At 36.6% G+C, this 72,089-nt stretch overlaps 3 protein-coding genes and 1 long non-coding RNA gene across 6 annotated transcripts; 1 reads left to right on the top strand and 3 right to left on the bottom strand.

Annotated features, from left to right (window-relative positions):
- Window positions 1-2,026: 2,026 nt before the first annotated feature.
- Window positions 2,027-45,543, top strand: LOC132306402 (serine/threonine-protein kinase EDR1-like). Of its 3 annotated transcripts, none has more exons than XM_059803784.1 (17): window positions 2,027-2,351; window positions 4,497-4,894; window positions 8,710-8,913; window positions 14,936-15,127; window positions 15,339-15,598; window positions 15,789-15,908; window positions 16,081-16,170; window positions 18,421-18,516; window positions 20,254-20,346; window positions 22,368-22,488; window positions 24,655-24,907; window positions 38,590-38,713; window positions 38,844-38,863; window positions 39,186-39,342; window positions 44,642-44,930; window positions 45,083-45,155; window positions 45,281-45,543. In XM_059803784.1, the coding sequence occupies exons 2-17, from the start codon at window positions 4,637-4,639 to the stop codon at window positions 45,361-45,363; spliced, it is 2,433 nt and encodes an 810-aa protein (XP_059659767.1). In that variant the 5' UTR covers window positions 2,027-2,351; window positions 4,497-4,636; the 3' UTR covers window positions 45,364-45,543. The 3 variants fall into 3 exon arrangements, with proteins under 3 accessions (XP_059659767.1, XP_059659766.1, XP_059659768.1); XM_059803783.1 differs by having other exon boundaries at window positions 2,027-2,302; XM_059803785.1 differs by having other exon boundaries at window positions 2,028-2,302; window positions 20,260-20,346.
- Window positions 45,544-45,574: 31 nt separating this feature from the next.
- Window positions 45,575-48,114, bottom strand: LOC132306403 (F-box/LRR-repeat MAX2 homolog A). Its single transcript, XM_059803786.1, has one exon. The coding sequence runs from the start codon at window positions 47,884-47,886 to the stop codon at window positions 45,718-45,720; it is 2,169 nt and encodes a 722-aa protein (XP_059659769.1). The 5' UTR covers window positions 47,887-48,114; the 3' UTR covers window positions 45,575-45,717.
- A 2,731-nt stretch (window positions 48,115-50,845) lies between these two features.
- On the bottom strand, window positions 50,846-51,272 carry LOC132310132 (uncharacterized). Its single transcript, XR_009482563.1, has 2 exons — window positions 51,207-51,272; window positions 50,846-51,090 (listed from the first exon to the last, which is right to left on the bottom strand). It is a non-coding gene; the product is annotated as an uncharacterized LOC132310132 (long non-coding RNA).
- A 371-nt stretch (window positions 51,273-51,643) lies between these two features.
- Window positions 51,644-52,336, bottom strand: LOC132309242 (protein ALP1-like). The gene is made up of 2 exons (XM_059807567.1): window positions 51,751-52,336; window positions 51,644-51,669 (listed from the first exon to the last, which is right to left on the bottom strand). Exons 1-2 carry the CDS (start codon window positions 52,334-52,336, stop codon window positions 51,644-51,646), a joined length of 612 nt encoding a protein of 203 aa, XP_059663550.1.
- Window positions 52,337-72,089: the final 19,753 nt, after the last annotated feature.

A 72,089-nucleotide genomic window follows, 5' to 3' on the forward strand; every position in this document is an offset into this window, starting at 1 on the left:
TTAAAATAATGAATTAAGTGCAAAAAACGAAATGTTTGGGAATTATTTAAAACGTTCATTTTACATTTCATGATTTATTATTATTATTCCATTCTGTTGAGTATTGACGAGAGGGTATTATAGTTTTTTTAAACATAGAAGTCCTTATTTGCACCAAATTAAAAGTAAGGAGTGTTTTCTACCACACATGGGGCATATGCACTGTATCGATAGCGTAGGGCAATTTTTTGCACTTAATCCTTCATTTTTTTTCTTTGGTTCGCCGAATAAAGGAAATCCGTGGATCATTAGTTGAGGAGAAACTCAATCAATGATTGATTGCAGTGTTTACAATTACAAGGGAAGTGGTTTCTTATTTCATTCTTTGACATTTTCTAACCTTGTCAAATAGTTAGTAATGAATCCATGTCAAAAAACGAAATGTTTGGGAATTATCTAAAATGTTCATTTTACATCCCATGATTTTTTATTATTATTTCATTCTAAAAACAAGAGGATATTATAGTTTTTTTAAGTATAGAAGTCCTTATTCGCACCAAATTAAAAGTTAAGGGGTGTTTTATATCACACATGGGGCATATGCACTATGTTGATAGTGTATGGTAATTTTTTGCACTTAACCCTTTAGTCTTTTCTTTGGTTCACTGAATAAAGGAAATTCATGGATCATCAGTAGAGGAAAAACTCAATCAGTGATTGATTGCAGTATTTACAATTACAAGGGCCGTAGTTTTCTAATGTCGTTGTTTGACATTTTCTAATCTTGTCAAATTGTTTGTAATGAATCCATGTCTATTGTGGTGGTGGTGGTGGTGGTGGTGGTGGTGGTGGTTTGGGTTTGAGGCGAGAGAAGGAGTACATATAGATAAAAATGGGTCGAGCAATTTTTTAATATGTATAATGTGAAAAGGGAAATATAGGAAGGAAAAAAAAAAAAAAAAATGGCAAAATGGGGATATCAGATTTACTTTATTCAGTTTTTGCCAAAAAGTTGTAAGGGTGTAATTGCACAAATGTTTTTTTTTTTTTTTTTTTTTCCTCTCTTCCTGTCAAAAATAGGAATTAACAATGTTCATTTTTAAAAACCAGGGGGTGATCGGTAAGTGTGCACAAAACTATTTTTAACCTTATTTTAATTCGGATGGATTAACTTGCGATTTAATATTACACTTGAAGAAAACTTACGAGTCTCTCTAAATGCTACGTGCTTCTTTGACAATTAATTTACACATTGCAAAATTTTCCATTTATTTGATTGATGATTAATTGGGGGTTTTTTTGAATCAAAAGAAAAGAAAGTGGGGGTGAAGGAAGGAGGATTATGCAGGCGACAGTGTGACCCGTGTGAATATTAGCAACTCCCCCCACCCCCTAGCGCCGGGCGGTGCCGTGAGAGAGAAGGGGCAATTTAGGGGGGGAAGGTGTACAGAGAGATAAAAAATGAAAAAAAAAAAAAAAAAGAAGGTAAAATGAGGATATCAAGTTTATTTTATTTAATTTTCGCCAAAAAGTGATTAGACAGGTGTATTTGCATAATTATTTTTTCTTTAAAAAATATGGACCAACAACGGTCACTTTTTAAAATTAGAGTGCAACTGGTAAGCCTGCATAAAATCTATAATGTGGGATTTTTTTTTGTAAATTAACCTTATATTAATTTGGATGAATTAACTTCCAATTAAGTGTTATACGTTAAGAAAACTCGTGACTCTCTTTGAATGCTAGGTGCTTGTTGGCAATTAATTTACACCTTGCAAAATTTACCATTTATTTGATTAATGATTAATTGAAGTTTTTGAATAAAAGAAATAGAGGGAGGGTGGGGTTTTGAAGGAAGGAGGGTTCACGCAGACTGCAGTGTGACCCGTATGTATGTTAGCGAGCCACCCCCCCCCCCCCCCCCCCCCGGCCAAATGACAGCTGGCTGGTCGGAGAGGGTAGGGGCAATTTGGCGCGCCTTAACCACGTGACTCACGCCCTCTCTCTCTCCTCGTAAAAGACCCCATTCGCTTTCCTCTACGATTACGATCCATCCATCGTAAATTAATAATATCGTAATAAAAACCCAAAACAAAATATCGAATCCAACCCCCGCCTCTCTCTCTCTCTCCCTCCCTCTCTCCCTCTCTCCCTCTACCATCACTCTCTCACTCTACATCGCCAGTCTCTCTCTATGTTTCTAGTCTTTTTCTGGTCTTCAAGCTTGATTTAAACATGAAGTTGAGTTCTCTTGAAGGTTAAAGATCCAAATGCTATTGTTAGACGGAGGGGGAGGAGATTCAAGCGCTCGGATCTGCTGGTGGTGAGATCATCATTCTCTCCTCTGTGATCACACATACACTTATATTCATGTATGTATTCACTTTTAATATTTATGTCTGCAATGTTTTTGAATGCCAGTTTTGCTTGTTATCGATTAGATTTTGATTAGGAAGTGTATTCTATAGGCGGTATGGATGGGATTAGATGGTAAATGTTAAAATTTGGAATGAATTGTTATTGAGCTGTTGAATTTTTGAACTGAAATTTTAAGGATCAAATATTTGGTAGAGAGGCAGGGTTGAATTATGTTCTTCTATTGATTGATTATGAGGTTTAAGATCATTAGATTTGTATTGGTGATAGAATGTATATATAAATTGAAGATTGCAGTTAAGTACTGTGTCTTGTAGTTCTTTATAGTAGTAGAAGTAGTTGAAGATCTTGGTATTCATTCTAAAGCCGCATTTAGATTTCAGAATTCAGAACCAATTAAGAGTATATTCCTTAAATCCAATGCTTTAAGGAAGACTGATGTAGGATGAACATAGATAATTACAAGCTCTGATACCAATGTGAAAACACTCTCGTACAAACTCCAAAATTAAATTTAATGTGGGGGCAGCATTGAAAGGGCTTCCAATGGGCTGGATATTATTAGTTTTATGTGTTTAAAGGTTAGTGAGGGTCCATTCTTGCAGGGAATGTAAGGGGCAAGGGTTTGAGCCTTTTCTACTCAACGTAAGGCAAAGCTTGGGGCCAGTTTGGAAACAGTCCCAGTGAACAGTATTTAGGAGTTGGTTTTGTAGTTTTTGGCATGCAATTTGTTTTAGGTGTTTTGTTTTTGGTTAAAATAGAAACAATGTTTTTGCTATAAGAGCGTTTTGGAAAAAAATCGGAAGTACGTTTGGGAACGATATTTTGTTGTGGAAATGTCGGAAACAGAAACATGCACAGTTATAATTTTGGGCCATGAACAATTGTCAAAACAAGAAAAAAACATCTTTTTCGTATTTTGGTTTTATGCCACTGTTCACGAAGTGTTTTAGCACTGTGTAAAATAAAACAAGGCTGCACCAAACATACTTTATTACTAAAATCGACACTGTAGCAGTCCAAAAACAAAAATAGTAGAAACAAAACGCATGCCAAACGGAGCATTAGTTTCTTATTTTTATGGGCTAATGGGTTTATTTTATTTTTTATTTTATTTATTTATTTATTTTTTCCTGAATGGGGTATTTTATAGATATTCAAAAATAGTACAATTACAAGAGGAGAATACTCTCCAAAAATTGAAAAGGAAATGACATTTCCATTTCCAACAAGCAACCTATCTCAAAAGATGAAAAATTACAAACCAAAAACAATCAAAAGATCTGCTAAGCTAATATTTAGATATGTGATAACTTCCCAAATAATAACTTGCACTACATGTGAGCTCTGTTCTTGTATCCCCATTTGAAGCATGGCATTTCTGATGGACCAAATCTTCCATATAGTAACTGGGAAAATACCATTTAAAATTGAGTTTAATTGTACATCTGTGGGGGAGATATTATGGACAAATTGAGGCTATAGAGTCCTATTTTTGTACATGGGACACACTCATTCAAGGACATTTTATTTACTTTTACAACTTTAAGTTCATGAAAAATTGTCACGAACTTAATTTTCTAAAATGAATGAAATTCCGTTTAAAAAGTTAGTGAAGAAATGTACTTATAAAAAGGCCCTTGAAAGAATATACTTCTATAAAAAATACTATTGGAAAAAAGCATTTTTTTGGCTTCTAAAGATATCCTACAACTAGGATTTAAATAGTTTCAATAAAATTAGGCTTTTTCAAAAATAACCTGGTTAATTTAAGCTATATTTTGAAGTTTATTTACATCAAAACAATAAGTTTTAACTCTCATCACAAGCCTATAACTCTCAAAATTAAAACTCGTAGCAAATGAATGAACCCCATTGACGCGTGTGTGTGTGCTAGATCTTGTTTCTTCATTTTGATTTACTGTTTGTGTATCTTTAAGTGGGCATTCTAGTTCATAGGATAAGCTTCTAATTTGCTTCCCACATATCCCTATAATTCTGCTTGCTATGTTTATTGCTTACTGTTTATATGGGCCACTAAGATTTTTAGGTTTTATTAGATATTTGAATCTGGATTTGAACTAGCTGATGTAGGAAATGCATATTAATGTGAATATGAATCTTTTTTTCCCTCCTTGCAGGTCATCTGACCTCCAGCTTAAGGGAGTCACAACAGAAGAAGTTTGTAATGCAATGATTTGTTGTCTTAAAACACTTTATAGATTACGAAGGTCTTTTATGGGGTAAGACGCGGCGAAATGGTATTACATTTCAATTATTTATGGACATGGAGGAGACACGAGATGATGCAGGGCCAGCAGAACAAAGGACTCGACACGCTACTTGGTGGCCTTCAGATTTCATTGAAAAATTTGGATCTGTTTCTCTGGATTCTAAGGTAGAAACTTTGAGTACCAAAGATTCAGATAACTATAATGAACATGATGACAGGCTGTCATCTCAGACAGCGTCACAGATTCTGTGGAAAACTGGAATGCTTTCTGAACCAATTCCAAATGGTTTTTACTCCGTCATTCCTGTGAGCATTCTTCTTCTTTTTGTTGTTGTTGTTGGCGGTGTTGCCAAAAAGTTGATGTTATTATGTTTTCTGCTGATCCTTTCTCTGGTAAATTTTTGCTGGAATCTGAGATATCTGAGATCTACTATTTCTCTTTTTCACAAAGAAATCTATTTTAAAGTTTGCGCATTTGATAACTATTTAATTTGTTAGTGAAATGAAGTTTGAATTATTGTTTTTAGCATTTGAAATTTGTTTTCCAGTCAAAGCTACTAGAACCTGCTCAGCCAAATGAGGAAAATTTGAACCATTTGTGTGGTAATTTTAAGCATAGGTGTGTAAGGATGCATTTTGCTTTTTTTCTTTAAGAGACGAAGCCAAGTAAATATCATGTATCTTGATGCAAGCTCTTGAATTAAATGTTGTAGTTGTAATACAAAGAAGAACCATTTTTTTAAATTATGGGCGCTGCTGTGCTATTGGGAGTAATGATTCATAGAATGACTCCTGAGAGGATGTCCATACCTTGAGTCATGAATTTGTTTTCTGAATCCACATATTAGTGTTTAAGTTAGACAAGGTTTAATAATGGAATGCAATTTTATTGTTTTTTTAATCCGCTTTTTGGAAGAAAATTTTGAATTTTCATTTGATATACTATACCTAAAACCTACAAGATTGAATAATTTAAAACTGTTGGACAACAAAAATTTATATGTGGTTTTCATCCTTTGGATCAATACAGCACGGGTACGGACACGGCGATATGACAAATATAAAAAAAATAGAACATGGACACGATATAGATACAAAAAAAATAAAAAATTATATTATAATATATAATTTATATGCAGTTTTAATCCTTTGGACCAATAAAGCACGGGTACAAAGTCTACGGACACAGCGATATGACAAATATAAAAAAAATAGAACATGTACATGATATAGATACAAAAAATTATATATTATAATATATACACAAAAAAGTTTCTCGCTAAATCACTAATTTGGAGCAGAGCTGGATGTGCGTTGTTTTTGTTTCTAAAACTTTATATTATTTTTTCTATCAACTCATAATATGATTTAAAATTGCATTGGAATCCCTTTTCTTAAATATTGCAATACTACCCGTCATGTTTGGAAAGTGCCAAACATGTCCTTAATGTGTCTCCTTTGTGTTCATGCCGTGTTCAACTAGAAAATAAAATATTCAAACTCTTGGACACTCCCAAGTCTTGCGCATGTCAGACATGTCTCCGACTGTGTCTACGTGTGTTGAACACCGCTATGGCACTCCCTAGAGGAGTGCGTGTGCTTGCTAGCTTTGGACTTCCGGCCTAATGCAAGTAACCTTCTATGTAATTTCTGGTATAGCATATTAACTTTTGAGAATAGTAGACTTAGGTTACATAGGAGTTTTATACTTCAACAAAAAAAGTAAGTAGCAATTGCTTATTATGTTGGAGACAGGATTATTAGCTTAGCAACTCAAGTGTATGTCTTGGGAATCTTACAATTAAAAGCTAGTAATGGAGTTTGATTACCATTATGTTATTCACATCTCGATAGGTGCTGGAACAGCCTTAGCCCTTTATATATGTGAACTGGCATAACTTTGCTAAAGCTAAATTGGCCTGTAATGGTAAGAAGAGGGGCTATTTTGATTACATCAAGGCTGTTTTTTCATTTCTTGTTTAGAACTAATTATTTTGTAAAAAAGTAACAGGTTAATTTCTAAATCTGCCTAGTCACTAACATGTTTTTATATAGCAGAATAGGAAAAGATTCTTCTTTAGTAATAAGCAACAATTGCCTGTTCCACATTGCTATAACCCTTCTAATGAACTTCTATTATAGAGTCAGATACCTCTCTCTCATAGTAAACTTACTACACCAACCATCTTTCCTAAAACTGATCTCTGCCCATCTCCCAGCACAAAACTCCAGGACTCGGAGGAGTCATTCCTTCTCATCAACTCTACTTCCCCAATGGCCATTCGTCTCGACTGCTACAATAATTACAGTCTACCCCCATCCTTAATTTAAATTCCTCTCTAACTCATATCTCTACAGCCATTTGCCCTAAAAGTAAAGAGCCTTATTGAACAAGCGCTTAATTTTTTTTTGGTTTATTGTTGTTGTTGTTATTGTTAATTGTTACTTTGAAGTCGAGCACACCTCCAGTCCATATAGATGATATGTGAACTCATCCCTTAATGCATTTCATAAGAAATCTTTATGGAGTTTGTCCAACTGGTCTTTACTGAAGCTGGGAAAGCAAGCGGGGACATGAAATAGAAACAAGATCCTCTTTTCTGGAATAGGTCTACCTTCTTAAGAGAGGCACTTCCTATTTTATCCTACAAGTCTCATATCACATCTTTCATCAACTGCATCCTTTACTGCCTTTGCCTTGACCAAGAAGCCATGTGTAAGAGATCAAAGTTGAGCGCAACTTGCATTGCATATTTTCTGGTGAATCTGCTATCACCAAATCCTATGCAACTGGGGCCATCTTGCTCTTACTCAAATCTGACCTAGAAGTCTATAAGGCTATCTTGAAATGAGTTCTACACATTGTGCAGCCAAGGCGGTCTTCGAGATGATTGATTGATGCTTGGAAAGGGTGTCATGTGGATCTCGCGCCCGTGATTTTTGGAAGGTGGTGCCCTTTTGCATCTGGTGGTGCTTATGGAAGGAGCGAAATAGAAGATCCTTTGATGGAGAGGAATCTTCTATTAGGGTTTTAAAATTTTTTATTGTTAGCTCTCTTTTTTGTTGGGTTATGGGGAGAAAATTTAAATCTATAGAGCTAGTTGATTTTTGGGTTCCTTGGGTCCTTACTCCTTAGAGTCCCTCTTGGCCTTGGCCTTTGTGTAGCTTTTGGGATGCGTTCCCCCTTTGAACTCTCTCTAATGGATGCGTTTCCCTTTTGAACTCTCTCTAATGCACTATTACTTATCAAAAAAAAAAAAAAGGGTGCAGTTTATTACTGTTGTTATGTAATGATGTGTCCTCTAACTCTTGATTATGGTTGTTATTTGCCCGCTAGGAAGCACGGACACTCCAAAATGGGCGAAGAATCCGTGTCCGACACGTGTCGGACACGGACATGCGTCGGACACGCCCCGACACGTGTCGGACACGCCAAAAAACGTGTCTGGAATTTTTTTTTTTTTTTTTTAATTTTCGGACACGGCTGGGACACGGCTCGGACACGCCACGGACACGGCTCAGACAGCTCAGACACGGCTCGGACACGGCTCAGACAGCTCGGACACGGCTCAGACACGGCTCGGACACACTTTTCTGGAATTTTTTTTTTTTTTAAAATTTTTAATTCTGATATGTTAATTTTTTTTTTTTTTTTTTTTTTTTTTTTTTAATGCTGATATGTTCTATTTTTTGTTTTGTACTACCCTAAAGATGTTGATATATATATATATACTAACCTAAAGATGCCACAATTCGCCGTGTCCGTGTCCTAAAGATGCTGATATATATATATACTAACATATCAGTGATATATATATATATTCCAACCTAACCATATCAGTGTTTTTTTTTTAAAAATTATTAATGCTGATTTATATATATATATATATATATACACTATTCGCCGTGTCCGTGTCCTAATTTTTTTGGATTTGCCGTGTCGCCGTGTCTGTGTCGTGTCGTATCCGTGTCCCGTATCCGTGTCCGTGCTTCTTAGTTTGCCCGTATATCTGAATCATTTTTTTTTTGTAGTTCTTTTATTTGTTTCTGATATACTGAATGTATGACTGCAGTGGTTTTCCATTTGATCCCTATTTTCCAATTGTTGACATGTAATGCAGGAAAGAAGGCTTAGAGAGCTTTTTGATGATATTCCTACTCTGGAAGAGCTTTGTGATTTGGAGATTGATGGTTTCGGAGCTGATGTCATACTCGTAGATGCTGGGAAAGATAAGAAGCTTTCTATGCTAAAGCAATTGATTGTGGCACTGGTGAAAGGTTTGAACTCAAATCCTGCGGCAGTAATAAAAAAGATTGCAGGATTGGTGAGAATTTACGTGACCCTCAATTTACCATTAGCATCTAACCCTTAGTTCACCTTCACTAAATTTTGTTTTGTTCTTGGATTACTTTTTGTTATCTTTCCACAATGATAGTGTTTCTTTCAGCAATGCTTCTGTGATGAAAATATTGAATTGATGCATCTTTGATATAATGGGATGTGAATAGATATTGGTATGGTTACTGGTGCTGAACAACCTAGTGATACATATAGTCAATTGTTTGAAACAACTCAATTTTTTCTCATATAATACGTATCCATATGTACATGTTTGTGCGAAAAAACAATTTGCTGACCGTCTTTCCTCCCACTGTCCTGCCTAGGCGGGACTAACACTGATAGTGGCCTTTGCTATGCATTTGTCCTTTGTTTGACATATGTTTATACACAAACACACACATATAACTTAGTGTGCATGTGTATATATTAGTTAAAGACATAGTTATTAAAGGCCCAAGACGCACCTAGGCGCTTGAGGTCCTTTGGAGCCTAGGCGTGAGGCGCACGGCGAGGCCCGCGCCTAAGTGAGATGAGGCGCACAATTGAAAATTTAAACTACCATAATAACATTCATATCTCATAAGTCATATCAATATTCTAAAAATTAATATCAAATATAAAAAAGTAAATCCATCAACTATACAAGCATCCAACAACCATAAAACAAAGTACAAATTTGTTTTCTTGAAAGGCAAAGCAAAATGTGTTTTTTGAATGGCAAAACAAAGCACAAAAAGAATAAATATGTTAACAAAAAAAAAAAAAAAAAAAAAAAAAAAAAAAATGAAAGCAAAAAAAAAAAAAAAAAAAGACAGCGAGATGAGAGAACTAGACGAAGATAGAGATGTAAACAAAGATAAGAAGAGAGGAGAAGAGAGAAAAAAAAAGAAAAGAAAGAACTGACGTGGCTTCGTCGTTCATCTTTGCAACTAGGCTTTGTCTTCGTCTCGCAATCTCATTCTATTTTTGTTTGGTTAACACTCTGACTCTTGGGCTTTCTTATATTTTTATTCTTTTGAACAATAGTTCCTTATATCGTATGATTGAGATTTCTTTTTTGTTTATTAAGTTGCCAAAAGTACCCTTTTTGGCTTAAGAAATAGAACAACCGTATTTTTTTAAACAAATATCAGTGAGGCGCGCCTAGGTGCACCTCACAAACAGGATGAGGCGCAACTGAGGCGCGCGCCTAGTAAACATCAGTGAGCCTGGGATGACAATAGGCGCTAAACCTGAGCCTCGAGCCTAGGCGCCTATGCGCGCCTTTAACAACACTGGTTAAAGAGTATGACATTTTGTATAGGTGGCAAATTACTTTCAACAACTTTTAAATGTGCAATATCCTAGAGAAGACATTGAGAATAATGAGCCTAATCTTAGTATGATAGATAATATCAATAGGAATGAGGTAGAGAACACATCGCGAAAAATGGGAGACAATAAAGCTGGAGGACCGGACAACATCCCTATATAAGCGTGGAGAACCTTAGGAATGGAAGGAGTTGAATGGCTAACAAATCTATTTAATAAAATTTTAGAGAAAGGTACAACGCCCAATGAATGGAGGAAAAGTACTATGCCTTAAAGTATCATAGCATTTTAGGAATCACCTCATCTTGGTTTGAACCTTTAAGCAGGCCTTGGAAAGTTGATAGAAGAAATAACCAAGGGTGGATGTAGGGGTGGGCTTTGAAATAATTTTTTTTAGTATAGGCAATTTTAGCCCAGTCCCAAAAAAAAAAAAAAAATTTAAAAATTACTAGTATTAGTCCACCCAAAGAAATATTAGCCCACCCCATTAATAATTCCTGGATCCGCCCTTGGAAATAACCATACATGTAGATCATTGTCAACTAATCTGTAAACATGCAAGGAGTTGCATACTTCAGATGAGGGGTTATTCTCTTGTAATAAGAGCCTGAACGAGTCTTTCATAGCTCTTGTTCCTAAGAAGGGTGTTGCCATTGATGTGATGGACTTTAGGCCTATTAGCTTGGTGGGTGGCATCTTCAAACTTGTATCTAAAGTCCTTGCCTTGTGGACGACGCGAGTTATGGATTTGTTGATCTTGGAGTCACAAATTGCTTTTGTTGGAAGTTGGCAGATTTTGTATTCGGTGCTTGTAGCTAGTGAGTGTGTGGAATTTTAGGATCAGCGGAGGCGCCCCGGGAATTTTTTGCAAATTGGATGTGGAGAATGACCATGTGAATTGGAATTGCTTGCTATATATTTTGGAGAGGATAGGCTTTGGGGAGAGATGGGGGAGGTGGATCTAGTCTTTCTTATCTACAGTGAGGTTCTTAGTGTTGGTGAATGGGGCCACATAGAGTTTTTTTTGACAATTCCCAACTGTTGATTTAGGGGATCTACTTTCTCTATTCCTTTTTTAATCATTGTTATGGTGGCATTTAACAGGTTGATGAGGAGGGTGGAGGCTCTGGCGTATGTTACAAGCTTTCAGGTTGGCAGGGATCCTACCCACCAACCCGAGTTATCACATTATTTGCTGACGATACGATTTTTTTTTTGAGGTGTCGGAGGATCAGTTGAGATACCTAAGTTGCCCCCTGGTCTGCTTCCATGCAATGTTTAAGCTGAAGGTTAATCTTGGAAAAAGCAAGATAGTCTTATGCTGTGTTTGTTTGGAGGAAGGGATTGAGGAGGGATGGATGAGAGGGTGGTTAAAACAACTTTTTCATGTTTGGTTGGAGGGAATGAAAAAGAGGGAGGAAGCAAGGAGGGATGCTTCATCCTTCCTTTCTTTGTATTTTTCTATCCGCCCAAAATTGGGAGGGAGAGGAGAGAGAGAAGTAACCATTAACAAAAATATGTATTTTCCATTTCTAACCTTCCTATAAACTTGGAATAAATATAGAATTTTTATAAATTTAAATAATAAGGGTATATTGGTAAAAGAATATAAAAACCCTCTCTCCCTTCCTTCCAACCAAACAAAAATAATGTGTCACCTCATCCATCCTTTCTCCTATCCATTCCATCCAACCAAACAAAATTTGAGGGAGACATCTTCCCTTCCCTAGGGATGCCTCATCCATCCTTTCTACTCTCCCTTCCATCAATTTTTCCATCCCTCCAACCAAACAGAGCATTAGTGGGGGAGGTTAGAGGGATTTCTCTTCTAGTTGGTATCTTGGGTTGTGGGGTTGGATTATTCCCGATTACTTATTTGAGCTTTCCGCTTGTACTTCCTTCGAGGAGGATGGCTTCTTGCATCCAGTCGTGGAGTGTTTTGAGAGGAGCTAGCAGGGATAAAGAAGCAATACCTTTCTAAAGGGGGCCATCTAACTCTCATGAAGAGTACCCTCTTGAACATTCCAACCTATTATTTATCCTTGTTTCGGATCCCTTCGTCCATTGTGAAGAGGTTTAAGAGGCTGCAAAGGAACTGCCTATGGGGTGTTATTGGTGACAATATGAAATACCACTTAGTGAATGGAAGAAGGTGTGCAACCCAATCCAGTGTGGAGGACTGGGGATTAAGAGGATGGAGTGGTTCAACAAAGTCTTGTTGGATAAGTGGCTGTGGTGGTTTGGGGAGGAGATGGATTGGTCATGGAGGAGAGTTATTCAGTGCAAGGTGGGAAAGGGTAGGAGTGGATGGTGCTCGGAGGAGGTGAGGTGCCCTGCTCGTATGGGGTCTTGGAAATTCATTCAGAAGGGCTGGAATGATTTCTGCCAACATATTCGGTTCAAGATGAGGAGTGGGAGGCCTATTCTCTTTTGGGAGGACCTCTGGTGTGGGGATAGGCCTTTAGCTTGCACATATTTGAGGCTCTATCTTATAGCGGTGAACAAGCAGATGTTGATCACCGACTATTATTGCATCGATAATGAATGGAAGGTTGACTTGGGACATTTGGTTGGAGTGGGATGTGCAAGATTGGGCGACCGAAGTTATTGTCTTTATTGTATACGCAGCAGGTGGTAGGGGAGGAGGATGATGTGTGGCAATGGAAAGGAACTATGCATGGTGTTTTTGAGGTTGGCTTGTTTTATTAGAGATGTGAGAAGCCGTGGGGACTGGACTCTCTTTTCCTTGGAAGGCATTTTGGAACACTAAAGCCCCGCTCAAGGTGGCTTTTTTTTGGGTGGACTGTTGCTTTGGGTAGGATTTTAGCGATTGACAACCTAAGGATGAGGTGCCTCACTGTGGTGAATCGGTGTTTGATGTGCAAGAGAGATGTGGAGACGATGAATCACCTTCTTATGCACTGTCGTGGCTATAGATATTTGATCTATGATATTTTCTCTGTTCGGCGCTCATTATGTTTTGCCGGATTCTACGAGGAGTATGCTTGAGGCTTGGAGTGGGTGTATAGTGGATGGCAAGCCAATGATGCTTGGAAAGTTACCCGTCATTGTTTGTGGTGGGGGACAATGGAGGGAGAGGAATAGGGAATCCTTTGAAGGGGAGGAAGCTCATTTTTGGGGCGCTTAAAGATCCAATTTTGAGCTCTTTATTTTTTTGTATTAAAGGGTCTCATTGAAAATCCACGGTGGATAGAGTTGAGTTTTTAGATAGTTTGACAGCATAATCGTTTGTTTGGGATTCTTATAATTTGTGCATGGCTGTGCTCCCCGTTTGAGCGTTACTTTAATATACTTTTTTTGGAAGATCTCATTAGAGCATCTCCAATGCCCTCTCAAACTGAAAATATAGCAAGTGCATGAAAATAAGGCACTCCAGTGGCCTCTCAAAAGACCTCTCATAATTTGAGATTGTCAAAAGTATTGCCAAATATTGCAGCTCTCAAATGGCCTCTCAAACTCAAAATATAGCAAGTGGATGAAAATAAGGCACTCCAATGGGCTCTCAAAAGACCCCTCATATTTTGAGATTGTCAAAAGTTGATAAAATGAAAATAAGGCACTCCAATGGGCTCTCAAAACATGGAATGGTTGTTGTGTCAAAAAATAGCATTTTGGATGAAACACACTATTGGAGCAGAATTGCAAAAAACATAGCATTTTGACACTGTAGCTCCTCTCAAAATATAGATTTGGCATGGAAATATAGCATTTTGCATTGGAGATGCTCTAAGCTTGTTCCTAATTTACAAATGGATTACATGCAAAAGTGCTTCACAAACGAGAGCTTTTCATGAGGTTGTATCAAGGTGCTTGGCAATGTTCCAAGCAATCTACGTTAAAAGTTAAAACCCTTAAAATTTGAATTTCTAATTTGAAGGATTTTATTTGATTATTATGGAAGATACTGATAGGAGATACAGACTAGTTTTGGATAGCTAAATTGAATTGTGCTTTTGGTGTGTTAATGATGGAAACGCATCAGTTGGGCTGCTCCAATCTGGGAGTCCCAGTGAAGGACTTAGCCTGGAAACGAGTCCTCATTGCAGGAGTGATGAAACCTATAACATCCCTTTATTCGTTGCCCTATCTGGCGATCTCCTATGTGTTGGTGAGAATCAGTTGGGTTGCCCTGTGGGAGATTTATTCTTTACTGGGAACTTCCTATGGGGGTTTTGGTAAGGGAAATAAAGTTCCTTGGAATTGTCTTTTTTGGTTGTGTTATGGATTATTTGGACTGAGAGTGAGTTGAGAATTTTCGAGGACAAGAATTATATTGAGGAACTTAATGGCAGAGTGCTTTTCTTGATTTATCCTTTAGTTTGGGCTGCTGATGGCCATTCAATTCCATAATAAAAGATTCAGTAGTTGTGACTTCATCTCTACCTCATAGGACACACCTTAAGTATATTGGATGCCTCCACCTAGTAGAAGTCTAGAAGCTTTCGTAACTGTAATTCATTCACAACAAGGGGATTTTGATCTTTTTCTTCCATTGGCATTATATGTAGCACACTACTCAACAACATTGACATTACCCAGAGCTGATCCCAACTGCACTGCCCAACCACAAAATCTTATTCTCTCCTATGTTCAATTGCTTTTCTACTGTTTTTGTGCTTGATCCTGGTATATGCCTTTATATTCTATGTTGACTCATGGTATTTCCTCAACAGGTATCTGATTTTTACAAACGGCCAAATTTGGAACTAAGTCCAGCAAAAACTGCTTTCGAGGTAACATCTCACGGCTCTGAGAACCGAAGTGTCCAGATGCTGGGGCAAATAAAGCATGGTTCATGCCGTCCACGCGCAATATTATTTAAAGTTCTTGCAGATACTGTAGGTCTTGAATGTAGGCTCGTGGTGGTAAGCTTTTCTTTCTTTTGGAATAATATATGATTTATTTGTTTAGCTTTCTTTCTTTCTTTGGTCTATTTAAGTAGTTTCAGGTCAGTTACAGAAAAATGAACAGAAATCGTTTCATTATATGTTTGATTGGTGTTCATCATAGCTAAATTTAGAAGGCATGCATCTTCACTTTTTCTTACAATACCTTTTTTTTTTTTTTTTCAATCAGGGTTTACCCAATGAAGGGGCTGCTGTGTGTGTAGACTCAGATAGGCATATGTCTGTAATACTTACATTGAATTCTGTGGAACTACTGGTTGATCTCATGCGATTTCCTGGCCAACTGATACCCCGATCAACCAAGGCAATTTTTATGACTCATATATCTGCAGCAGGGGAGAGTGATTCTGCAGAAAATGACTCCTGTGATTCACCACTAGAACCAAACAGTCCTCTTTATGGGTTTTCAGATAGAGTTGACCCTGACAGGTTAATATTAATAGTAACATGATCAACATTTAACCCAGTTTAATTGTCCTTTAATGTTACAGACATTGTCTAGAAAATTTTCAGATTTTAATTTTTGAGCAATTGACGTATGATATTATCTTATACAGCAATTGATGCTTTTCTTATAAAATTGGTCAGATAGTTATTAATGTTGTTCCATATACTGCAGTACTGAGAAAGATGAGGGCCTCCAATCTCAGCGGAGGTTGGAAGTTTCTTCAAATGTTTCAGGACTTTCTTTGAGGAATATGATGTCACGATCTTCTACCTCTATAGACAGAAACTTGAGGTAGTATAAGTGCTCATCTTGATAGAATTTATTTTGATTACGGAATTTGACTGGTCTCTTGCCTTTTCTAATACTTAGTTCTCCCTTTTACAAATGTGTTCTTAATTAAAAACATTTTTTCCCCTAATGATCATATGGGCTGGTTGTTATTGGTTCTATTTCGTTGCCTCAGTTTATCACGTAGCGAACCCAATATTGCAACTACATTTTGGCGGAGGAGCCGGAAAAAGGTCATTGCTGAATCACGGACGGCAAGTTCAAGGTTCTTCTTCATGCCATGTGATATTGATGGCTATACATATGGATTTAGATCATGTTTTGCTAGAAACTTGTTTTTAATTAAATTTTTTTCCTGTTTAGTTGCTTCTGTAGGTACTTGAATTTCCCTAGATTTCTGTTTGTTTAATAGACTCAATTGTGAGACATCAAAAATGTATATCCAATTGTGTGTTCACATGGATACTGTGTGCTCTACACTTCAGTTATCCTCCCCAGGGGCAAAAATAGAAAAAAAGAAAAGAAAAGAAAGAAAGATAATCCTGGTTAGAGTACCTGTAATTATTTGCAAGTTTTTGGTATATAAAAATCATTGTAAACATAGTTTTGGCTCTACAAATTTGAAAAGGAGAAATAGTGATTTAGGCATGTTTCAGTAGTATGTGGTGTCTTGGAGGAAGATGTATTTTCAGCACAAGAATATCTCTTTGGTAGATGTTGTCCCAGGCTCCCAAAAAAAAACCAATATATGTGGTGGATTTACTAGATTACTATTAAGTATCATCCCAAAGGCATCAAATTTGTCTTGTTATATCCATGCTAATAAGTCCTGTTTCATAGGTTTCTGAACTTCTCCCATAGAGTTTGTTTTAAGTATAATTTAAAAACAATGACTTTTGTACTCGGGCTCTTAGTTTATAATTTAAAAATTTTGTTGGCTTAGCACCAATATAAAGCAAAGCATGTGAATATGATTCTTTCATGACTTGAAACAAAAGCAATGAACCCCAAGGATTAGTGGGCATTTTAACTGACTGTAGTGTTCAAGAGGATGACAATATCGATTTCTTAGCAATTGCAGTGTACTTTTGTGGATGATTCTTGTATTAAAGGGCGGATTTGGAAATAAATGATATTCAAGCTATGATTTAATTAATGTTTGAGCTGATTTTTTTGAAAAATTGGTGTGAAAGCTATTCTGGTTTCCTCTGGTTGGTTGGCAACAACTCTGGCAGTCTTTGCACCATGACAAAGAAGTTCTTGAAGACCCTACTTTTATGACAATGCCATAAAAACCAGAAACAAAATGCAACTACATATTCCCAATGCACAGCACCAATTTGGTAACCAACCAAGTTATCTTGGTTTCCATCCCTTCAATCTTTCCGCTTAGAGAGTAAGCGATGTTGTGGCCTGAATTTTGTTTTAGCCTGGGTTGCGGCGGCTCGGATTCAACCCAAAAAGTGAGCTTTGTGAGATTGTATTCTAGGGTTTGGGAGTGAAGCAGAAGAGAAGAAAAATATTATTGTGGAGTTGAAAAAAACTTAATCAGATTCTACACCACTCTAAAATTATATATAAATAGCAGGGAGACAAAAATGCCCTTAATACAATACTGCCCAATAACCCAACTCTCTAACTGCCCAATAACCCAACTCTCTAACACTCTCCCTCAAGCTGGAGCACACAGATTGAACATGCGCAGCTTGAAACACAATTGCTGAAATGTACCATGAGCTAACAACTTCGTAAAAATATCACCCATCTGATCGTCAGAACAAATATAGGGAGTAACAATCTGTTTCCGCATCAACAAATCACGAATAAAATGGCAATCAACATCTAGATGCTTGGTGCGCTCGTGAAAAACAGGATTGCTAGCAATAAAGATAGCGGCCTGATTGTCACAAAGCATAGACATAGGAGAAGGAACATCGATACCCATCTCCTGAAGAAAAGAGCGAACCCACAACATCTCTGAAGCGGTATAAGCCATAACACGATACTCAGCCTCAGCACTAGAATGAGCAACAATAGTTTGCTTTTTACTGCGCCAAGTAACAAGATTACCACCAACAAATGTGCATTAACCAGATGTAGAGTGCCTATCACAATGATTGCTAGCCCAATCAGCATCACTAAAACCTGTCATAGATAAGGAGGAAGAGGGTTTATATAACAACCCATTCCTAGGGGCACCCTTCAGATAACACAAAATACGACAAACAACTTCAAAAGTGTGGTTGACGAGGAGCATGCATATACTGACTAACCACACCAACAACATAAGTAATAATAGGACGGGTAACAGTAGGATAGTTTCAACTCAAACAGACTAGATTTATGATCTTTTCTTGAACTTCTATTAATGTTATGCACGCTCTGTTTAACCTGTGTTGAAATTATGCCCCTAAATTGAATAGTTGTCCCTTGATTATATATTGTCAACATGAAATATTTATTTCTAAGGCGGGTTCTTAGTTTTTGATGTTTGAATTGTTTTCTGATTTTGCAGTCCAGAGCATCCTTCTTTCCGATCACGTGCACGATCCATGCTTAGCGGTGATAGGAAATCATTCAGGGATTACACTGAGGACTTGGCTACATCAAGGTGGTGACATCCTTTTTTCTTATAGCTTGAATATATGTGTGCGCGCGCGCGGCTGTTCAGCATATATTGCAATCTGAGGAAATGATTTCTTCTTATTTGTGCCATTGATCTTTGATCCATCCTAGACTTCCTAGTAGAAAGCTGTTAGTCCTTTTAACAGCTTGTGGCCTTAAAGCTAATAATTATGGTCAACCAGGGATATTCCCTTTGTATTTGGGGTGCTGATACAGTGATATTGTAACAAACTTTAAGCACTTGTGGCCTTAAAGCCAATAATTATAGTTAACCAGAGGTATTCACTTTGTATTTGGGGTGTTGATACTAGAACAAACTTTAGGCACTGTTGGATTGTTTTTGCTTGAATTTTAAATCTGAGGTTGATGGAGGAATTCTTTTCTCACTGTGATGTGATGTGGATGCATTTCTTGTTGTTAGGGGATTGACTTTTAAGATGAGGTTGATTCTAACTTATTTTTGTTTCTCATTTTTCTCTCCGTAACATGCAATTCAAATGCGTTTCACCTGTAGTCTGAATTCTAAATTTAACAAAATTGATTTGGGGGGAATGCGGTAAGAGAATCTACATTCTACATGTCTACAATCGATCATTCTTTGTTGAAACTTTGGGTTTTGCTTTTCTGTATGTCTGGAGTTGATCATCCATAAGTTAAAGAATTATGTTGTAATGAGTTATATTGCCTGATATATATTGAAGTAGGTACTAAAACAATGTTGCTTGTGAGTCTGTGGTATTGACTATTGAACATGACCCTAGGGCATCTTAAATCTCAAGTGCAATATATTATAGGTTTAATTATATTATATTTAACAAATATGAAAACTACTACCACTAAAAAAATTATAAATAGATATCTCTCCTAAGTTGTTGATTCATATATTTTTGAGTCGTCTATTAACTTTATGCTAAAAGATTAGTTGTATTGCCAACACCACATAAAATCTGAATTGTGGTGCTCCTGAGCTATCAATTAGGTGATTTTTTTCTTTTAAATTTTGTTTTGTCTTTCTGTCTTTCTTCTTTTGTTTAGTTTTTTTTCTTTAATTATTTGTTTTTTTCTTCCTTTTCCTATTGAAACAAACTATTTATTTATTTAATTTTCTTTGGGTGGGGAGAGTAGATGAATTGACTTTTGTGTGCGTTAAAGAATAAAGAAAGCATGTAGCAGAGTGTTATTTAGGTTCTCTCCATTTATATGTTATTTTTTTTACCTATCAAAATAATTTTGTTTACTAATTACTTTTCTTTCGGAGTTGGTTGGTGACTTTTATATAAGCTAAAAAATCAAAATCCACATTTTCAAATGTTATACTCTTATTATTATGATTAAGCGTGTGACAAAGCAATTGATGAGGTGAGTCTTATTGTTTCTTCCCTCTCCCTTCCCTTTTTGTCTTTTTCCTTTTTCTAGGATTAAGTGAGGTGACAGGTATACGTTGGAGTAGCGTATACTATTTAGGCATTGAACTGTAACGTGAATAGGCACACAAACATGTAACCATGTACGCTTCTATAATTTTTGGCTCTAAGAAGACAACATTCTTTGTATATAAATATCATTCTAGTTGTTTAAGATTGTATACTGTTGTGATTTGATGATTTTTTTACAATGATGTTTAATCTGTTGGTGTCCATATAACTAGTTCTTGATTAAAAAATTATGTTTATTCAATTATTTTTATTTTTTTATTTCAATATAATTTTATATTCCAATGTAGCTACAGGTCAGAAGGTGCCTCAACATCAGAAACCCGTAGAATAAGAAGAAGAAGCATAAGTATTACTCCAGAGATTGGGGATGATATCGTAAGGTTGATGCTTGCTTTATTATGCCTTATCGACTTCATTTTGAATTAAGTGGACCTTGTTTATATTAAATCCTACTCCATGATGGGATGTTACCTTTCTTATTCCTTTTAAATGTTCATTTAGCTTTTCTTATTTGTTTTGTCTTTTTATTTTCTCTCAATGATTACACTCTCTAAATTTAGGTTATTTCATAAGTATTTAGGTGCTTTTGTGAAATAATAATCTTCACTATCATATTTGGGATGGCATTGTTTAACTTGTTTACCTTCTCTTCAATATATAATGCCAATTGGATTCTAGAAAGATATTGCTAAATTGTAAACCAGAGGGCTTGTGATTTTTAAAGAGGACACTGGCTCGGAAAGAGAAGAGAAGGAGAAATAAAGAGAGACAATGCTTGGCCAGAGAATAGGTGGAGAAAGAAAGCGAAACAATAAGACATGTCTAGGGGATATCACATCATCCCCAAATTATAATCCAGAGGCTATAAAGTGGTGCTTGCAGTCTTTTGAATTATTTGAAGGTTTTTGTTTTAGTCTAATTCTAAGAATCAATTCCTCATTAATCGACACGGGACCGTGAAAAGGTGTTGGTAGATCATGTAGGCAATAAAACAGTTAATTCACAATCGTATCTTATGCTGATCAATTTTGAAATGGAGGTATTGTTGGAGCTAAAAATCGGATAGTCAAAGACATTGGCTATGTTAAGCAATTGATTTGTTTGATTTTTCATCAGATAGTTTAAATCCTAATGGACTATTCTGCTAATCATTAATATACTAAGCAAATATCTTTGAATAGTTAGAGCCAGACGTAACTGTAATAGAGATTGTAGTCACTACCCACTTTAAATATTTTTGTTAAATGTGTGGAGGTTAGGCTGCGTACATCTAACTCTCCCCAGATCCCACAGTGGCGGCTAGCCCTTTTTTTACCCACTTGAAATCCAGGAAACCATCTTTTTAGTTTCTAAGCCCAAAAATATCACAACAATTACCTGTTTCTTACTTGTCAAAAAAAAAAAAATAACAATTACCTGTTTCCCAAACAATGACCTGAGAGGGGGGTGAATTGGGTCTTTTGGCAAACTATAAGAAATTTTCAGATTAATGATTCTAAAATTAAGATTTAACTAATATGTGCATACACAACATAGATAAGCTGAATGTAAAGAGAGTTAAGGATAGAGAAATTAAAACACAAGGAACACAAAGTCGTAACTTGGTTTGGCACCCTGCCTATGTCCACGCCTCAAGAGCACCTCTTGAGAATTCAAAAATACACTATCAACTCTCCTTCACTGGTGGAGAGCAAACCTTTACAACTCTCCTTCACTAGTGGAGAGCAAACCATTACATTTATCCCTAAGTGAAAAACCCTTCACTTTGAATCCAAGGGTTGCACCAACCCTCTTTGCGCTCTCAAAGAATAAGAATTGAAGTTTGGAATTACAAAAATAGATATATCTCAAAGATAAGATATACCAATACAAGCTCAAGAACCTAGAGTTTAAGGCTCAATAGTGGTTTCTACCAATGAATGATGTTCATGTTTAAGCTCAATGGTAGTTTCTACCAACAAAGGATGTACAATTATATTCACAACAGTTGTTGTCTCTAACTTAAATGTCCAAGACATTTAGTATGTATAGCCATTTTAGAAAATATGACCATTAGGGGACTTTAGGATGTGTTTGGGAGTAATTAAATTTACCTTTTTCAAATGTCGTCGTTCATATAGACGTCTGTATGATTTCAGATAGACGTCTATGTGCAATTTACTTTTTCCAGTTAGACATCTATAGATTTCTTTGTAGACGTCCATTAAGGAATCGACGTCTATGCCTTTCAACCTAAAAGTCTTGATCTTAACTTCCCTCCTTTCACCTCCCAAAAAGTGTGCAAAGACACCCATCTGCATAAAAATCATTGTCTAATTAATTGTTTTTTTATTCGTCTTCTGTGATCATTCGTGTTGTTCGACTACTACTTAAGACGCTGTTTTTTGGCTTCATGAACTAGGGCTGTGCGAGCGATGAATGAAACACTGAAGCAGAACCGTCTTTTAAGAGAACCGGGGAATGATGGATCGTTTTCCTATACTTCGAACGATGATATCAAAGGTTCAGATCTTCGGAAAAATGTACGTGTAGGACCACATTTATTCTTTATTTCTCAAATTCATGATGTAGATTACTAATTTTTTATTCAGTGGTCATAACTGTGTTAACATTGATTTCCATGTCTGCGATGTCCTGATATATTATCATATCATTCTAAAAGTTGGTTATAAGTCGATAAAATGTTTATTAAGTGAACAACTTCACTTTTTGTTTTTTTTTTTTTTTGTTTTTGAAAAAAACTGTCATGGAACTAATTTTGGAATTTGGTTTGTTATTTTTTAATTGAAAACAGTATTTATCCAATGCAATCTTTTAATTGTTTAGCTTGTGTAGTATCATGTGGATGCACCATATTTGATGTCTTTATCACCTGCTTAATGTTTGGGAGACTTAAAATGCTGGAATACTTCTAATGGAGGCAGTGTGGTTTTGGTTTGTATTGGGGGAGTGATTATGTTTTCTGCCACATGGAATTTTCAACAATTATGCTATAAGAAGAATAGGTTATGACATTACCTTTTTCAAATGACCAGTCCTTGGTATCTGTTGAAGGAATTAAATATTAAAGTTGCACCCTCTCTAATATCTTAATCTTTTGGAGTAGATGATTGTTAAGAGAGTATTGGAGCAAGCAAGGTCATGTGTTCAAACCTCACCATCACCCTAATAATGAAAATTGAAACCCGCGTTGGACCAAAAGAGTGCCACATGTGAGGGGGTGGTTTGAAGATATTTAAATTTTAATTATTAAAGTTGCACCCTTTCAAATGACCACTCCATGGTATCTGTTGAAAGGAAGTACTGTTTTCAAACCTCACAGTCACCCTTATAATTTAAAATTGAAACACGTGTTGGACCAAAAGTAGGCCCACATGTGAGGGGATGTGTTGAAGGATTTATATATTAAAGTTACACCCTCTCAAATAGCTTAAACCTTTGGAATAGATGGTTGTTAACAGTATCATTATATATTTCCATCACATAACTTGGTTCTTTTTTTTATTTATTTTTATTTTTATTTTTTTTATTACTATTTGTTTGATTCAAAATTTTGCTTCGTATTGTTATATATGTTTCCGTCACACAAACTGTTTCTTATATTCTTTTCCATGTTATTTTCTTTTTCTCTTGTTTGCCTTAACTATTCTTTCTTTTTTTGATAAATAAGCAATTCATTAAAAGTGTTCAAAAGGGGAATGCATCCCTACAAGACCACAAAAACCTAGGTACCCTAAGGCCCCAGGGAAGCCAAAAACTCAATAGTCTCCTCAGCAGAGGAACACAGTCTACCCAAACCCCCAAAAAATAAAGAGCTAATAACAGAAGAATTGAGAACAATAACCAAAGATTCCTCTCCTTCAAAGGATTGCTTTAACTATTCTTTCATTAAACCATTTCTTGTTAAACATGCTTTTAGAAACACAATTGACTAATAACCTTGTAAAACTGGTGTTTAAGAGTAAAACTATATTAGATATATGCCTGAATACCTTGAACAAAGGTTTGCTTTTGTTCTTGTGGCCTAGCGGTACAAGGCTCCTACTTCCCAAAGGGAGGTCAGGAGTTCCCATATGGCCTTATTGTGTGTATAATATGTCTTTAAAAGTTCTTTCTCTTTCTTACCAAAAGACATTGATGGGGTCAAATCATGCAGTGCGTGAAGAGGCACATAATTGTTATTTCTGGGTTTTGATCAATGATCAATCAAGCACAAAAGAAACATGGACTTCAATGCATTTTTGAAGCAAAAAATTGGATTGGTCTAATCTTTGGATAATGAGGATCTAATAGCATCGGTTATTTTCCTTCACTTGTTTTTCTACAAGACCTTATACGCATTTACTTTCATTTTACAAAATTCAGTATGTTTCAGCTTTTTTGAAGGCATTTGTACCTCTTTTACCTGATTTTAATCTGATTTGTCTTGGTACTTTTATATCTAATTCTGGTTGATAAGAATCGTATAGTGCCATTGCTACTTCTTTGATCAACATGCAATTTCAGCCATTGTTCCGAGACTTAAAATTTTCTAGTATCATAAATATGGTATGCCTGAATGTTGTTGAAATTCATGACATGTTGATTATTAGCTTATCCAATGTTGCTTTAAATGGCCCTAGCTTTTTTAGAATGTCTCTTTTATTTTTTCATCTTTGTGAATGTAATAACCTAGCGCACCAATTCAGGTATCTGATTTCTGCCTTGATGATCGTGATGGGGTATCCGGTAAGGCAATATCATTGCCTTCATCGCCACATGAGTTTAGGAGTCAGGCTTCTGAGAGAAGTGGGACTTCAGACTCTATAGTAAATGATGAAATGGTCTCAACGTGGAACAAAGTTCTAGAATCACCCATGTTCCAGAATAAGCCTCTTTTACCTTATCCAGAATGGAATATTGATTTCTCAGAACTGACTGTTGGAGCTCGTGTTGGAATTGGTAAGCATTACTCTTCTCTCTAATCTCTGCAGCATTGTTGGCTTTGAAACTCTTTTAGGTCTGCTGCTTTGGTAGTACACCTAATGCTACAGCATTTTCTATATATGAGAAGCTAGAAATAAGAACTATTACTAATAAGAAAAGCAAGATACAAAGGCGTAGAAGGTTGAAGGATTTTTTCCAAGAGGTTACAAGAACCAAGAAATAAACAAAACTGAAAAGGATAAACAACTGTAAAGGGGTAAAGACTGTAAAGTGACCCCTAATTGGCATGACCGACTGATCAAAGGTGCTCTCTTCTTAGCCTGGAAATCAGCCTGGTAATTGAACTGATATATGAATCCATCTGACCTCTGCCTCAAAAACCAAGACTATCACCTTTGGCATCTTGTGTATTCTTTTGGGAGGGCTCCCCTCTTGAGCGCCTTTAATGAAATCTTACTTATCAAAAAAATAAAAAATAAAAAAATCCAATACAGTATCCAATATATTTTTTAGAAAGCAACCATACTGCCAAGACACAAATACCAAAATGTTGAGAACTCAACCAGCCTACTATTTCTCCAATAATTCATAGGGTGTCCAAGTACTTAGCCGAGTGGAAAAGAGCTTCTATTTTGATTTTAAGGTAGTAAGAGCCTTTTTAATGTATGCGTTAGCCATTGTTCGTCATTAATTAATTTCGATATATATAATGCCAGGCTGTGTCATATCTGGGATTCGAAAAATTCCGGAGATGTTTCTTTTGTCCTGTGACTAGTAATATCTCTAAGACCATTGCTTAGGTGGGTGGATATTCTCAGACATGAGCTGGAGTGGTCTAGGATTGGCTAATGTAGTACTAGGGAACCATGTTCTTGTTAGTAAATGTTTGGAGATATTCCCCAAAGGGTTTAACTCACTTTGACATGTTATTAAGTGGAAGTATATATAGTATTTGACAAATCGAACTATTAGGGGCTCAAGTTCCCTTGTTGCCTGGCCAAAAAAATAGAAGTAAGGTCTTTCACAAACTAGGTAGGATATGTAGTTTAGGTATTAGGAAGACTTCCTTTGCCCTCTGGGCTCCATTATCTATGGGTGCCTAAGTTTCATGTTGAGACAGGTTCTTTGTGGGGCTGATATTTGAAATTTTCTTCGAACTTCTTGGTGGGATATTGTTATCAAGGTTGTGTTACTCATTCATTTCATGATTTGATATCCAGTGGAACTCCAATCTCTCCTTTTCTGTGTTTCGAAATGCATTGTCTTCGAAATTCAGTTTTGCTCCAGAAATCTTACTGAGTATGAATTGGAAAGCTATCAAAATGGGAAAAAAAAAAATAATAAATAAATAAAATAAAAGGAAAGAAAATAAGTTTATGAATTGAAAGAAAGTTTGCTTCTTTTCTTTAGCCTTTTAAAGGAATCTATGTTCCTTCCTTTTTCCACAAAAGTAATGGTTCTTTTAGCTTTATATGTTTTTCCATGTTCTCTCTTTGACTTGGATGATGCCTCCTGTTTCCACACCTGCTGAGGTGATTGGGTGGCAAATATTCCCTCTACTCCAAGGTTTCAATTTGGATCACAGCTTCTAACTTGTCGACGTGAATGAGAATTTCCATACTAGAAAAACACTTGTGTAATTTGCGGGAACTTTACTGAGATGGTTGATTATTGATTCATTGCGAACTTTCTTATGCTTTTCTGGCAGGACTTTGCTTTGGCCACAGGTTGGCCCCTTCAAAAAAATTTCTTTTTGTGATTACTTAAGATGATGCTTGATAGAACTATAAACCCCATCTTTGTTATGAGGCAGCATAAGGTGTGGGCAGCTTTTAAGTTTTGGGTTTCAAAAGGGTGATTTTTATTTATTATTTATTTATTATTATTATTGCTATATAGATGGACAACAAATAGAAAATGATTTGTAATTATATGTCATAATATTCAAGAATTCCTGGAAAAATAAAATATTGTTGGCAATTGCCTGCCCTATGTAGAGCAGCTAAGATTCACCTATGCATCCAAACTAGTTTGAACTTGGAATATGGCTTAGTCTTCTAGGTCATAATACATTTCTTTCACTTTCATGCACACCTGTGCTTTGTTGTGTTTGACTTTTGTTAGAATCTATGTAGGTGTATTTTTGTATTTCTTATAAAGACATGCTGGTCTTTTTACTGTAACATTATTTTGTCATATATATAGGAGTTAGGAGATTGTAACCCTTTCTGGAAAATTTCCCCAAACACAGTCTACTCTTTCCTTCTCTTTGAACACTAATTTCAACATGATATTAGAGCAAGTTTATTGTACCCTACTCTAGATCGTTCTTCCGCTCACATGATTGATTTTCTTTTGCCATTATTTTGCACGTTGCATCATTTCGTGCATTTCTTTGTCATGTCAAGTCAACTAAATAGTGACATCTTCGAAGGAGTCTCTTTGTGACCATATCATTAAGGGGGAGCCTCCTCACCAAATGTCATCGCATATTTTCATCTTGTGTTGGAATATTTGGGAATATTCTGTAATAAGCATAAATAGTGGGATTGGCCAGAATATTTAGTAAGCATACTCAGTGGGATTTGACCACAATTATTGTAATTCAAATCCTATAATTATTGTAATTATATTTCTGAAGAATATAAATATATAGGTGTAGAGATGTCAGAATCAATTTTTTACGACCCTTTCTTGCATTCTTTTTCTACTCTGTCTTCTTCTCTCTTTCTCGTATCTTTCTTCTCCAAAATCCTATAATTCAACTTGATATTAGAGCCAGGCAAAGTTCCGTGTTCATTTCTCTTCTTAGCTTGAAGAAGGCCTAGAAGTGTGCTTACGTCAGCATGTTGGTCAAAAGTCTTCATCCTGAATCACCCCTCTGCGTGGAAGATCACAATATATTTTTCCTGATTTTGATGCCATCTTCTAGAAAAAAGAGGGGTTGTTTGTTGTGATCTGGTTGATGGAGCCTTTTCTATTGGATTTTCTGCTTATCAGAGGTGCAACTCGGCAGTGTTGATGATTGTCTGAAGTTTGGTTGCATGATTTGAAGCATCTAACTCAGGTCTGATAATTATATAATTGTCCTGTATATTTCTAGTTGAGTTCATCCTTAGATTCCTTGTTTATTCTTTTGCTATTGTATCTATTCTTGAGATTAGATGTCAGAAGTCTCTACTAGTATTGAGAAAGTTGGATTAAGTCGTGTATCGACTATTGTTGACAAACCATCTCTTCAAATCAGTCCTGTGAAATTGGACGGGAGCAATTACTTAGCGTGGTCTCGATCATGCCTTCTGTGAATTCAGACACATGGCCTAAGTGGTTATTTGACTTCCGACAATTCACTGGTGATGTCTTGGTTGCTATAATCCATGCAACCACATATCAGTCAAGGACTCGAGGTGGAGGATGGTCTAGCTCTGCAAGGTCACATGCTCATTTGTCGAAGGTTTCAGAGACAATGTCTAAGCCAAACAGTGGGGGGACTCTGCCACTCTCGCTACATATGAATTGTAGACACTTAGAGGCTTGATGGCTTGCTTCAGTACTCGATCTACCTCAACTTCTGCTATAGTCTAATCTTCTAACTTTGATCACACAAGTATATCTACAAGGGCTTTTATTGTCTTTCTACCTTCTCAACCATGGGTCATTGATTCTGGAACCTCAGATCATATGACAGGTTCTTCTAATCTTTTCTCCTCTTATTTAACTTGTTCTAGTAGGGATAAGGTTAGAGTTGCAAATGGCTCTTTGTCATATATTTCGGAAAAATGGGCTTGTCTAATGTTCCCCATCCATGTCACTTTCTTCCGTATTATATATTTCAACTTTTTTTTAACAATTTTGCTTTCTGTGAATCAAATCACCAAGTTTCTAAATTGTTTTGTGAGTCAAATAACTATTTAGTACGGGTGTTTTTAAGACCTTCTAGGGTGGTGTTGTTCTACCACTGCATACCTCATTAATCGGATGCCTTTGAGAGCTCTCGACTTTATGTTTCCTATTGATTTGCTTCAAGGTCGTGGAATCATCTATTCCATTCCTCCACAAGTTTTTGGATGTGTATGTTTTGTTCATGATCACCAACGTTCCAGAGGGAAACTTAATCCCAAGGCAGTAAAATGTGTGTTTATTGGATACTCGACAACACAAAATGGGCACAAGTCCTACTATTTTTTTTTTTGATAAGTAAGATTTTATTAAAAACGCTCAAAAGGGGAGCGAAGCCCAAAGAAACAAAAGGAAACAAAAGGGCCAAAGGGCGCCTTAGACCTTCAAAGAGGCCAAGAAAACAATACAAGTCCTACTATTATCCTCCTACAAAAACTTTTGTTAGCTTGGACGTCACTTTTCATTAGTTTGAGCCCAATTTTCTTCCTTCAGAACGATCTCTTCAGGGGGAGAATGTGGAGGAGGAAGAGGTTTTTTCATTCTGAAGCTTATATTCGTATTCTTGTTCAAGCTCAACCTTAGGAGGAATTTGATTTGGAAAACAGGTGGAAGATTCCACTATTCATAATAAGGGGGAGCAGGGTCATGAACAAGCTGATTATAGGAGATTAGATATGGAGAATTTCTTGACGTATTCTCATCGGCCTAGATGTCAGATGGAGCAAAATCCCACTAATGTGCCTCCACCACAGCAGTTGTAATCTCCCTCCAATTTTTGAATCCAATGTACCTCCTCTCCCATCAGGTGATAAGTCTTCTGCTATTCCTATTGTTGATAATAATGACCTTCCAATTGCTGTTAGAATGGGAATCAGGAGTTGTACTCAATATTCTATTTCTAATTTGATTCCTATGATTCTTTATCTTCTTCTTTTTGTGCATTTGTTTCTATTACGACAAACGCAGCGAACCCAAGCAACAACACACCACACAAAGAACACAAATTGGACCAATGGGCCAGTGGCCTAGTAGTACCAAGCCCCTACTTCCTAAAGGGAGGTTAGGGGTTCAAGCCTCAATGGAGGCATCTGTGTGTAAGTACTAACTAGGAAAAAAAAGAACACAAATTGGAGATCCGACGAAAGTCTTCATTATGCGTAAAATTAGAGAGTACAAGTTTCAACCCCCTCACTCTCTTTCTGTATGATTTTCAGTATCTCTCGATGTCGCACTCCAAAACCTAAGCGCCCTTATATATCAGGCTACAAGAGTGTACTAATTAACCTACAAGCAAAAACGGGTTGCAACGCGACCTAGCACCAAATTCGGGCCATAACATCACAAATCTCCACCTCGGCTCGAATTACACCAAGCTCCACAATCTCCAACTATTCCTTTCGCCTCCTCCATATGCCCCTAGGGGTCTTAGCAATTGCAATTACCAATCAAGTCCAAATAGTATTTGAACTTGAGAGTAGAAATAACCTTAGTCATCATATCTGTCGGATTCTTTGCTGTCCCAATCTTCCTTACTGCAATAGCTCCCTGTGCAACCATATCTCTGATGAAGTGATACCTAACATCAATGTGCTTGGTCCTCTTATGGAACATCTGATTTTTAATCAGATGTATGGCACTCTGGCTGTCTCAAAACACACGCAAATCATCCTGCCACAATCCCAAATCACCAACCAAGCCTTTCAACCATATAGCTTCCTTCAGTGCCTCTATAGCTGCCATGTAATCAACCTCAGTAGTAGACAATGCAACTATGGGCTCTAAAGTAGCCTTCCAATTGATCACACTCCCACAAAGAGTGAAGACATGCCTTGTCAAGGACCTCCTCATATCAAGATCTCCAGCACAATCCGAATCAACACATCCAACAGCACTACCACATGTGTTGCTGCCTCTATCATAGATTAAGCCAACATCTGCAGTGCCTCACAAATATTGCAATATTTACTTCACAGCCTGCCAATGGACCTCCCCAAGTCTATCCATGTATCCGTTCACTATAGTAACTGCATGTGAAATGTCTTGCCTAGTGCACACCATAGCATACATGATGCTACCAACTGCACTAGCATAAGGAACACGAGACATGTGCTCCACCTCCTCCTCGGTCTGTGGTGACAATCGTGCTGAAAGTCCAAAGTGGGCAGCCAATGGAGTACTCACAAGCTTTGATGCTTGCATACCTAAGCGTTCCAGCACCTTCTCAATGTATTTCCTCTGTGACAAATACAATTTGCCCGCTCCTCTTTCCCTGTGAATTTCCATACCCAATATCCTCTGTCCAGTACCAAGATCCTTCTTCTCAAATTCACCACTAAGCTAAGCATTCAACGTGTTGATTTTAGACATGTTCTTGCAAGCTATCAACTTCTAGCAACAAGTACAAATATGAACCATCTGAGAGCCTCATGTGATACACACAATTGTCAAACTTTCTCCTATAGTAGCCATAAAGGTGTCAAATCGCTTGTGCCACTGTCTAGGACTCTGCTTCAGCCCATAGAAGGACTTCTTCAGTAGACAAATATGATCTTCCTTTCCAAGAATCTCAAATCACTCAGGTTGATGCGTATAAATCTACTCTCCCAACTCACCATGCAAGAGCAGCCTTGACATCAAGCTGCTCAAGCTCCAAGTCATATAGAGCAACCATAGTAAGTAACACCCGGATTAAGCTATGTTTCACCACACGAGAAAACACTTTATTAAAGTCCACCCCTTCCCTCTGTGTATAGCCCTTTGCTACCAAGCGTGCCTTATACCTCGCATCTTCCGCCCCTAGAGTTCTTTCCTTCTTTTTGAAGACCCATTTATAGCCCACAATCTTCTGGCCCTTAGGCTTCTTAACTAGTTCCCAAATCTGGTTCTTATGAAAAGACTCGTTCTCCTCACTCATGACAACATACCAATGTGATCTCTATCCGTGATGGCCTCATGATAAGTACATGATACCTGCCCATCAATATCCTGTGCCACACTAAGTGCATAAGCAACCAAATCAATGTGTGAGAACTCATACTTTTGAGGTGGCCTAATCTCCCTCCTAGGCCTGTCTCTAACCACACTATACTGCTGCAACTGTGCATCTCCCTCAGCCCGAAACTACACCTGCTTATGAGTGGATCGATCAGGATTATCCTTTAACTGAACCTTTACATGCTCCACCAGCTCATTGACACCTTGAACTCTCCCTGAATCAGTTTTTTCCTTCTGCGGAGTATGCATCGCAGACTCATGAAAAGTCACACCCTTGCTAATAAGTATCTTCTTTCTTGAAGCCTCTGGGCACCATAATCTATATCCCTTTACCCTAGGCTGATAACCAAGAAATATGCATTTTTTAGCCCTCGGTTCAAGCTTCCCCTCATTCACAGGAGCATATGCTGGACACCTAAATATTCTTAGATTACTATAACTAACAGGAGAACTAGAACATACCTCCTTCGGAGTCTTATAGTCGATAGTAGTCAATGGAGATCGATTCATCAAGTAACTAGCTGTAGAAACAGTTTCAACCCGGAACCCTTTGTTTAACCCTGTATTAGATAGCATAAATTGTGCCCTCTCCTACAATGTTCTTTTCATCCGTTCTGCAACTCCATTTTGTTGTGGAGTCTTTCTCACTGTGCGGTGCATCACAATCCCGTGAGTCTTACAGAACTCATTAAATTCTCCGTCACAAAATTCCAAGCCATTGTCCGTCCTCGAGCGCTTTCTGTTTTTCGGTATGCTTCTCAATCAAGGTCTTCCACTGCTTGAACGTGACAAAAGCCTCATTCTTGTGCTTCAGAATGTAAACCTAAACATTTCGAGAAAAGTCATCAATCACCGTCATCATATATCTACCACCACCATGTGAAGTAACCTGAGAGGGACCCCAAAAATCAGAATGAATATAATCCACCGTACCCTTGGTCCTGTGAACTCCCGTACTGAACTTCACTTTGCACTACTTCCCGAAGACACAATGCTTACACCACCATGCATACCTTGCTTACTCAGAACATCCATCCCCCTCTCATTCATATATGCCTAAGCTGCATATACCATAATCTAGTAGTATTTGAATTTGGATCCAAGGACGATACAACAACTGAACCCGTGACTGTGCTACCCTGCACAACATATAAACCATGCTTCTTCAGTCCCTTCATCACCACAAGAATACCCTTTGAAACCCGAATGACTCCACCTCCAGCCTTGTAAATGCACCTGATGGAATCTAGCGTACATAGGGAAATCAAATTCTTTCTCAGTTTTGCTACATGCCTGACATCAGTCAATGTACTCACTATGCCGTCATACATATTTATTCGAACTGTACTAATACCTATAACTTTGCACGCCGAATCATTCCCCATCAATAGATCGATAAGAGGTAAACCAGTCCCTGTTTAAACAAGTATGAAACGAGTAACCCAAATCAAGAATCCACTCATTGCAAGAGCTGCCGACTAAAATCATAAAAATGTTACCACCATCTGAATCATTACCCCCTGCAACATCCACACTATCAACTTCGGAGGATTTTCCCTTTTCCTTACACAGCGAACAGTCTTTCCTGAAGTGCCCTTGTGACAGATGTAGCATCTCAACACCTTCGTTCTGTTCTTAGACTTGGAATGATTTCTGCTACTAGACCACCCTTCCTTCTGATTCGTTCTCCCTCTAACAAACAACCCCTCTGCCGAACTTTCTCTATTGCCCTCAAATGCCCTCCTCTGCAACTCTTTGGAATTCAGAGTTGCCTTTACGTCTTCCATAGACAAAACAGTTCTACTATAGATTAATGTATCGACAAAGTTCTCATACGAGGGTGGTAGAGAACACAACAGAATTATAGCCTGATCCTCATCCTCTATCTCTACATCAATATTATTTAAGTCCATGATGATACTGTTTACCTTGTCAAGATGGTCTTTCAGAGCCGAACTTTCGTGTATCTAAAGAATTAACAACCTCTTCTTTAGATACAAGCGGTTCGCAAGAGATTCTGTGGGACTTCAATTTCTTCCAGAACCCATCCGCCGTAGTCTCTCCAGCAACTTCTAGTAGAACCTCATTACTCAAGCTACACAACATAACTGTACTTTATGCTTTCTCCATAACCTCATCTTTGTCCTTAATCTTTTTTGGCAGTACATCCTTCCCCTTCAGTGCCTTGGATAACCAATGTTGAACCAACATAGCTTGCATCCTAACCTGCCACTGGTTGAAATCATTTCTACCGTTAAACTTCTCGATTTCCAGAAACTTGGACGCCATCCCTGCTTCAAACCAAAAGCTTTGATACCAGTTTGTTACGACAAACGCAACGAACCCAAGCAACAATCATGAAACATGATAGAATAGTAAACACACCACACACAAAGAATACAAAGATTTATACACAGTTCACTACGTCCACGATGGAGATCCGGCGAAAGTCTTCACTGTGTAAAATCGGAGATTACAAGTTTTATAAGCTTCTGTACCATTTTCAATGTCTCTCGATGTTGCACTCCAAACCCTAAGCGCCCTTATATATCGGGCTACATGATAATACTAATTAGGGTCCACTACTCAAAAGCAAAAACGGGTTGCAACGCGACCCAACACCAAATTCGGGCCACAGCATCACAGTTTCATCTTTGTCTACTATAACTATTCCTCAGAGTTGGAAAGAAGCTCTTGCAGATCCTAAGTTGAAAGAAGCAATAGCAGAAGTAATGAGAGCTTTAGGGAAGAATGGGATGTGGGAGCTCACTCCACTTCCAAATGACAAAAAATTGTTGGATGCAAGTTACTTGGAGGAGCAAGAAACAATCTGTAGTGGCTAGGTCGAGTGCAGAAGCAGAATACAGGATTATGGCTCATGGGTATGTGAACTCATGTGGATTTAGACGTTGATGAGTGATTTGGGTATTATAGATGATGGTCCCATAAGACTTTATTGTGACAATAAAATGGCCATTAGCATTGCACATAACCTGGCTCAACATAATAGAACGAAGCATATTGAGAGTGACAGGCATTTCATTAAAGAGAAGTTGAATGATGGAGTGATCTATATGCCCTTTGTGAAGTCAGAACAACTAGCTATTGTTTTCCTTAACAGGGCATGAAGCCGATGGCTTTTATTATTTTGATTTTGAGCCTCATCCCACGGTTTGCCATTCTTCCCTATCTCCGTTTAAATGGCACTATCGTCTTGGTCACCTATCACTTTCAGTTTTGCAGCGTCAAGTGTCGGGTCTTAGTCATATGTCATCTCTGTCTTGTGAGGCTTGTGAACTTAGCAAGCATCATCATGTGTTTTTAAAATCTAGGATTGATAATCGTGTGTTTAGTTCTTTTCAATTGATCTATTCATATGTATGGGTTCTAATAAGGCATACTTCCATTAATGGATTTCGCTATTTTGTGACTTTTGTGATGATCATTCTTGTATGATTTGATTGTTCTTAATGAAAGATCCATCAGAGTTATTTTCTATCTTCCAAATATTTCGCATGGAAGTGAAAACCCAATTTGGATGCTCAATCTGCGTCTTGCATTCTGATAATGCCAGAGAATATGTCTCAACTCCTTTTGATACTTATCTTCGTGATAAAGGCATTATTCATCAAACATCCTTTGTTTCCACCCCCACAATAAAATGGTGTGGCTGAATGTAAAAATCGACACCTATTGGAAGTGACTTGTGCTCTCTTATTTCACATACATGTCCCAAAACATTTTTGGAGTTATGATGTGCTTACTGCATGCTATCTCATTAACTGTGTTGAATGAAAAAACCCCTCACTCTGTTTTGTTTCCTAATTCTTCCTTGTTTTCTCTTACTCCTATAGTTTTTGGGTGTATTTGTTATGTTAACCTTGGACCTGGTTATGATAAACTTGATCCTCGTGCCACTAAGTGTGCCTTTTTCGGTTATTCTTGTTCCTAGAAGGGTTACCACTATAACAGTCCTGTCCTTCAACAATATTTCACTAGTGCAGATGTCTCTTTTTCTGAGTCTATTCCGTAATTTTCAGATAGTAGTCCTTTTCTTGATCTTACCCTTGAGACGCTCTATTCCTCTTTCTCTCCCATCATTATGCAACCACTCTAGTCTAACACAACCCATTGCTCCATTAAAGGTTTATACTCGGAGATCGAAGCCATCTGCTGCTATGCCCTATCAACCTTCTTTAGAGTCTTTGGATCTGACACCATCTGTTGCATTCGACTCTTTGCCTATTGTCCTTCGTAAAGGTACTAGGACTTGTGTCACTAATATTCCCATTGCTAATAATATTTCCTATAAATTCCTATCACCATCTTTCTCATGTTTTTCCTCCAAGTTGTCAGTTACTTTTGTTCCTAAGAACGTGATGCTCTATCTAATCCGAGTTGGCAAAAAGCAATGGAAGATGAAATGGATGTCTTACATCATAATGGAACATAGGATCTTGTTCCACTGCCTCCTAGGGCCAAGCCTGTTGGTTGTAAGAGGGTCTATACTATCAATTATCTTGTTGATGGTTTTATTGAGCGGTTAAAAGCTTGACTTGTTGCCAAGGGTTATACGCAAACCTATGGAGTTGATTATGATGAGACATTTTCCCCTGTTGCCATGATTTCTTCGATTCAGGCTTTACTTTCTCTTACTGCTAATCTTAATTGTCCTCTGTTTCAGTTAGATGTCAAAAATGCCTTCTTATGTGGCAACTTAGCTGAAGAGGTCTATATGGAGCAACCACCTAGGTTTGTTGCTCAGGGGGAGTATCGCTACACTGCTTGTCACCTAAAGAAGGCCCTGTATGGATTGAAAGAATCCCCAACAGCTTGGTTCGGAAAATTTTCCAAGGCAGCATTAGAATTTGGTCTTAGTAGGTGCCAGACAAATCCAGATCATTCGGTTTTTCACCAACATACTAGAGCAGGTTTCATTTTTCTCGTAGTGTATATGGATGACAAGTGATGACTTTGAGGGCATTGCTAAGTTGAAGTTGTTTCTACAGCATCAGTTTCATACTAAAGACTTCGATAAACTCAGATATTTCTTAGGCATTGAAGTTTCTAGATCTAAGAAAGGTATAAGTTTGTGGTAAAGGAAATATGTGTCGGACTTATTAGAAGAAACAAATCTGTGAGGTGTCAATTTAACTCCCAATTAGGTCAAATTTGAGTTGAATTTTATTGCCTTGAAGTCATCTTTCTAATGGCACTGACCTCACTCAAAAACTCCAACTACAAAAATAGTTATAGCAATTTTAGTGCAACCTGGTGTGCTGAAAATTGCTTCTTTATTAGATCTCTCTCTAGGAACTAGAACCTTGTTGGATGATTTAGGTAAGTACAAGGTCATTCTTGGTTTGCCTTTACAATGTCAAAAGTATGCTCACAGGTCCATTTCTGCCGTGTATTACAAGTTTTGGCATGCATTGATCATTTCTGGCTACCTCATGGGTAATATGGTAATTTCCAGTATGTATGAGTCCATTTAAAATTCATTGAGGGAGATGGTACATTGTCTCACAGACATCCGCACATGTTAATTCTGCCTAATTCAGAATTCACACAGTTTCTGATCATCAATGTTGGTATCTGTCCAGCATAAGGGTAGTTCTGTAATTTCCAGCATCTATGTTATCATTTTATATCTTCCTTGGATGATGCATTGAGGTTTTGAGCTCAGGAAGTTAAATTACAGTATGTGTATAGACGTCCTATTGATGTTCCTATGGATCCAAATACAAATCGTCCTGTTGATGTTCTTATAAATCCCAGTACAAAACTCTTGGTTGATGAGGGTATTTATTTTAGGACCCTAGTAGATACCGGGGACTTGGGAAATTGATTTATCTCACCATTACTTGGCCTGAGATCTCATATGCAGTTAGTCTCGTAAGTCAGTTTATGAGAACTCCTAGGGTGCCACATTGGAATGTTGTTCTACGAATTATTCGATATCTCAAGCGAGCTCCAGGTCTGAAGTAGTTGTATAGACCAAATGGATATCTCAGGGTGGAAGGTTTTACAAATGCTGATTGGGCTAGTTCTACCTCGTATAGGAGATCCACTACGGGATATTGCACCTTTGTGGGAGGTAATCTTGTTACTTGGAGAAGTAAGAAGCTGACAAAGTGGTAGCTTGGTGTAGTGCTGAAGCTGAGTACAGGGCAATGACCCATACCTCTAGTGAGTTGACATGGCTAGAACATTTTCTTGAGGAACTTGGTCTGAAAGTCAAAGCTCCTATTCCGTGTTCTATGATAACCAAACAGCTCTTCACATTGCCTCAAATCCTGTATTCCATGAGAGGACCAAGCATATCGAAGTCGATTGTCACTTTAAGATATTGAGTGGACACATTTCTACACCATTTGTTAAATCTGAAGATCAACTTGCTAACATGTTTACTAAAGCTCTAACTCATAATCAGTTGATGGTTATTTGTTCTAAGCTTGGATTATGTGATATATATACTTACCAGCTTGAGGGGGAGTGTTGGAATGTATATAGGTGTATTTTTTATTTCTTATAAGGGCGTGATGGTCTTTTTACTGTAACATTATTCTATCATATATATAGAAGTGAGAGGAGATCGTAACCCTTTCTGGAAAAATTCCCCAAACACAGTCTACTCTCTTTTCTTCTCTTTGAACACTAATTTCAACAAGTTTAAATTTATTTAATTAACTTCTAAACCTTACAAATTTGTTTCTTGGTGTTACTCTGTTTTCTAGTTTACAATTTTGTTCTGTTCAGTTCAGTTAAAGTCACATAATACATATTTATACGTTTACTTCTAGGGTTCTTTGGAGAAGTCTTTCGTGGCATTTGGAATGGAACCGATGTGGCCATCAAGGTTTTTTTGGAGCAAGATCTGACTGTTGAAAATATGGAGGATTTTTGTAATGAAATATCCATCCTCAGGTACGTTCTCTTTGGCATGTTGAAGTTCTTTGTTTCTCAATGCTATGTATGTGTATATAAATTTTGATATTTTTCTAACTTTATGCATTTTTTTTTTTTTTCTTTCTATTTTTCTCTTTTCCCCCTCCAGCCGTCTCCGACACCCAAATGGTACTCCTCTTCTCCTTTTTATCAAATTATACTTTTTGTTTTGTAATTTGTTCGTTTTTGAGTTTGGCGCATGTGATTGTTAATATAATACAACCTGGAATTGTAAATATAACAAGAACCCTCCACCCCCTAAAAAGAACAAAATAAATAAAAAAAATAAGAAAGAGATTGAGAAGCAAATCTGCAAATGAGGTACTGATGATACCGTTGATTTCCTCCTTTTGTTTTAAAGAGATCAATATTTAAAATTAAAGTAGTTAATGAAGAAGAAATTGTTGTGTTATTTTAATGTCACTGAACCAATGAATGCTCTCTCTTGCAGTTATCTTGTTTCTTGGTGCATGCACAAAGCCTCCACGCTTGTCAATGGTTACTGAGTACATGGAGATGGGATCCTTGTACTATTTGATCCATCTAAGCGGCCAGAAGAAGAAACTCAATTGGCGGAGGAGACTAAAAATGCTGCGGGATGTATGCAGGTGCGCGAAGCTGTGTGCAAATTCATTGATTTTCTTCCGTGTCTTAAAGGATATATATTGCTTTATGGAATACCAATTTTTTTTTTGTTTTTTTCTTCTCTATTTGGTAGTTATATGTCGTTATTTATGAGGGGTCAAACTTAAGTTGGTGATGTTTTCATTATCATCTATATCTCTATGTTCAAAGCAATCAGTTTTCTTCCTTTATTTATTTATTTATCTTTTTTATGATGAAAAAAGAAAGAGCCTTTTGAAAGTCTCAGATAGAGAATCGTGCAAGGTCCACTGACATAGACCTAAGAAAAAAGAGAAGAAGGGGGGTGGGGGTACAGTATAGCAGATAGTAAAAATCTTAACAGTTTTTTTACATGGAAAACCCTAGAAAGAGAAAAACCACAGGACCTAGTCCCCTAGGTTAAGAGACTCTACCCGAAGAATCCCCTACTTACCTCCTGACGTAGAAGATTCAAAACTTTTGCCCCGAAAAGTCTCCAGGCAACTGTTCCAGTCTTCAAAAACCTGCTTCTTTAGCAATTCAGTCTCGGCCACTAGTCATCCAGGTGTCAATCTGATTGTGGATTGAACAGTTGTGTTGAACTTCTCTTTGTACTACAAAGCTGAGGGTTGTCAATGCATATAAACTACACTCACCATGTAATGCAAATAAAAGAAAGTTGAGACGCACTCTCAAAAATTCGCTCTCAATTTGATATTCTGTATAGGTAAAGTGAAAAAACCAACCCTTGAACTATGACTCTTTTAGCAAGAAAACCCTAACTACAAATGTGGCAGAAAGCCCCCTGAACTTTACGTTCTGGGTGCAAATATTCCAGTCCGGCGATTGGCCGATTGTTTTTGACCAGTAAATCGTATATGCTTGTCACGTGACATCCAAATTTTAATTAAATGACCATACAACCCTTATGAAAGTTAAAAGACCATAGTACCCTTCTTATTACTGTTAGCAACCAAACATGCCCCTATTTCTCTTTCCAACATGAAACAATCTCCCTCCTCTCTCTCTCTCTCTGACCATTGAAACCTTCGGACAAAATCAAAGAGTCATACACGCAGCAGTGACGAATATGATGGTGACAAATTCCGACGGCGACAAGAAGAATCAACGCGACAACGGCAAAAGGCTCAACCAATTAGCGGTGGCTACGAGTGCTGTCATGGTGTTTGTACAGCGAGACTCACTGACGTGGCTGTTGCAGCAAAGTGGTTTCGGTGAAAGTTCTGTTATTTGGGTTTGAAGATTATGGGTTGAGAATTTTGCGTTTGCGATTAGGTTTGCTTGGTGATCGGCAACTACATATTTGGGTTTGAAGATAATGGGTTGAGAATTTTGCGTTTGCGATTAGGTTTGCTTGGTGATTGGCAACTACATATTCTTTGAGTTTTGCGAGTGGGTTTGCTACCCTAACTCTCTGTATCTCTCTATCTTTTATCTTTATCTGCCTATATATATATATATATCAATCAATCAATCATTCAATTTTGCGAAGTGGTATGCGTCTCTTTCTCTTTACACAGTCACATATATACTGTAATTTGCAAGCTTTATTTTATATTTTATTTTTTGATAAGTAAGAATATATTAGAAAGCAAGTGTTCAAAAGGGGCTCGCATCCCAAATACAAACACCTACGGGCCCAAGGATCCCAAAAAAGTCTACAAATTCATCAATTGAAGTACAATTTCTCCCCATCACCCAACTGAAAAGAGAACTAATAATATGAAGTTTCAAAAGCGCAATGGATGATTCCTTCGCTTCAAAAGATTTATTATTCTGCTCCTTCCAAATGCACCACCACACGCAACCGGGAACCGTTCTCTGAAAATCCCGGACATGGGCCCCCGCAGAACAACCTCTCCAAGTGTTGATCAAACCCCTCGAAGACCGAAGCATAACCCAATGGATTCCAAAAAGGCCAAAGATGATATTCCAACAGTCGCTACAGGACAATGTAAAAGTAGGCGATCCACTGACTCTCCGTCCCTTTTGCGAGCTTTATTGGGACACAAAACCAGGTCGGATCAGCGAATGATGGGAGAAGATGAAGTGGGTTGATCTCAGTCATCTTCTTCCACCTCTATTGCAATCTTAGTCGTTCAAGCTAAGCCACACCCATACCTCTCCAATGCTGCTTCTTCTTCTGAGCCGACTCGTTCGACTTCGATTTTCTCTTTCCACCCTGTTTCCATTTTGACCTTGTTTCTTCAAACCCATTAAAGCCTTTTGTGTTCTGATCATCACAAGACATGAGAATTAAAGTAGCCTTTAACAACCGATGAAGAAAATGGTTTTTAAGAGAGAGAAAGATGGGTTTGAGAGAGAGAATCCTATTGGGATGTTGAAGTTTTCTATCATTAATACTCTTTTTTGTTGGGTTCTTGGGAGAAATTGTAAATCCTTGGAGGAGATTGTAGATTTTTTGGAGGCTTTGAGGGTTTAGAGGTCCTTTTTGGCCTTGTATAGCTTTTGGGGGTTGCGTTCACCCCTTTGAACGCTTTTTATACAATCTTTACTTATCAAAGAGAGAGAGAGAGAGAGAGTTCTGTGCAGAGTGATTGTATGAGACTGAATGGAGGTGGTTGCTTAAGGAAGAGACAAGGCTGGTGAGGTGTCGATCTTTGAGTGGTTCCTTTTTATTGTGATCCACCACGCCATTTGGTAAAGTTTATAAATGCGAAGCAAGAGTGAAACGACGTCATTTTAAGTAAAGATAAAAATTTCCTTAAGGAATTCCGGTAATAGCAGTTGACTGGAGATATCTTCTCTGTCCTTAAATGCAACAATTCCATAGTTCAATGGGGTTATTTGTAGTTCGGGGGTGTTAGTTGCACTAGAGGCATAGTTCAAGGAGGTTTTTTGCACTTTACCCTTCTGTATATATGAGATCTGTCTAAGTCTGCCCTAGTATTATATTTACATGGAGAAAGATAGTCTAGAAAACTTGGGATTTTTCAGAGTTTAAAACTAAGTTCGAAAGTGCTATTAGCTCTATCGATCAAAATCGATGTCAATTGATCGACATCACTCCAAAAGGCTTTGATCGATACCTCAATGGATCGAAATCTTTTGAAGGCTTTTTACTTGGAAAATTTTCAGTAGAGAAGTTTCCAGAAACAAATTTCATGCAATTTTAAAGCAATTTAGGGTTTAAATCAAATTGAAATCATGAAAACTTAAGGTACCCTAGATATGCATGCATGAACCCTAATTTGGTGAGTGCATCAATGTTCCAATTTACCTTTATATCCTTGTAGACAAAGATTACCAAAATACCCTTGAATATAGCTTGAATTCCATCTTTGACCTTGGGAGATAACTAATACTAACTAGATTTAGAAATTCTAAGGCTAAAAATTCAAGTTTTGTTCTACGAAATTTGCCAACTTAAGTCCCATTGACCTAATAATGTACTCCTTTGACAATTTCGTAGCAATCAAATAAAATTTGTAACAATCTGACAATACTCTCAATATTCTGACAATCTCCTCCTCTGACAATTTAGTGACAAAACCAAATAAAATCTGCCAATACATCAGAAAAGAAAATATTAAAAAAAAAAATGCAATATTCTCTTTGAAAGATTTTCAAACTTGATTTGCAAACTTCAAATTGTCAATGAAAATAGGTTTATTTACGTCTTTTTACATGGTTTGACATGGTTGTGGGATTTGAATTTAGGGCAGGAAAGAGCAAATTGATTCTATTAGATTGGTTCTACTACGGTTTTTGATGCAGTTGGTTCTTTGACAGCTGACTAAGGGTGCAAGTTTCACCGCTTCTGATCTTTTGATGTGATTGGAATCCACCTTTGATGTGTTTTCTTGTGGTTTATCATTTGCATGCTTAAAGGAGTTTTGAAGGCTCGCTATCTGCCCCTTACTGGTTATCAACCATACTATCATGAGCCAATGGGGGGAGGGAGGGAGGAAGGGAGAGAGAGAGAGAACAACTATCAAAGCAAATATCTGTGAGGGTTTGAAGAATTATTGTCCAGGAAAAATTGAAATGTTGGAAGGAATGCTTTCCCTTCGTATTTGATCATGGGTGGGGTGGTGGATTGTGTTATTTGGATAATAAATAAGTACATTTGGGTCCTATTTTTGTAGGATGCTTTCATGGTTGGGAACCAGAAACAATGCTGCTGTTCTTTGAGAAGTTACAATGCATGCTTTTTCTTGGCAAGGAAGTCGATATAATGGTTACAACACATGTATTTACTTGAAAATACATTTTCTAGTGCTTTATCTTAAATTTGATAGTTCTAGAATCAGCAATAAAGCTTCCTGATTGGAGTATTTCCAGCTATAGGTATGCAACTCAAGATCATCTTAAAGTGGCTTTCTTTGTAGGATCACTCCTGTTTGACTCGGGTATGATAATGGATTGCCTGATTTGCAGGATTTAGTGATTTAGTATTCCATTAAATATGCAAAAGTAATGAAGAATCTATTGACCTCCTCTTGATGTATTTTAATTAATTACTCAAAAGCTTAGGCCTACCTTTTCTCTTTGATAAAGATCGAGTGGGTCGTGGGTAGTGCAAAGATCACTTGTGGACTGACCATCTTAAACCAAGTGATTGTTTAAGAGTGTTGGCAAAATCAACAATGAAGGTGTTTGTGATGTGGAACAAAATGTCTAGACATTTCCATGTTCATCAAAGTTATCTTGATATATTGATGAGAATAAAAATTGGAAGTGACTTACGTTGGCCTTAACGGCCGACTCGGCCCTTTTAAGCTGGCAAACTCACAATTCCTTCCATTTTTTCTCACTCTCTTCCCCCAACAGCCCTTTTCCACCTCTAAAACTCTTTCTAAACCCTATATCTACGAATCTAGTCTAAATTATGGGTTGGCCTAGATCTTGGATCAAATGACTCCAAGCTTTCAAATAATTGGTAAGTTTTTTATTATTTTCCCCCCAACATAATTCTAACATGAAATTATTTAACATTAGATTTATAAACTCTCTTTGTTGGTGACAAGTTTTCCTTGTGTCCAAGTTACAACTTCCGTTATAGGACATTTATTTATTTCGTATTTAAATATATTTGGAGAGTGATATATACAAACAAGTAAATGTTTACTGTCAATCGCAACCTAAAATACAATATTTAGGTTGATAGTCATGATAAATCACCTTTAAATATGTATCAAAATCCACTAAAAATCATTAACAAAGCTATATTTATTAGACTTTGAAGTATGAGTTTTGTATAGGCTCATTTAGATTCATATTGATTTCTAACTGACGATAGCTTTGTGTTGTCAATTAAAGGGGGTTGATGTGCCTACACCGGATGAAGATTGTCCATCGCGATGTAAAAAGCGCAAATTGTCTCGTTGATAAGCATTGGACAGTTAAAATTTGTGATTTTGGACTGTCAAGAATAATGAGAGACACCACCATGAGAGACTCCTCATCAGCCGGAACTCCAGAATGGATGGCTCCAGAACTTATTCGCAATGAACCATTCTCTGAGAAATGTGATATTTTCAGCCTAGGGGTGATTATGTGGGAGCTGTGTACTCTAAATAGACCATGGGATGGTGTACCACCGGAGCGGGTATGTTGACATATGGTTGTACCAGTTTCTTGCTTGTGTTCAATTCAGTAGGTTCTTTTAATGTTTGTTTGTTACGAGAGAGTGAAACTTTTATTTGACATTTGCTGAAAATAAGAGTGAAAAGCTTGTCTGTCATGCTCCTTACTATTTAGGTAGTTTATTCCGTTGCCAATGAAGGGTCACGGTTGGAGATTCCTGAAGGTCCCCTGGGCAGGCTCATTGCAGGTATACCAAATCATCTTTTTATGACTTGGGTGGGAAAAAAAATTGTTAAATCAACGTTATATTTTCATTTCTCTTAGAAATAAATTTTGTCGCACCTCATGCCTTCTCTCATGTCTCGGTTGCAGATTGCTGGGCAGAACCGCATGAACGACCTACTTGTGAACAGATACTCACCCGCTTGCTAGACTGCGAGTACTCTCTCTGTTAAAGTAATCTGTTGTTGTATAGAAAACTACATAGTAGAGGTGTTACATTGTCTTCTCGGCTCAAGTTGTAAACTTTTGTACAATTTTTCCAGTTCGAAAAACATAATACTGATTCTTCTTCATTTTCAAATGGCAAATTTGTGATCTTTTTGTGCAATCAAAAGCAAAATTCAGTTTTAGTAGATTCATTTCTTTATATGTTGGGACTCGCACTAAACACAGCTCTTATATTATAAAAGGACAAAATGTCAAAGAACTTTGATTCTCAAAAATCATACAAGCCTGGTCAGGTGGAATTTCTTGCATTACTATAATCGAAATTTTAGGTTTTTACCAGGACAGAGTGCTAACTTATCTCAATCAGAGATCTGACGCCTATTCAACGATTCTTCAAAGCGACTACATGAGTCCACTCTCATCTCTGTACTCATATCATTCTCGGGCGCTGGATAGTAATCTTCTCTCAACTGTACATCCCTAAGATTCGGAATTCTTAGAAGGAAATTCATGAAATGTTCATGAGCTGTCCCGTGAATGAAAAGCTTCCTCAGCGTTGCACATTCTGCAAGCAAGCCTGCTGCCGGAAGTGAGAGACTCCTCTGGTTGACATCCCTGTCTTGTGGCGGCCAATAATCGAGTTCATTCAGATTCAAATTTCCAATCCCAAACAGGTAGAACCGCTCCCAGAGGCTCAGGTCCATCTGCCCAAATGGTGCAGTGTGGGCATAACCTATTGTGTCTCCGCAATCCAAATGCATCTTTGATAGCCGAGGAAAACAAGTGAGGGAGCTTAAACCAAATGCAAATGCACGCTCTGAAGGTCTCGACCATTCCCTACAATCTCCTTCAACCCTAATTCGAATCTCCTCCAGATTAGGGCAATTCTCGAGACCTATTGTTTGCAGCGGAGTCAAAAGCTCTCCAACAGCAATCCAGAGTGAAAGATATCGCAGGCTGTCCCATGTCTTGTGACAATATCCATGCCCGTTGCCATTGCTTTGTATACGGGAGGAACAACTCAGATCATCAGCATACTTGCATTTCTTCTTCCTTTTGCAGATTTCCTCATAGTCTCTACTTTGAAAGAAATTTGCAGATTCCACTGTCTGTTTCGAATTCCTCTCCTCTTCCGGTTCATTGAGATCAAAATTGTATTCAACCCTACCAAAATTCTCCAACTGTTCGACGCTATCCCAAACACAATCTATATGTATCCTCTGAATACGATCCTGAATTGGCTCCAGAGCTTTTATAGAAGATGCTGCACCAAGATTATTGCAGCAAGAAATCTTGACATCCACCAAAGTCCGACGAAGCAAACAGGCCAACGTCCTCATTCCTCTCATCGTAATCTTCTTGCACCCCTCAACTTCAAACTTTGCCAACCTTGAACACCCTCTAGCAATGGCTATCAATCCCATATCAGTCAAGTCTGCCGAGTTCTTAATCGACAAAGCTTCAATCCCTTGACAAAGGGCAATGCCATCCAGCCGAGAATCAATCGTGGTACACAACCCATGAAACTGTCCCAGCTTAAGCGATCTCAGCTTGGGACACTTCAAATTCAGCATCTCCAAAGCTGGTCCACTGTTCTTGACATTCTTACAAACATCCAGAGTAAGCTCTTCGAGCAATGGCAAACCCGAAAACAGCTCCACCAGAGTAGCAACACTGATCACAGAGTCCTCCTGAGCAAACCCTTCATCATTCGGATCACCCCTCGCGTTCAACAGAGCCGACGAATCCACCAAATGAAGCAGACACAGTTTCGGACAATTAGCAGCAATGGACAGCAAAGCTTCATCATTCACAAACCCAATGTATCTAGAGTCAAACATGCAAGCTATTTTCAACTCATTCAGATTAGGGCAAGCTTCCGTGATTGCTCTGATCTCCACAGACTTGAAACCCTCCGCGAAAGAGGGATTAAGCAGATCTAGCTTCGTGAGGTTGGATGCGAGATTGGGAAAGGATTGGAGCGCCGGAGCAATATCGTCGGTCCAGCAATAGAAGGAGGAGAGATCGAGAGAACACAGAGCAGAGCAGTGTTGGAAGAGAGGAGCGAATTCGTCTCCGGGAGGCAATTGAGGCCTCTGGTGCCATCGGACGAGCTTGATGTGATTCAATTGCGGCCATTGCGGGACCAGGAGTTGCAGAGTGTTAGGGTTTCGAGAGTAGAGAGTGAGGGAGGTGAGGTTGGGGAAGGAGGTGGAGAGGAGGTAGGGATCGGGGAGGAGAGAGTGACCCCAAGGAGAGAGGAGAGAGAGGTCGAGGAGAGTGACGGATCGGAAGCAGTTCGGAAGGGAGAAGAGGTTGCGGACGTTGCCGCGGAGGGTGAGGGAGGTGCGGGTGGCGCGCTCCAGGACCAGCCACTTGACGCAGACGAGTGCTGCGGCGTTGCGGCTGCGGGTGTCGGAGACGGCGGCGATTATGTTGGAGAGGATCACGTCGGGGAGGTCGTTGATGGTGGTGGTGGTGGTGGCGGAGGAAGGTCCAGGTCCAGGTCCAGGTCCAGGTCCGGCCATGTAGGTCAGGTCAGGTCAGGTTAGTAACTCTCACGGGTCTCTGGTGATGTTTGTTGTTTGTACTTTGTATATCTTTTTCTTATGGTGTATTGGTGTGTTTCTAGAGAGAGAGAGAGAGGAGAGAGAGAGAGAGAGGATGGGGATGAGTACAGTGATGGGGTACTGAGGGATTTGTCGACGTATGCTCAAATCTGTACTATGTAGGAAATGATGGTCTAGGCTTCCCACACGCGCTTGTGAAGTGCGTGGGTCTTTTGTTGAGATGAGAAATTTTAATCCATTTGTGTATGTAGGTACACAGTAATTTAAAGACGAATTTGGAATGATCCAGATTTTTTTTGACTTTTAGACGCATATAATGATTCTTCTTTAGATGTTCCGTGTTTGGTTGGAAATAAACGGAAGGGAAAGAAATGGAGGAGATGGGTGAAGGTATTGGGTGTGCCCGCGCACAATCAAGCTCGAGTAATACTTATTGTGTGCGTGTTGGGTATGTACACTTCGGATGAATAGGTACATCGTGCACCGTGCATTTGGCATACCAAATTTCTCTATTCAAGAAATGGAGAGATATGATATTTAGAGTTTCCTATAAAACTTAGGATGGAATAGAAAAGAATGGAATGATTTGGAGAGACACAATAAAATTTTTTTCCTGACAAATGGTGGGGAAAATTCAAATACGAAAACACTCGCTTAGGAGTTAAGCATTCTAATAAGGTCACTAGATAATGTCCAAGATTTATTAAAGTTTGATAAGTTGATTTTATTATCCTCCTAAAATAGGAGGAAGACTAATACTTTTAATGATTTGTTTTTTAATACTAAATTTGTGCTTCTTTTTAGTAAATTTATTAAAGATAATTGGTTAACACTATCATTGCCTCTTCTTACTTTATTTTCTATGTGCTACTAATATTTATCATTTTATTTATTTATTTTTTCATTATAACAAATTTGTGCACTTATCTCCGGGATAAGTTTAACTCTCTATAAATTATTGATCGGGAATTGCACCAATAATAAATGAATTATATTTGAATTTACACATGTAATAGAAAAACTAATATTTTTATATCACACGATACAAACATGACCCATAAATTCCATTTGTTCCGGACTCTCTTTCGATATTTAGTAGATAATTGTCTATATTATAAATATAAAATAAGAAATGATACACTTGAGAGAAAAGTAATGCTATCTAGGTTGCCCTCTCATAACAAAAGTCTTGAATTATTTTAATAGTCTTACCTTAATATATGGAGTATATATATATATATATATCTTGAAAGTGAAATAAAAAAAAGGTAGATCTCTATACAAATTAATTAAAAAGGAGAATCCAAAGGCAAAACACCCACTAATACACTGGAAAAAGGTACAAGTTGGAAGCAAAATTTTCTTTTTATCCCTCAAAAAAGTCTTGCACTTCGATTATGACATAAATATGGTGCAAACTTGATCTTCGAGAATATCTATTGTAATGTAAATCAAAAGGAATAATTTTTAATATTTCTTAATTATCAACTTGTTTTCCTTTTCTAAGTGGTTATAACTGATACTTATTAGTTCTAGAATTTGTGGTAAAGAATATGTTCCACCGAGGAAACTATAATATATATATATATACACACACACATAAAAGCTGTAGAAGATTTTTGTTCAGTTCTCACTTTATCTGAACAAAATGATCGTGTTGGATTTTTTTATTTTTTTATTTTTTATACAGTAGTGTGTAATAACTGTGAGAGTTGTACAAACATAAAAGTGGTTGTCAAAAACATCTCAATTACCTGGTTAACCTCATTTCAGTGTCACCCTACGCCTCTTTGAAATAGCCAGGAACACTGACATAGGCCAATTGAAAGGGTTGTCAGGGTTTTTAAGCGGTGATTGTGGCAATTTTGTAGGTGGGTGTGTATGAGTGAGTGGATGCGAGTCATTGTCAAACTATCATACTGATAGATTATAGGTTCACGATCCCACATTACTTAGATAATATGAAGGTAAAGTTTTTATGTATAGTAGTTTTATTTCTAAACGGTACTAGATATTTTGAAAATAAAATTTAAGAACAAAACTATGTAGATTGCGCTGTTAGACTCCCAATAAAAAGTAGTCTTGTATAATATATTGACTGAAAACAACATTGTATGTGAATATTGATTCAAGATTCACTCAAATCATGTTTGAAAATTTTTAGAACATGCATTTTAGAACCTTTTAGATTTAGAAAATCTTAAACTCTTACAAGTTTTGACACCTCAAAATATATTCATTAATTAAAAACAAATTAAGTATCCTCAAACAGTTAGGGCCCGTTTGGCATGTGCTTTGTTTTTGGCGTTTTGTTTTTAGCTAAAACGGAAATAGTGTTTTTGCTGTAGGAGTGTTTTGGAAAAAATTCGGAAGCTCGTTTGGGAACGATGTTTTGCTGTGGAAATGTCGAAAGCAAAAACATGCAAAACATGTTTGGTAAGTCATGCGTTTCAAAATTTTTAAAAACAAAACATGTTTGGTCAGTCCAACTGTTGTAAAAAAAAAATAATAATAAAAAAAAAATAAAATAAAAAAACAGAAATAAAAAAACATGTTTGGTTATCCTTGTTTTTTATTTGTTTTTATAAATTTTATGTATATTTATAAATAGTTATCATATTTTTAATAGATATGGAGAAAGTTGAACCCACAAACATGTATATATATATATATATATATATTTTCAATAACCTATTTACAAGTTGTTTGCAATAACTCACCTCAATTTTATTATTATTATACATGTATAGTCCAACACAACATTAAAAATAAAAACATTTCTAGTCACATTTTACTATACTACATGAGAGTCAACATTTGTAAAAAAAATTAGCAATAACCTATTTACAAGTTCTTTGCAATAATCTGCTTCAATTTTATTATCCTGTTACCTGTATAGTCCAACACAATATTAAAATAAAAACAAACCCAACTGAAAGCATAATTGAAATAGAGTGTATACCATTTACAAGTCTTTAAATATTCAACCAACAAATTAAACAAGTTTAAGTTGTACATAAAATGTTTGGAACAAAGCATTAACAATACATAGTTGTCAGTAAAAATTGATAAGAAGTTCATAAAGTGGATGACAATGGCAACGATACATCATCTTCATAACAGCACATGTGGCCTTTAAGAGAGCATCAACACACTTCATATCTGCAATAATAGCATTTAAGTTGAATTATATATCTGCAAAAATGATTTATATTACATATATATATTACAAGCTTACAATAGCAACAAATATATGACATATAAAAGAAAAAATATACCATCACTTTCAGAAGGATCAAAAGTGCTAAAGAGAATTCCAAATTCAATCAGCAATAGTATTACGCAACTGATCCATTTCTCGAAGCTGAGCCGAAGGCACATGCTCAACAATCTCATCATCTTCACCATCACTTTGAGGAGGATCGTTACTATCAAATAAATCATCAGGCTGATGCTGATTTATGATGAAATTGTGTAATGTGCAACAAGCCATTACAATCAATACTTGTGTTGAAAACTTATAAGGAGGCATTGCCCTCAAAATAGCGAATCTTATCTTCAACAACCCAAAGCATCGATCAATTATATTTCTCAAAGATGAATGCCTATGATTGAACACTTCCTCCCGACCACGAGGTTGTCTAGTCCTACGATATTCCTGAAAGTGGTAAGTATGACCTCGAAATAGGGCCAAATAACCAGGCTTGTTGGCATATCATGAGTCTACCAAATAATACTTACCTGCCATGTTTAAAATACATAAAGATATATACAGTAAGATAAACTAACCATATATTAAGTGAATTTGTAAGATAATATTACCTGCTGGTGGAGCTGGAAAGTTCATTGCCTCATTCTCAATACACTCCTTTAGGATTCTCAAATCATTAGCGGAGCCTTCCCACCCAGCTAGCACATATGTGAATCTCATGTCAAAGTCACATACAGCCATTACATTTTGTGTGGTATAACCCTTTCTACCACGAAATGGAAGTTGTGTACTTGCTGGCAGAGTTGCAGGAATGTGGGTTCCATCTATAGCTCCTACGCAATTCTTGAAGTAAGGGAAAAACCTAGAAGACTCCCTAATCTTATTCGGAATCACAGAAAAATCAGGAGGGGCAATGATATGGGTGCCCAACTGACATACTACATGTAACACAGCATGGAAGTGTCTGGAAATGGTTTCAGTGGAGTGTTGAAATCTCTCAGCTACAACACGATTCCTTTGATTATGAGATAAAGTGAGCAAAAAGATTGCCACTTGTTCATAAACAGTTAAAAATTTAGAATCTTTCAGCCCTATACCTTTCAGGGTACTACACAATATTCTAAAAACTTCAGGGTACATCCTAAAATTTTCATAACATCTTTCTTTGTGGCTGTTTAAAATCTCCATAACATACATTTCCCCTTGTAAAATGGAATCCCTACAACGCCTCTTTTGATAGAAGTTCTGCTCTTCTAAAAGAGTAGCAAATATTAAGACACTCTCATTGTCCTCCTCATCGTCATAAAATTGAATTATTCTTCTTATATGGTTCCACATATCCATTGCCCTATTTAAAGATTTAATAGAAGCAAAGCATTTAAGTTAATAAGCAAAACAATTAAATAATAAACAAAATATTTAAATAATAAACAAAGCATTTGAGTTAATAAGCTTAACATTTAAGTAATAAATAAAATATTTAAGTTAATAAGCAAAACATTTAACTTAATAAGAAAAACATTTAAATAATAGCAGTACAGTCATCCAAGAAATAAAAGTATTTAGTTATTACAGTCATCATAATGTGAGATAGTAATAAGTTCAACAAACAACAAAACACAATCATCCATAAAGAAAGACTCAAACATTTAGTGCCCAACCAATTCTTATCTCCTCAGGAGAACTGAGAAAAAATTTCTGCCACTTCTCAGAATCATGTAACAACTTCGATACCTTAGCAAATTGGGCCATCTCAATTCCAGGTATTTTTTGTAAAAGGAGCATGCAGGCTTCAAACATTTCATCATCTTTATCCTTTTTAGAGGGAGAGAGAACTTCATCATCTCCTTTCTCACATGAAGATACACGAGTAGAAGTAGAAGATGCTTTAATTGCTTTCTCTATTGCAGCTTCCATTCTCTCAGTTCTCCTCGCAGAATTCTCATCCATACCTGACAAGAGTGCAGCTATACTGGGAGATAAACTATCTCTTTTGGCTTTCTTACTTTTACGTAAAGGTGGGGGACTGACATGACAACCCTCTTCCTCATCATCGTCATCATTGGGAGTGGGCAAAATGATTGTGGGGGGTGCTGTAGTGGAGGGGTGGGCATGCATTCCTGTTGCATATGTGTCCCCAAATATAGTCGACATCTTGTTAAAATGCTTATATCCATGTCTACGAAACTTATTTGTACCCTTAATAACCTACAAAATTTTGTTACAATGTTAACCTCATAACAAATAATATACGATATTTTATTATTTATTTAGGACTAATAATTAAATTACTAACCTTGCTCAACCTGCCCCATCTCTCTTCCTCAACTATAACCATGCCCGTCTCATGGTTATATCCCACGCCAGTCTCCAATAACAATTTCTTAAACTCGATATAAATTGTCCTTAATTGGTTAAACTTATTCCGAAGTTGGGTTTTGTCAAATTTTATCCCTGTTTGAACCTTCATTTCTTTTACCATGGTAGTTCAACCTTTTGGATTAAATGTTGTGTCAGTACGATTGCCAGCCCTAACTTGTTCCTCCATAATATTACAGAATTTTTCCATAAGTGAGTCATCCCATAACACTTTTCCATCTTTCGTAACTTCAGCCACCCCTTCTTCTTCAATTGTCAGGTATTCACCACATTGTTCCACATTCTCAACATTGATATCCATCTAACAGATTAATAACAACACTATAATTAATAACAACAAAAATAATATATATTACTTCAATAACTCATGCTATTATTTAATAACTTATACTATTACTTCAATAACTCAAAGCCCTATAAGTTGTTCCATTATTCAATGAATGATTTATAGCTGTCTTATTTCAGGTTAGTTTTACATTAATATATATTATTTTGGTCTGATTTATAATCCTTAAAATGTTTAGAATATTCATGATAGTCAAAGTTTACAACTATTGATCCTCGTAAACATAAGAAAAATCAGTAGAGCCTATAGATACCTATGTATTATTACTTTTCTAGGGAATTAATTTATAAGAATTCATAATTCTCTTATTTGTGATACAATCTTACCTTAGGACTTAGGAGCATGGGCTCATTTTTCCATTATATGCTCAAGGATTGTGAAATACTTTTAATCTTACAATCCTACCTAAATATAGTCAGTAATCTATATAAAAAATCTTTTATATCTTGTTTTATATTAAAGGGCATACTATGACTTACTTTTCAAATATAAAAATAATTAAAATTTATATAAAAAATTTCATAATTTTATTTTCATACTACTGGTTAGATTTCAAATCCTGCAAGTTAAACTTCAGTTGTCCACCCTTGCTTAGGAGGTGATTCCTAAGAATTTATAGGTGGGATTCCATTCTTCTTCTTCTTGATAGGCGGCCCCCTTGTTTTGCACTAAAACCCTACTCTACCAAGCACAAATCAACTGTAAGCAACTAACTCTGTGCAGTTCTTGCAACCAACCACTTTATAAAAGTGATAACTTATAACTAAGCCAAATCCAACCCTTTCCATATACAAATCTTACACCCTATATTCTGCTCTCCCAAACCCTTCTTTACACAAGCTTTCAACATCCTTACTAAATGATCCTACTTTTTTGTTCAAGTTCCTAAATTATACAAATCACGAATAACATTGACTTGCAAATTGAACTCAGAAATTTAAAGCATAAAGTGATTTCTGTGAAGGGAACTTTTGGTTCAGTGACAGTGTATAAATCAGATTGAAGATCCAATCACTTTTTATTATTATTATTATTATTATTATTGTTATTATTATTATTATTTTTGGTAAATCAAACATCTCATGTCATTTTGTAATTGTGGCTCGAATTTTATGTTATGACAAATTTCGATAAATTACAAACACAATCAAGAATCGACAGAAAATATAGAATCATGGATTACACAACATACAAAAATTTTCGAAAAAACTTTAGATGCTATTTTCCAGTCTCTAAAAGCTTCTTTTGACGTTTTCCCTCATCAATGCCAGGGGAGTGGATTTGAACAAGAGATGAATGAAGTTTCAACCCAACAATTCAAAAACTGAAATATTCAAACAAAAAAAGTTCAAACCTGTTGAGATCGTCGAAAATAGCAGCAAAGGAAAGCAGATCTCGGCAGAAAATAGCAGTCCTTTGATGTTGCCAAGAATCGCCAAGGACGCCAGACCAAAATCGCAGCAAACCAACCCTAGAATTGTTTCAAGTTTTCCTTTTATACCTCCTTCGATTTGCTTCCTCCGCCACAGTTAAATAAGGATTTGCTTCTTCCGCTACAGTGCAAATACAACCGGAAGCGACAAAAAACACCAAAATGGTGTTTCATCTTTTGAGCCAAAAATTGATTCTGTTTTGCAACTGTTCAAAATGCAACAAGCCCAACCAAACATGTTTTGGGTTTCAAATGGGCTACTGTATCAGGCCAAAAACAAAACAAAACACTTGCCAAACAGGGCCTTAGCTAGTGTGTTCCAAGTTGATATTGATGAATATCATTCCAATTATGAACCTTTATAACACAAATACTCAAAACAAAATTACAATTCAATGTCATTTTAGACACATATTTTGCCATCGCACAATACGATTTTTAACAATTAGGATAATATAATGACTCTCAATTCTCTTAATCTCACTATATACATATATATATATACACACACACACACACACACACACACATGGTAAAACTGCTATTCATGCAATCCATGAATTAAAATAGTAGTCTTTCATATTTTTGGAAAAAAACTTACATTGTGAATGCTAAAAGGGTAGTAGCAACTTCAATCTTAGATCTATGAGTTTCGCAATGATTATTTACAAGATTTAAGAACTGAGCTTGCATGGCCGTAAATGTACTTGGCACAACTAATTTCATACTTGGTGAGATTTGGGTATATGATTGATACACTAAATGAAAACTAATATTGAAAAAGAACTTTAATTCTGTAACCACCTTCTACTCCGAAAGTTTAAGCATATCCCCTCACGTCACGGACAGACCAGAACATATATGAGAGGAGGCAACCTTTAACAAAAAAAAAAAAAAAAATTTGTGGAGGGCAATAGTAGAGTGTTTTTTTCTAGTTTATATGGGGCAAACTCATAATTTTGTAAGTATATAATTCAAAAAAGCAATATTAGTAGGTAAAATAGCAAAAATCATCATAGATATGTGCCTACCTCACGTGTTCCCTTCTTTTGACAGTGAGATTTGATTTGACTCTAATATTATATTAATCACCATCTATTCTAATTGCCCCCACTAAGCCTATCATAAATCCGTGCCTACCTCACGTGTTGGCTTCTTTTGACAGTGAAAGATATGTGCCTACCTCACGTGTTGCCTTCTTTTAATGGTGAGATTTGAACATAAGACCGTTTGACTCTGATACTATATTAATCATAATCTATCCTAATTGCCCCCACTAAGTCTGTTATAGATCTATACCTGTCTCACGTTTTGCCTTCTTTTGAGAGTGAAATTTGAACGTATGATACTATATTAGTCACCATTACTCTAAAAAGCAATGAGAGAATGTGTAAGTATAATATTTACATCCTATAATACATCTTACTTATACAATAAAGGATCCAACCTCTCAAAAAAGAGGGTGGCTAATAGCAAGCAAATCATGCCATTTGTGCCGGCCTCCACAAGTCGTAGTCATTGTCGCGCCGCGTCCGCAGGTTGATGAGTATCATCCACTCGGCTGGCACACAGGTTTTGGAGGTACCATTAAAGCCCTCAAAAAGATTTTCTAATCGAACTTTTTACATACACTCACCCACCCCACACTATTTTGCGTGTGGACAAGAAAATTATTGGGATTCCAGTGAACAGAAGTACAATAGAAATCATGCTATGTGTACCAAGTGGAAATAGATTATGTATTTTTAGTTAAAAAAAGGAATACACCATGTGGAGTTTGTGCAACAAGCACTTGAAGCATTTTTTAACAAGCACTTCAAAATCACCCGCCCAAAACGCCTTATTTCACTGTCATCCGACTTCAATATCTTCTAATGACTATTTAGAGCCCGGAAAAAAAGTTTTCTCCACTCTCTCACTAGATGTCGTTTTTCTAACGGTAATATTAATGACATTTCCTTAACTGAGTATCTAACGGTAATATTAACGACATCTTCCTAACATATTCTTGTCATCGCCAATTCAACAAATGAAAAAAGAAATTTATTCAACTACATTTTGTTTTACCACATGTATAAATACCACTCTATACGTTATATTTTATGCAATATATTATACAAAGTATATTAATATACCATTCAACTTTACCTTTTGAATGAAATTAAAATATATTTTTTTTTACCTTTTCTTCTTTTTTGCATCAAGAAAGAAATAATTATAACTTCAGTAAGTTTTTTTTTATTATTTTGTTCTTCCCTCTAACTGGTATAACATTTGTTCTTCTTCAGCCCCAAATATTATCAAAAACTGAAGGATTATTCGTATCAAAGAGAAAGATTCACAAATTTACCTTTTGATCGAAATAAGAATTCTTTTTTTAATTTTTCTTCTATTGATCTCATTGTTTTCCTGTAGTTATTGTTCTGCATTTGGGTTTTTTTCTTTTTTAGGTTTTTCGTTCTTTCTTTTGGGGATATTCAAATTTCAATCAACTGGACCATGAAGTGAAAGTCAAATTTATTAAAAAATAGATATATTGTGTATGGAATTTGTATGTATATATTAGAAGTTTAGTAAATATGAATTTAACTCAAATTAATGTCAAATCAGCTTTTTTACCCCCTCACTCAACCAATCCAGTGACAGGATAACGTAGCCCTTAAAATTTGGATAAGAATCATCTAAGTTAACTATTATGTACGTTATCATAAGTTGAATACTGAGAACTTAACATGTGTACCATCACACAAATCTACAGACGATATGGCACCACATCGTTTAGTAGTGAAATGGCACGTGTACCATCACACAAATCTACAAGTGATAGTGCACCACATCATTTAGTAGTGAAATGGACAAACACTCTTATAATTTTTTTCTATTTGCCCATGTGGATCATTTTGAGTCCGATATCCATGTAAAATGTCATGTGTCCAACTCTCATTAATCAAATTACAATGATATACGAAGCAGTTAACTTAGTGGATTCAAGTCCCTAAAATTGTAATCTCTCTTATATTCTTAGGCCTCAACCAATAACATGCCAAATGTATTGGTAACTATGAGCCCTACAATTTGATTCATGCTTTATTCATTTTCATCAAACGAATATATGTATCGGCTAGTGACTCCTAGTTTTTCTCCACTTTCCTATCTTTTCTATTAAACTCTCCTAAGAGCATCTCCAATAGTTGTTTACATTTTTTTGTGTAAATCTAATGTGTCACAATAGATTTACACAAACATAGATTTACACAAAAAATTTGGACCAATTTTTTTTAGCTACAACCATTGTTTTATACCTTTTGTGTAAAAATATATCTGTCAATAACAATGTGATAGCCCAAGTTTTTATAAACCCGGTGCGTCTGTGATGACCGAAAGATGACCCGATAACGGATCAAAAATAAGGAAGCAAAAGATGTAAAATGGTCTTTAGAGATGTACGTCATCCCTAAGGCACCAAAATGACTCCCCATGAAGCCACAAAACTGAAATGAGCTAAGAAATGAAACAAGGATTTCAAACTCGATAAGAAATGAACCAAGGGTAAAATGGTTATTTCAAACTGAAATGGATGCCACCGTGTATACCATTGGAAAGACAACGAAAAGTGAATGAAGTTGACTCAAGAATCACCTGATTCGGAGTCCGGACGGAAAAGATATGAAAATAGAACAAAGTGGCATTCTCTGTTTAAGAGATACCACGAACCTATCTCACTAAAACTGTAATAACTCTCACTATGGTTGGAGTTGTGATGTGTGGTTGGTACAATTAGAAAGCTAACTTCAAGCTCTTGAATTTAGACTTAAGAATGACCTGATTTGGATTAGGGATGAAAGAGTTATGACCCTCTGAAGTCAATGCAAGAAAACTATCCAAGGAAAATTGAAAAGGTAAAGCTCCAGGGAGGATCAACCGACCGACAGCAAGGACCAGCCGGCCGAAACTCCATCATCAACTGACCGAACCCCAATCATCAACCGGCCAAAACGACTCTTTTCACTAGAAAGTCTACTGGAATTGGTCTCGAGCATGTATCAGCCAGCTGATGGCTCTTATCAGCCGACCGACGTAGCAAACAGCAGCATGTATCAGCCGGCTGATGGCTCTTATTAGTCGACCGACGTAGCAAACAGCAGCAAATGCTGCTGCTGCAATGCATGGGAAGGTATTCGGTTTAACTTTAAAGCTATGCATGCATTCCAAATGATCCGAAACAAGTTTGAAAACATTTCCTAGCCTCCTTCAAGCATAAACAACATGCTAAATCAAAAGAGAACTTTAAATCATGTTCCAATGCATGAATTTTACATAAAAATTCATAAATCATCCAAAAATAGTTCAAAAGCTGGAACTTAAGAGTTTTATGAGATATGAACATGCCCGCAAACGTAATATGATGTTGTAGACGCGTTACAATAACCTACGGCCTCATTATAATCCATTTACAAAATTTGACATACCACACCTCCAATTTTCACAAAATAGGCTTTTATGGCCAAACTTGAGTTTTAAAAACATACCTGAGAACTTTAAATTTAACAGCCCTTGGCCTCATGTTACGCATGCAAAACAAGCATCGCCAAGTGTACTTAGATACACATTACACAATAATAAAGTCACCTTAGCTTGCAAAATACCATACATCCATGATATACCAAAAATATAACATCAAAAGTAAAGCATGTTAAACAAGTGCATGTCAATATACAAAAAAGTTCCAAATTGCTCATAAGCCACTAAGGATGATGAGCATCCGAGAACATAGTCTCTTTACCTGTAAAATAATACAAACAACTAGGGTGAGTAATCAAGTTACTCGTAGGAAGAAGCATATGCGTATACCCTAAAGTTTCAACATCATTGCAAAATTAATATAGACAAATACAAGGGATCATTCCACTTAACGTCTATGTTCAAGGTGTTCTAAGGGATCATCTTAAGCTAACTTCAATGATTCTTTAACAACACAATATCAACATCAATGTACTGAACAATATCAATTCGCCAATAACAAAAATTACAAGTTACAATTAAACATTGGTTGTCAACTTGGAATTAAATACGAAATCAATTAGTGGAAAACTTGGACATCAAATCCCAGATTAAACCAAGACCTAAACGGTTATTTCGGGCATTAACCCGCTGGGAATACCACCATAGTGCGCACTAAAAATGGGGAGAACTCATACCTCCTGTACTAAAGCCAAACTCTAGCCATGTCATTTGTAACAATGTCCTAAGAGAATCCAAAATCATAATTAAGTTCAAAACTTATATACAATAATTAAGGCATATAACCACCTTCCATGCACAAGTATTTTGAAACCACACAAACCATGTCTTAGGGTTCCAAGTCTAAAATGGTATACCAAATGACAAGTCCTCATCATGATATAATGTTCAATACAATACCACTAACTTATCAATTTAAATCATGCCTCAACAATAAGCTTTATATACTAAATCTTAACATTTTAGAAATAAACCTTTAAAATAATTAAAATTAATAATCCACAAGAATATAAAATTATTACCACAATAAATATAGCAATTCAAAACAATAAGAATTTTATATAACATTAATAATTCTACACAACTTATATACATATCGTACATGCTTAAATCAATAAATCCTAAGTTAAATGCGAGGATTTTCTATAATATGCAATACTACAATTCTAAAAGCATGTACACAATATATATTAAACCCCAAATGATCATAAAACACTTAAAGCATAAACATACTACCACCCCTACCTCAATAAAGAATTGAATCTCTATAATCCTTTACAACCAAGCTTAAAAATGAAAAGCAAAACTAGGATTTTGTAGAGGAGAGTGAGATGAAACTTTTACTTCCCAAGGTTAAAGGTCTAAGGTGAGTGGAAGGAGGCCAAAATGAGACAATAAGCTTTAAACCAAGCTTTTCTTCAATGGTGGCTAGGTTAGGGTTTTGAGAACAAGGGAAATGAAAGAGATAAGGTGAAATATGGTGAGTAGAGGATCTAGTATTCCTCCACTCACTAAGTGCTCTTACATTACCTCACACACACACACAATATAAGACTTAATTTGGTACCTACACTTGTCACCAATCCATGGTTCCTTCCTAGGCTTAATCCTAAGCCTACACTTGTCAACCATCCAAGCCAATAAGTGCACCTATCGTAGGCCAAGAAGTGGGTGAATATCCACCCTCTACATGTCACAAGATTAGGCTTCCAAGTGACTCCACCCCAATACCAATAAGTGGCTCCATGAGAGTGTGACACTTGTCACACTTTCCAAAAATTGCAAAAAGATTATTTTTCAAAATATCTTCCAAATTAAATTACAAAGTGGTCTCTAAGACGAAAAATAATTACTTTACATAATTACACTAAAACCCCAAAAATCAAGAATGTTTCTAAAAAAGTATGCAACTATGTCATTTACAAAAAAAAGAAAGCAACTAGCATACTTTTCTACGAAAGTAAAAATACAAATATCATGGAAATCAAATATTATGGATGCATGCAAAGCCGGAATCAAATCTGAGCACGAAAAGTGAGGTTATGCAAGAAAAATGATAAACGGGAAAAAGACGAAGAAAGAAATTACTAAAAAAAAAAAAAACAAATGACCGGGTTATTACAACATACCCTCCTTAAAAGGATTTCGTCTCCAAAATCAAGTCGTACCTGAAAGAGAAAACAAATTGGAATACCGAGAACGAACCTCTTGTTTGAGCTCCCAGGTAGCCTCCTCAACGCTGTGATATCTCCACAAGACCTTAACCAATGGAATGGTCTTAATCCGCAAGACCTGCTCCTGTGAATCAAGAATCTAGACTGGACCCTCCTCGTAGGTCACGTCTTCATCAACAACAACATCTGTCCACCATAAAATATGCGATGGATTCAGCTCGTACTTCCTCAACATAGAGACATAAAAGACATCGTGAACCCTATCCAGGTCTGGCGGCAATGCCAAACGATAAACGACTTCACCGACGCGTTCCAAAATCTGAAATGGTCCAATGAACCTAGGAGACAACTTGCCCGTCTGTAAAAATCTCAGAAGTCCCTTCCGTGGAGAAATTTGAGAAAGACGTGGTCCCCTATCTCAAAAGACAAGGATCTCCTCCTCTTGTCAGCATAACTCTTCTGTCTACTTTGAGCTGTAACCAACCGTTACCGAATCAACTTAATCTTCTATGTAGTCTCAAAGACAATATCAGGACCCAAGAAGACTATATCACCTACCTCGGTCCAACAAACTGGAGATCTGCAAGGTCTATCATACAACGCCTCAAAGATGCCATGCCAATACTGGTCTGATAACTGTTATTGTAGGCAAACTCAACCAAAGGTAAGTAGTCCTCCCAACTACCCCCAAAATCCAAAATGCAAGCCCGTAGCATATATTCTAATATCTGAATGGTACGTTTCGACTGACCATCAGTCTGAGGATGAAATGCTGTGCTAAAATGAAGTGTCCTGAAAACTCGTGTCAAGAGCCTCCTGAAAACTCTGCCAAAAGAGAGACGTGAATCTGGGATCCCTATCCGAAACAATGGATACTGGAACCCCGGAAAGCCTGACAATCTGCCCGACATACAATCCACTCAGCCTCTCTGTGTCATCTGTCACTGTCATAGGCAAAAAATGAGCCGTTTTAGTCAATCTGTCAAAAATGACCCAAACGGCATCATTCCTTGCCTTGGATCTCAGAAGTCCCTTCACGAAATCCATAGTGATGTGCTCCCACTTCCACTCTACCACTGGTAGTGGTTGCAACAAACCCGTTGTTCTCTGATGCTCTGCCTTCACTTGCTGACAAGTAAGACATTTAGCCACGAGTTGAGAAACAACCCGTTTCATGCCTTTCCACTAAAATTGTCTTCGCAAATTGTGATACATCTTCGTACCACTAAGATGAACTGCGAGTTGAGAATAGTGAAAATCCCAAAGAACAACGTTACGATAAGACAAAGGAACAAACATCTTCCCTCTGTACCTAAGACCACCATCTTAATGTAAGGTCCAACCCTCTACATTCTCGCTGCCTGAAATTCGAACATGGATGGACTTTATCTCCCCATCCTCCTATTGTACCTCAATAACTCTGCTAACAAGAGCCGGTTGAGCCACAAGGCTAAACAAGATAGCTGATGGAACATCCTCATATAAGTGTAAACCAAGATCTACAAGTTCTTCTAGCATCTTCCATCTGTGGACGGAAATGCTAGCAAGAGTACTTCGTAACTTCTTACTCAATGCATCGGCCACCACATTGGCCTTTCCCGGATGATACTATAATTCAAAGTCGTAGTCCTCCATGAACTCGACCCATCTGTGTTGTCTTAAATTCAAATCTTTCTGAGAGAATAGATATTCGAGACTCTTATGATCGGAGAAAACCTCGAACTTCTCCCCGTACAAATAATGTCTCCATCCTTTCAGGGCAAAGATAACTGATGCCAACTCCAAATCATGTATCGGATAGTTCAACTCGTGAGTCTTCAACTGTCGAAACCCATAAGCTACCACCCGTTCAGTCTGTATTAGAACACACCCTAGGCCTTCTATCGAAGTATCATAATTGACCACGTAACCCAAACCACGTTCAGGTATGATCAAAACTGGAGCTGATGTCAATCTGATCTTCAACTCCTGAAAAGCAAAATTACAAGCCTCATTCCATATGAACTTGACTTCCTTACGAGTAAGTCGAGTCATAGGTGCCGCTAGATGAGAGAAATCCCGAACAAATCTCCTGTAGGTAGCCGGCTAGGCTAAGAAAGCTCCGAACCTCAAACACTGTCTTCAGACGCTCCCAATCCATCACAGATTCAATCTTCGATGGATCCACTGCAACACCGCCCTCTAACACGACATGTCCAAGGAACTTCACCTCCAGTAGCCAAAATTCACATTTCTCGAACTTGGGATACAATCGGTTATCCCTAAAGATCTACAAAACTGCTCTCAAGTGATACTCATGCTCTTCCCTCGAAGCTGAGTACATGAGAATGTCATCAATGAACACCACCACAAATCTGTCAAGATAGTCACTGAATACACTGTTCATCAAATCCATGAAAGCCACTGGAGCATTGGTCAAACAAAATGGCATAACCAGAAACTCATAATGGCCATAATGTATACGAAAAACGGTTTTGGATATATCCTCATCCTTAACCCTCTACTGATATTAACACGACCTCAAATCAATCTTCGAAAAGCATGTCGCTCCCTTTAACTGATCAAACAAGTCATCAATCCTAGGCAAAGGATACCTGTATAAGAGCCAAACTCTAGCCATGTCATTTGTAACAATGTCCCAAGAGAACCCAAAATCACAATTAAGTTCAAAAATTATACACAATAATTAAGGCATATAACCACCTTCCATACATAAGTATTTTGAAACCACACAAATCATATCTTAGGGTTCCAAGTCTAAAATGGCATACCAATGACAAGTCCTCATCATGATATAATGTTCAATACAATAGCACCAACTTATCAATTTAAATCATACTTCAACAATAAACTTTATATACTAAATCTTAACATTTTAGAAATAAGTCTCTAAAATAATTAAAATTAGTAATCCACAAGAATTTAGAATTATAACCACAATAAATATAGCAATTCAAAGCAATAAGAATTTTATATAACATTAATAATTCTACACAACTTATATACATATCATACATGCTTAAATCAATAAATCCTAAGTTAAATGCGAGGATTTTCTATAATATGCAATACTACAATTCTAAAAGCATGTACACAATATATATTAAACCCTAAAGGATCATAAAACACTTAAAGCATAAACATACTACCATCCTTACCTCAATAGAAAATTGAATCTTTATAATCCAAAACAACCAAGCTTAAAAATGGAAAACAAAACTAGGATTTTGTGGAGGAGAGTGAGATGAAACTTTTACTTCCCAAGGTTAAAGGTCTAAGGTGAGTGGAAGGAGGCCAAAATGAGACAATAAGCTCTAAACCAAGTTTTTCTTCAATAGTGGCTAGGTTAGGGTTTTGAGAACAAGGGAAATGAAAGAGATAAGGTGAAATATGGTGAGTGGAGGATCTAATATTCCTCCACTCACTATATGCTCTTACACTACCTCTCTCACACACACAATGCAAGACTTAATTTGGTGCCTACACTTGCCACCAATCCATGGCTCCTTTCTAGGCTTAATCCCTACACTTGTCAACCATCCAAGCCAATAAGTGTACCTATCCTAGGCCAACAAGTGGGTGAATCTCCACGCTCCACATGTCACAAGATTAGGCTTCCAAGTGACTCCACCCCAATGCCAACAAGTGGCTTCATGAGAGTGTGATACTTGTTATACTTTTCAAAAATTACAAAAAAGTCCTTTTTCCAAAATATCTTCCAAATTAAATTACAAAGTGGTCCCTAAAATGAAAAATAATTACTTTACATAATTACACTAAAACCCCAAAAATCAAGAATGTTTATAAGAAAGTATGCATCCATGTCCTTTACGAAAAAAGAAAGCAATTAGCATACTTTTTTACAAAAGTAAAAATACAAATATCATAGAAATCAAATATTATGGATGCATGCAAAGTCAGAATCAAATCCGAGCATGAAAAGTGAGGTTATGCAAGAAAAATGATAAACGGGAAAAAGACGAAAAAAGAAATTATCCCCCCCTCCCCCACCCCCCCCCCCCCCCCACCCAAAAAAAAGGAAGGAAAATGACCGGGTCATTACAAACAACCAACCACGTGTCAAGCCCAAGACCCCACATAACTTTTACAAACCTATTTAATATGGGGTTGATTCGTTAATGGAATAAGAAAAAGGGAGGAGAGAGAAAATATGTTTGTTGTGGCTGTCTAAAAAGGTTGTGCAAAATACACAACAATTTTACATATTGGTGAGGTGACAATGTATCTTAATATACTGCTGAAAAAATAAAAATAAAAATAAGTTTTACACATTGTATATATTTTACATAAAATGGTCTTTTAACACACTACCGGAGATGCTCTAACATTGTTTTCTCCTCGTTGCAGTCTCTCCATCAAACTAAAATCCTATCCATCTCTCTCCTTACCGCATTCCATCTATTTTTTTTTTTTCTTTCACATCTATCTCTTATTTTTTATTCTGTCACATCTTTTTGTATTTCTAAATTCTTCTATATTCGTTTCCTTGTAAATTTTCACTTTGTATGTGTTACAATTTAATACTCGATTAAAATTTCGTACTCATTTTTATATTCCTCACCTAAGACTTCAAATTTTATTGAGGCGCATTTATAATTTTAGCTCGAATTCTAACAATCAGTGAAGATCACACACAAACTAATGCTCATCTAGAATAGTGTGATTCAGATTAAAGGAGAAACAATCTTAGCAATTTTTGCCTCTCTAAAAGCTCTTGGACTTCCAAAAAAATAAGTTTTTATTAATTAAGATCATAGCCGATTATATATAGAAAAAATAAAATCTATGTTTTTTTGTTTAAGAAGTCTTTTAAAAATATTGAAAGGGGCCTCTTAAAAATCAAGAGTTGGGTCGTGTATGGGGATAAGAATTCAAAGTCTTAATTGAAATAAGAGAAGTTGGATCAAGTAACTGTTAAAATAATCAGGTGCAAACATAATTTTACATGGTTCGGCCAAAATCGGCCTACGTCCAAGGATAAAAATATATTCTACTAGAATTTTGTAGGAATATTATAATAGTAGATAATATCTAACACCACATCAAGTCATGTAATCCATGAGGTTCCCTTTTGCCATCAATTTTCTCTACACTCTACGAACCCGTAAACTATCTCTACTTATCATTAATTCCCTCACGAGTCTATTGTCGTGGTGCCGCCCCCTATATCATTGGGGATATTAACTCCGTCCAATCCATTCAATGGTCGGTTGTTGTTGAGAGTTAAATCCCTCCTTCATCACAAACAGTAGAAACATCATTATCATAATATCATTACACAAGCATATATGAAGATAACAATTATACACATCCATGCACAACACAATATTTTACATGGTTCACCTAACTCTAGGGCTTTGTCCATGGAGAGAAATATTCATTATTACCCCACTTACTCTCACTCATCATTCTTAAAGCCAGATCTTTACACTTGGGAATTATATATACTTTCCCATCTCCTCACAACACTCACCTTTAAACTCTTCACATCTTCGCTTTCTTTTCTCTCTCTTCTCACTCTAATCTCCCACACTCATCTCTAATTATAGTCTTCAACCCCAATTCCTTGTTGGACAAGATCGAATTCTTGCCTACCAAAGAGTTTCCATGTCAATTACAACTTTATAATAGCATACACAACTTCTTTCCAAAATTTTTAATCTTTTTCCCAAGTCTTTTGGCTTCCAAAATGGATTAGGAAACCATTTCTTGCACATATCAAGTACTTGAGACCAATCTAAGGAAAGTTGGACCTATTGTAGCCAAAAAACAATTGTCACGTTTCTTAAGGTGTTGGATTAGTCCAACTCTTTCAGAACACGTTGCTAGTATTTCAAGTCACAAAACCGAACATATACTGTTATAAATTTAAAGTTACACCTTTTTCAATCTCATAGGTCTCAACCTATAACTTATGTATCTATTTATAGAGCCTAAAACCTAATTCGTTGTTGGACAATGATTACAATTCCTTCAAACTCATGACTTGCCTAACAAGAAATTACTTAATAAAAAATAATTGTAAAAACCAAATTAGAATAGGAATTTGAGACACAAATCTTAACAATCTCTGGCTCAAATTCCATAAGGTTAATTGGTGTTTCTCACGAGAATTGAGTCGAACAATTCATGCACCTTTAATATTGCATAAGTCTGATTTTCTCCTATGTTGCTCGGTGAGTCAAACTTCCTAGGCTCCACCTTGTGATGTAGAGGAAGCTGTGTAATCGTTCACAAAGAACAAGGGTTACTTTGAATCCACAAAGCAAGGTAACTTTGAATCCACAAAGTTGAATAAAAATTGCAAAGCAATTGAAATATTATTAAATAAAGGTTATATTATGCTCTCGCAATACATGCATATTTATAATAGAGAAAACCTAACACTCGAAAGAAACTAAAAATATAAGGAAACTAATCAAATAAGCCTAAAAATAAATTCTCTCTAAAAATTCTGAAAAAAACGCAATAAGAAACCTAATCAATAAAAACTACTAAATATAAAATCTCAGAGCATTCCGACTTCGTTTAGGTCTCAAACAAAAATTCTAAAATAATCAATAGGTCTCATATAACACAATAAAATGCGATTTCAGAGCCTTAAACAAAGGTTTTCAGCCGAAAACCAGCATGGACCAAGGTAAGGCTAATAGGTTTTTCCCAATGGATAGTTTCCACCCAAAAAAACACTTCTTTCACGTAAAAAATGGAATTGTCAAATTGTCCAGAATTCATCAGTCCCTCCACTTCAAAAAAAAAAAAAAAAAAAAAACTCGTCCTCGAGTTTGGCTACGAATGACATGAAGTTTTGTATACTGTTTATTGTCTTGGGCAAAGAGCGGAACTTTCTTGTTTTTAGGTACATCAAAATACTCAAAAAATTCTTCAACTTCTTCAAATTAGCCCAAGATCTCTTCAATAATAACACTTCCATCGAAAGTAAGTAAATCAAGTTTTACTTGAAATTCACGATTGTTGCATCTACCTCGATCATTGAATCCAAACTCCTCATCATCAGAATAATTCGCATAGGTTAGAGACCTATATGGATATACAAAAACATAACCCATATTCGATTGACTATGAGATACAACATCAGCGTGAACTCGAACTGAACGATGAATCTGGTTGCCACCAATCCCAAAACCTGTTGTTATGTACCGTTCTAGAGTATGCATGGCATGGGGCCTTCATTCTATGATCAACGTCGGCAAAATAGGTACTACCAAAACGAGTAATCATTATTAGACCAAGGTAAATTAAGGCTTTTATACCAACTAACGTAGCGGAAGCTGTGTAATCATTCACAAGGAATAAGGGTTACTTTGAATCCATAAAGTAAGATAATTTTGAATCCACAAAGTTGAATACAAATTGTACAACAATTGAAATATTATTAATTAATTGTTAAATTATGCTATCGCAGTACATGCATATTTACAATAGAGAAAACCTAACATTAGAAGGAAATTAAAACGTAAGGAAAATATCCTAGAAATAAGCCTCTTTCTAAAAATTCTAAAAAATATATAATAAGTAACCTAATCAATAAAAATTACTAAATATAAAATCTCAAGCATTCTGACTTCGTTTAGGCTTCAAAGAAAAATTCCAAAATAATCAACAAACCTCCTATAACACAATAAAACGCGATTTCAGAGTTCTAAACGAATATTTTCAGCCGAAAACCAACATTCCCCACAAGCTAAAGTTAGTGGGTTTTTCTCAATGGATAGTGTCCACCCCAAAAAACACTCATTTCATATAAAAGACGGACTTATCAAACTATCCATGAGATTCTCTCTTGTCATCAGTGTTCTCTTCAATCTACGTCCACAAATGAGAAGAAATTACACAATGTTTCCGTATAGATATTACAACATAAGGGTATACCCATCACCAAACCGTGTACATATATAAACCCATGTACTCTCCACGAGACTCTCTCATGTCATCAATGTTCTCTTCAATCTACTAATTCGTAACTACTCCTACCCAACAACTCCCTTTGAAGAAGTTTCACTTTGATCAACTCCATCATTTGACAATGCTAAGGACAGTTGTGCAGTCCCGACTGCACAACATAAATTCTAGAATTTGTGAGATCTAAAGATCCAAGAACTGAACTTGTACAATCCTTTTTTTTTTTTTTTTTTTTTTTTTTTTTTTTTTTTCGGTAAAATCACCACTGTAGTTAAAACAGCAGCTGTTTTTACACTTGGTGAGATTTGATTATATATTTCGACACACTAAATAGAAACTATACATACATACATACATACATATATATATGAAAAAGAAACCCAATCCCGTACATTTTACTATACAACAAAGGAGCCAATTACCTCTCAAAACAGTGGGTGGCTAAGGGCAAGCAAAGCATTCCATTTGTGCCTCCACAAGTCGTAGTCATTGTCGCGCCGCGTCCGCAGGTGTGATGAGCATCATCCACTTGGCTGGTACACAGGTTTTGGTGGTACCATTAAAGCTTTCAAAAAGATTTTCTAATAGAACTTTTTACATACACCTTAGACACTCACTCACTCCACACTAGCTTGTGTCTGGACAAGAAAATTATAGTGAATCCATTGAACATAAGTACAACAGAAATGGATTGAGTTCATAAGTCATGCCACGTGTACCATGTGGGATTAGACGCTGCAGTTTGTGCAACAAGCACTTGAAACCATATTTCACTTGGCTCTTGTGTTTGGAAAAGGAAAAAAAAAAACAGAAAACACAGTATAATTTTTCAATGGTTGGTAGTATAATTTTTCAATACATGAGGGTGTTTTTTGTAATTTTGCTTAAGTAGAGGGAAGGTTTGGTTGATTTATCTCTATTTTTTATTGAATAACGTTGTAAGGGCCGAATTCGGCAATTTTTGAATTCAATTTATGTGAGTGTAGTGGTGGGTCCCACAATGTGTTATCACTATGATATCATGTGACATCATTTGACGAGTCCCACATTTTCTCTCACATAAATTGAATTCGATAATTATTAAATTCGATCCCTAAATGACTACTTTTTTATTTGGTTGTGTACCATGGTAACATCAATAAGAGCAGGAGAATGTAATTTGAAAAAAAATAAATAAAAGAGGAAAGATAAGCAAATGAATCATGAAATCATTTTAAAACTTGGGTGAATTGCATGACATCTCCTGAAGTTTTTTTAATCAATGTCATTTAGATTCAAGTCAACCTCATGTCGTCCTATTGCCCGTCAGGTTTGAAAATTTTGTACACTCCCTCTGGACCACTTACAAATGAAAAAACAACCTAAATACCATTTGACTTGTCAACCATTTCATTTGAATCATAAAATTATAAATATAATTTCCTAACTAATTTTATTGGATCAAACCATCCTCTTCATCTCTATGCAGAATACTCATTTTCACTCTCTACAATCTAAATCTGTATATATATCTCACTCATAAGTTTCTCTCTCTCTCTCTGTGTTATATATAACAAAACAGTCATGGCCAACTCAGACACCACCACAAAATAAATTTGTTTTTTTTTTTTTCAATTTTATAAAATAGCTGTGTCTAGCCTAGACACCACCCCAATAGAGTGAAAAATAAAAAAATAAAAATAGCCATGACTATTTTTATCTCACCATTTCTACCACCAATTCTCTTATTTCCAACCAAAGGACCAGCTAGCTCAGCGGTATCACCCCTTCGTCCCCAAAGGAAAAGTTGGAGGTTCGAATCTCGGTGGAAGTAGGGTGTGTTCGAACCTCGGTGAAAGTAGGGTGTGTGCGTAATCGCTTTAACTTTCAAAAAAAATTAAATAAATAAATAAATTATTCTTATTTCCTCTCATACTAGCCACTTTCCTTCCCTTAGTCTCACTCACAAACCCAACACCACCACACTGTAACATTTTTTTCCCAAATTCTGCAAACTTGCCCTAGCCACTGTGTCCTCAACCGCAAGTCATGTTTCCCTTCACCGGTGAGAAGAAGTTCCAATTTACACAAAGAGGGGGATTACGGGAAGAGAGAGATCTAATGATGAGGGATAATTTCGTCAATTAACATCCTAATATTTTGTGGATTACAAAT

This window comes from Cornus florida, unplaced genomic scaffold, assembly GCF_030987335.1.
Source record: "Cornus florida cultivar Cherokee Brave unplaced genomic scaffold, ASM3098733v1 CherokeeBrave_3.0.0_Hap2_Chr05, whole genome shotgun sequence".
NCBI classification, from domain to species: domain Eukaryota; kingdom Viridiplantae; phylum Streptophyta; class Magnoliopsida; order Cornales; family Cornaceae; genus Cornus; species Cornus florida.

Bases quoted from the DNA above. Each gene is read 5' to 3' on its own strand.
- LOC132306402 (XM_059803784.1), top strand. From the start codon at position 4,637: ATGGACATGGAGGAGACACGAGATGATGCAGGGCCAGCAGAACAAAGG. The intron at 15,599-15,788 runs GTTAATATTAAT...CATATACTGCAG, and splicing joins GATAGAGTTGACCCTGACAG to TACTGAGAAAGATGAGGGCC. The intron at 24,908-38,589 runs GTAAGCATTACT...GTTTACTTCTAG, and splicing joins TGGAGCTCGTGTTGGAATTG to GGTTCTTTGGAGAAGTCTTT.
- LOC132309242 (XM_059807567.1), bottom strand. From the start codon at position 52,336: ATGTATGTTATGGAGATTTTAAACAGCCACAAAGAAAGATGTTATGAA. The intron at 51,670-51,750 runs GTAATATTATCT...TAAACATGGCAG, and splicing joins CTTTCCAGCTCCACCAGCAG to GTAAGTATTATTTGGTAGAC.
- LOC132306403 (XM_059803786.1), bottom strand. From the start codon at position 47,886: ATGGCCGGACCTGGACCTGGACCTGGACCTGGACCTTCCTCCGCCACC.